Raw genomic sequence first — 62,947 nt, 5'->3', positions numbered from 1 at the left:
CTTTTTGCTGAGTGGAGAGATATAGATTCTCGCGCAAATCTTTAATATATTAATTAGCCTTACATAGTCAACACTACCAATCGAGGACCTGGCCTCAGTTCACTCCAGACTATTTGCGTAGCCCTCCGTTATTTTCAAATGGTAGTTTTATCTAGGCTATAATGTTGGAGATGCTGAGCACATCGCAGTCGTTTCAGATGACCCATCCAAGATTTGTATCGGCCTCCTATCACATGTTTTTGAGTGTGGAGATGTGGGACATAAACGCTTTGCGTGTCCACATAGACAGCAGGGGGCGGCTCGCTCCGCTGATGCGGCGGACGGCTCTGGTCGGTCCGCGGCTGGTGGGTCGGGTGCTGGGTCTGCGGTTGTCGGGTCCTGTGTTGAGTCTGCGGCTGGCGAGTCTGCGGCTGGCGAGTCCGCGGCCGGCGAGTCCGCGGCCGGCGAGTCCGCGGCCGGCGAGTCTGCGGCCGGCGGGTCTGCGCTGGCGAGATCCGGTTGCTGGTTCGCGGCCCGTGTCTACAGCTGGTGAGGTCCGGTGCTGGGTCCACGGCTGGCGGTCTCCAGGGCTGGCGCCGCGGTCGCGGATGCGGGTGCGGATGCGGGGTGCGGATCCCAGTGCTGTGAACGTGGGCAGCCGGTGCCACTGGTTCGGGCCACCGGTTGCCTCATCTTGAGGAGGTTTGACTTGGATAGTGAGGAACAGAGCGAGCCTAAGAAACAGCAGGCTCCTGTGGCCTGCGGAGAACCTGAGCAGTTCTCAGTCTGCAGGCACTGAAGCAGCTTCCACAAGTTGTACGGGCAGAGATCCCACTGTGATTCACCCAAGAAGGAAAGGGTAGTTAAAATAGTCAGGCATTCCCTGTGAAGGGGAGGACATGGAGTATGACTCTGAGTCAGATCAGTATCTAGCATAGGTGAAGCTTCTCAATAGGAACAAGAATCTCTATTCTTTGGAGGAAATAAATCAATTTCTGGATGTGACATTAAAAAGTCTGTTAGACTGAATGACTACTTCAGATGACCACTGAAAAGTTCATCAGATCGGTTGATGTACTCTGTTTTGACCTCTTGGATGAAAGAAACGCTTTCGCACTCAAAAGCATATTACAATTTCTGACGGAAAGCGAAAAAAGGTAAAAACTGCTAAGAAGACTAAAAAGTAACAGATCATGTACCACACGGTGTTTTTCCTCTTTTTGTTCTTCCTTGCTTGTTCATTGTACTCTGTTTCTCTTCTCTGACCTCTATGCAGAGCCTTAAAATAGGGTATGTGAACATCAATGGTGGAGGGAGAGACAGACACAAAAGGGCGATTAATCTCTGATATCCGCCACTCAAAAGGGTTGATGTGCTGTTTTTGCAGGAGACGCAACTAATCCAGCAGACGAGATAGATTGGGGTTTATGGTGGGAGGCTTCATGTACCCTTAGTCATGGCACAATCTTAGTGCAGAGGGTACTGTTCTGTTCAGGAAAGATGCCAATGTAAGGTTTTATCTTCTACTGAGTGGTGAAAGGGCAGGCTGTTGTTTGTCAGGGCAGAAATAGAGGGCTCTTGTGTTCTGCTTTGCTAACATATATGCCCCAAATCGATGAACAGAAGATGGGTTTTTCGCCCTGCTAGAAAGTGAGGTGGGGAATTACCAGCACGATCATTTAATCTTTGCGGGGACTTTAATGCACTCTAGACTTTACTATAGACAGAACAAGTGAAGAACCCCACCCACTGTCATCTCAGACACTTAGTGGTGTCATCGCACACCTGGATCTGTTGGATACATGGAGGGTCAAACATCCGCAATCCAGGCAATACACCATGGTGAGGGTCCACAATAACAGGGTGAGTGCAGCTAGACTAGATAGGATTTACATTCCAAAAGTCCTCAGCTCTAGATTAGTCCACAGTCACATAAGTCCAGTTGGCTTTACTGACCATCACTATGTCAGCATAGATTTGATCATTTCGCCAGGTGAAAGGTTGGGTCCTACTGGTCTTTTAACAGTAGACTTCTGCATGACCATACTTTCTGCAAAAGCTTTGAGAGTTTTTGGCAGCAGTGGAAATCTAGGAAAGCAGATTTTGTTTCTTTGAAGCTGTGGTGGGAAGTTGGTAAGGCCCAAATTCGTGTGTTTTGCCAGCAGTATACCTCCCACTCGACTGCTAGGATAAAGGCAGCAATTCAGGAGCTGAAGCAGTATTAGGAACATTGAAGAGGGGTGACATAGGGTTTGGATCCCACCACGGGTCATCTGCTGCAGGAGAAGAGATTGGAGTTGAGCTCCCTCCTGCAGGAGAGAGTGAAGGGAGCTCATGTCAGGTCTCGCTTCCTCCAGCTAAGGATATGGATGCCCCAAGCTCTTTCTTTTTTAATCTGGAGAGATCGGTGGCACAGAGGAAGCAGATGAGCTGCCTTAAACTTCCTGGAGGCAGAGTGAACACCAAGTCCGGGTGAGATGAGGACCCATGCGATGGACTTCTACGCTGACCTCTTTGGGGCAGAACAGTGCAGCATGGAGTGCCGTGAGGAGCTCCTGGAGGGGCTTCCTCAGCTCATCCCAGGAGAGAAAGCTGCTCTGGACTCTGAGCTGACTCTGGACGAGTTGACAGCCGCTGTCAATCAGATGGCATCAGGACAGGCACCAGGGATTGATGGTCTCTCCACTGACTTTTACAAGCGGTTCTGGAATACCCTTGGACTTGATTACATGGGGTTTTATTGGAGTGTTTCAGAACAGGATCGCTTCCTGTCTCGTGTCAGCGAGCTGTGCTTTCCCTGCTTCCCGAGAAAGGAGACCTGGCCTTACTTAAGAGCTGGAGGCCGGTTGCTCTCCTTTGCACGGACTATAAGGTGCTTTTCAGAGCCCTATCCAACAGACTTAACCCATTTAGCCGGGAAAGCATTGCCGCTGTTCTAACCTTTAAAGCCTGGGGGCGCTGTTGCGTCATTCTACCCTTTAAGGACGGGAAAGCGTTTGCGTCGTTTTTCTGTATAAGGGGGGTTTTTGCCCAAAGTGTCGGCCTCTGGCCAATGAAATGCATCAAATAGACACATATAGGTGTCAACTTGTTCCTCGTGAGTTAGTTCAGAAATTTTCTTCAAGCAAGTATGGCGGAATTTGAGACTGAAGACTTTTCTGACGGTAGCGATTTCGCGGAGTTTCTCGGCTATTCGAAGATGTTGATGAGGCCGAGTACTTTGATGACGAATACGAAACCGATTGACCGGGAATTATGGAAGGCACATGTTCGTGAATGACGACGAGGAAGAAGAAGTATGGAATGGGGCTATGGGAATGGGGCTGCTTGTGTTGCCGGGCGAAGAGATTACTGGCGACAGAGTAAGAATCTCTTTCGGACGCAATTAGCCAGAAATATGTCCCGGGACAGATTTGCGGCCAGCTGGAGGAAAGGACAATAGTAATACTTATTGATTGGGATGATGCTGTAATAGTAATTACTACGTTTATATGTAAGAGATGTATTACTGTCCCGGAGATGCGTAAAGCACCCGGGTGCGTAAAACCAGATAAGCTTCTCTGGAATGTCACTTATACTTATCAATAGTAATACTTATTGATTGTGATGATGCTGTAATAAGAAATTACGACAGTTTATATGTAAGAGATGTATTACTGTCCCGGAGATGCGTAAAGCACCCGTAAAAACCAGATAAGCTTCTCTGGAATGTCACCAGTGGCGTAACAAGGCAACGACGGGCCCGTATGCAGATGTTCAAGGCTCTTCCAAAGAATAGAGCTTCTTGGAATTTCACACCTAACTGCGATCTCCAGAACAATAAGGCCTAGGCTACTATACATTCCCAAATTATAGCCTGTATCTTTTAATTACGCTACTTCTTAGGATGGAATGCAATTGTATTGTATTATGCATAATACTTTTATTCAGTAGTCATCACATACAAGTGCATGTAATTTAAAACGCAGACTGTTTACAGTTTTTAGTCCCAGTCTGTTCCCCTTCCATGTTTGTTATTATATACTTTATTACTTTCTTATATACTTATTTCACTTTATTATACTTTATTTTTTACTGTTTTGTGCTGTTCCTGCACTTTTAAATATTTTTTTATTTACTTTTCTACCTGTATGTAAATATTGTAAATATTTGTAAATAAAAACTCAAATTTCCCATGAAAGCCACAGGTGTCAGCTCTCAATACTTTTTGAATTGTGTTCCTATCTGTTACAGGGGCTGAGAAATCAGTAATTTAGTAGGCGTTGACACAATTGCTGAATTTCTAGAAAAACTTCAGGTTTGGGGGCTTTTCTGAAATCGCCTATAGGTTTTACAGGCATTTTTTCCAGGCGCTTTAGGCCTAAATGGGTTAAGGACATCCTGGGAATACTTGTACATACTGACCAAAGTTATTGTGTACCTGATAGGAAAATGATGGACAACATTTTCCTTATTCGAGATATTATTGATGTGTGTAGATCCCATAATGTAGATTTTGGTATTGTTTCTTTGGACCAGGAGAATGCTTTTGATAGGGTGGATCACTCTTATTTATTTTCTGCACTTAAGGCTTTTGGTATAGGTGATGGTTTTCTGGCCTGGATTGGTTTATTGTATAGTGGTGCTCAATGTATGGTAAGGATGGGGGCAGGGCTGAGTCGGCCAATCCCTGTTCAGCGAGGGATAAGACAGGGTTGTCCTATCTCCGGTCAACTATATAGCCTAGCTATTGTGCCCTTGCTGTGCATGTTGAGAGGTCGGCTCAGTGGTCTCTCACTGCCGGGGTCCTATAATCTTGATTGTCCACTTACTGTTTCTGCGTATGCAGACGATGTTAATATTTTTGTCTCCAGACAGGGGGATGTTCAATGTTTGCAGGATACCCTGTCCCTGTATGAAAAGGCCTCATCTGCTCGGGTGAACTGGGCAAAGAGTGAAGCCTTATTGGTGGGACAGTGGAGGGTTCAGGCAGTGCCCAGTCTGCCTGGAGGTCTTGAGTGGGGGAAGGAAGGCCTGAAAGTGTTGGGAGTATTTTTGGGCACTGAGGGTTTTCAAAACAAGAACTGGGAGGGAGTTAAGGAGAAAGTGTGCGCTCGGTTGTCTAAATGGAAATGGTTGCTACCCCAGCTGTCGTATAGGGGAAGAGTTCTGGTGGCCAATAACCTGGTCGCCTCGACTCTTTGGTATAGGCTGATTGCTCTGACGCCACCGAGAGGCCTGATGGAGGACGTTCAGCGAGTCATCCTGGACTTTTTCTGGTCTGGCCGGCACTGGGTCCGGGCAGCAGCAATCTACCTGCCTGTGGCTGAAGGGGGGCAGGGACTGATTAACATCCAGGCAAAAATTGCCTCTTTTAGACTTCAGACTGCACAAGGCTGCTGTATAATTGCGGCCCAAGCTGGTTTGACGTAGCTCGATTGCTGCTGAAGAGAGCTGGGCGATTGGGCTACAATAAACAGCTTTTCCTTCTACAGCTTGAGGATGTGGACTTAACTGGACTGACACCTTTCTATAGCTCGGTATTGCAGGCATGGCAGATTTTTAAGGTTGCACGTGCCACAAATGAGACTCCGGGCATGTGGTTGTTTGAGGAACCTTTGTTTTATCATGACCTCAAGGACTCAAACACTGCAATCTGCCAGCCTGCGAGCCTGTCTTAGAGAGGCTAGCTGCACCAAGCTGGGCCATCTGATGAAGATGACGGCAACATCTGTGGACGCCTTGAAAGAGAGAAGTAACATCACCTCCATCAGGTTGATCAGCAGAGTGGTGGAGGAAGTCTGTGCTGCCCTGCAACAACCTCTGAGAGAATTTGTAAAAAAACGCACTTTGTGTGACCAGTGGAGCGAAGAGGGAGAGTACAGTTTCCCCGCTCTGTATATCACCCCAGTTGTGGGGGAGTGGCAGGAGGGAGGAGGTCAGCTGCTGTCTCTCACAACCCCACACCTGGAGACTTTTCAGGCTGACAGTATGGTTTGAGCTTTTAAAAAAGTGGTTTCGGGGTCTAGGGGATTTTTCTTTTGATTTGGTTATTTTTGGCCCAAAGTACTGTGCTCAGAAGAAGATTGTACACACATTGGTGAACTTTTTATCTGGTTCTGCCAAGTTGGCCATCTGGCTAACACGCAGGAACCGGGTTCAGAGTATCGGTAGTGTGGAGCCGGTGCTGGTTCTGAAGGGCCTGCTGAAGGCCCGACTGAGGGTGGAACATGCCTATTATCAAATGATGGATGATATGCAGGGCTTCAGTCACATATGGGCTGTTGGAGGGGTTTTATGCTCTGTGGGGGGTGAAGGAGAGCTGAATGTAAGCATCTGATTAGGGAAACACGTTTTCTGTTTGTTGTATTTTAGGGATGTTTCTGTTTTGTTTTTGTTGTTTTTTTTGGCATTGCTGAAGTGATGATGTGACAGTGATCTGTTTTCTCCTTGCAGTTGTGCAATAAAGGGATTTTGAAAACCAAACCTCCCCTCTCTTCTCCCTTTCTCTTATCTCCTCTTCTCCTCCCCTCTCTTCTCCGCTCTCCTATCATATCCTATCCTCGCCTTGACTCTCCTTCTCTCCTCTCCCCTCCCCTCCCCTTTACCCCTTCCATCTCCTCCCCTCCTCTCTCCTCTCCCCCCCTCTCCTCTCCTCCCCTCCCCTTCTCTCCTCACCTCTCCTCTCCTCCTCTCTCTTCTCCTCTTCTCTTCTCCCCTCCCCTCCTTCCCTCACCTCTCCCCTCCTCCCCTCCCCTGCCTGCCCCTTTCTCCGCCCTTCCCCTCCTCCCCTCCTCTCCTCCACCCCTCTCCTCCTCTCCTCTCCTCAGAGTGTGGTCCAGGGTTCTATCGCTCCCTGCTCCAGGCGGGAGGCTGCAGTAAGTGTCCTCCCCACAGTTGGGCCAGGGAGTCCGGGGCCCGGGTCTGCAGCTGCGAGCCTGCATACTACAAGAACCCTGCGGACCCCGCCAACATGGCGTGCACACGTGAGTCCCAGAGAGGGCCTTTAGCAACAGGCTTTAAGGCGTTGTATGTTTTAATATTCAGTATGTATGATCTTGTTCTGATATGTTGCATGTGCACATTGGGGCAGGTTGTGTTGCTGTTTCTTTGTGTTCTTCTATCATCATGCAACATATCCTGTTCTTTCTCCGCCATCTTCTCCTTTCATTGTCCTCTTCTCCGCTCTTCTCCTCCCTTTTCTTATTTTCTCCTCGTCTCCTCAGTATATATATATATATCTATAATGTCAGCTAAGAGATGCTCTTTCTTGCTTTCTTTCTTTATTTGGTGTATGTGTGTGTGTGTATGTGTGTGTGTGTGTGTGTGGTTGGGTGTGTGTGTATGTGTGTGTATATGTGTGTGTGGTTGAGTTTGTGTGTGTGCGTGCGTGCGTGCGTGTTTGCATGTTTGTGTGTGTGTGTATGCATGTGTATGTGTGTCGGTGTGTATGTGTGTGTGTGTGTGTGTGTATGTGTATGTGGTTCCCCCCTCAGGCCCCCCTTCCGCTCCCCGTAACGCCATCTCCAACGTCAACGAGACCAGTGTCTTTCTGGAGTGGTCCGTTCCAGTGGAGACTGGCGGCAGGAAGGACGTGCGCTACAACATCCTGTGCCGCCGGGTGCTGCCGGAGGGGCGGGGCTTAGAGGAGTGTGGCGCAAGCGTGCGCTTTCTACCTCGGCGCGTGGGCGTGGCCAACACCTCGGTGATGGTGGCGGACTTGCAGTCCCACACCAACTACAGCTTCCTATTGGACGCTGTCAACGGCGTGTCACTGTTGGCCAATGACCATGCCCGGCAGTATGTGACACTCAACGTCACCACGAATCAGGCGGGTAGGTTTGACTCATATCTACTTCTAGCAGCTAGGGGTTATTCTGTACAGATACAGTTCGTCAAGGAGCAGCAAGGGGTTAGACAGTACAGTACAGGTCATCGAGGAGCAGCTAGGGGTTAGACAGTACAGTACAGGTCATCAAGGAGCAGCTAGGGGTTAGACAGTACAGTACAGGTCATCAAGGAGCAGCTAGGGGTTAGACAGTACAGAGACAGGTCATCAAGGAGCAGCTAGGGGTTAGACAGTACAGTTAAGGGCATCAAGGAGCAGCTAGGGGTTGGACAGTACAGAGACAGGTCACCAAGGAGCAGCTAGGGGTTAGACAGTACAGAGACAGGTCATTAAGGAGCAGGTAGGGGTTAGATGGTACAGAGACAGGTCATTAAGGAGCAGCTAGGGGTTAGACAGTACAGTACAGGTCATCAAGGAGCAGCTAGGGGTTAGACAGTAGAGTACAGGTCATCAAGGAGCAGCTAGGGGTTAGACAGTACAGAGACAGGTCATCAAGGAGCAGCTAGGGGTTAGACATTACAGTACAGGTCATCAAGGAGCAGCTAGGGGTTAGACAGTACAGAGACAGGTCATCAAGGAGCAGCTAGGGGTTAGACAGTACGGAGACAGGTCATTAAGGAGCAGGTAGGGGTTAGACAGTACAGAGACAGGTCATCAAGGAGCAGCTAGGGGTTAGACAGTACAGTACAGGTCATCAAGGAGCAGCTAGGGGTTAGACAGTACAGAGACAGGTCATCAAGGAGCAGCTAGGGGTTAGACAGTACAGAGACAGGTCATCAAGGAGCAGCTAGGGGTTAGACAGTACAGAGACAGGTCATCAAGGAGCAGCTAGGGGTTAGACAGTACAGAGACAGGTCATCAAGGAGCAGCTAGGGGTTAGACAGTACAGAGACAGGTCATTAGGGAGCAGGTAGGGGTTAGACCAGGGGTGCCCAACCTTTTTTGACCCAAGATCTACTTTTCAAGTAGCCAACCTCCCGAGATCTACCAGCAAACCTACCTTCAAGTCGGGGGGGGGGGGGGGGTAGAGAACAATTGTTGACGGGGGGGGGGGGGGGGGGGTTGTATCGTGAACCTAGCTTGTTTCCCCTCAGCCATGCCAACGTTTAGGAGTGTGTAACTACTGTTGACGGCTTTCAACTGCTGTTAACAGCACATGCGCTACCGCGCGTATATGTCCCGCGCAAATTTAATTTCATTAAAAATAATAATAATAATAATAATCTTTTTTTTTTTTTTTTTCTTCACCCCTCGCGATCGACTTGGGATCTGTCGGCGATCTACTGGTAGACCGCGATCGACTGGTTGGGCACCCCTGGGCTAGACAGTACAGAGACAGGTCATTAAGGAGCAGCTAGGGGTTAGACAGTACAGTACAGGTCATCGAGGAGCAGCTAGGGGTAAGACAGTACAGTACAGGTCATCAAGGAGCAGCTAGGGGTTAGACAGTACAGAGACAGGTCATCAAGGAGCAGCTAGGGGTTAGACAGTACAGAGACAGGTCACCAAGGAGCAGCTAGGGGTTAGACAGTACAGAGACAGGTCATCAAGGAGCAGCTAGGGGTTAGACAGTATAGTACAGGTCATCAAGGAACAGCTAGGGGTTATACAGTACAGAGACAGGTCATCAAGGAGCAGCTAGGGGTTAGACAGTACAGAGACAGGTCATTAAGGAGCAGGTAGGGGTTAGACAGTACAGAGACAGGTCATTAAGGAGCAGCTAGGGGTTAGACAGTACAGTACAGGTCATCAAGGAGCAGCTAGGGGTTAGACAGTACAGTACAGGTCATCAAGGAGCAGCTAGGGGTTAGACAGTACAGTACAGGTCATCAAGGAGCAGCTAGGGGTTAGACAGTACAGGTCATCAATGAGCAGCTAGGGGTTAGACAGTACAGGTCATCAAGGAGCAGCTAGGGGTTATACAGTACAGATAAAGGTCTTCAAGGAGAAGCTAGGGGTTATGCCGTCTGGCTCTTGGATTTCAAACAAGGAACCTTACTCCATCCTCACCACTGTACTATCCTGCCACCTTTCAATAATGCTGTTATAAAATATACCTATTTTAGAGTAGGCCTACTCTAAAATAGGCCTATTTTAGAGTTGGCCTATTTTAAGTAGTCTATTTGTTTTAAGATGTTTTTACATCGAAGAGAAATATTGATTGCTTGGATATTTTATCAACATTTTTTATCAACAATTGCTCATATGTGTTTTCTACTAAAACATGTTCATAAAAAAGTGTTGCTTGTTGGAAAGGTTTAAAATATCTTGTGGAAATCTCTTTTCAAAGATGCAGGCTTTATTTATTCATGTGTTGTGTGAACATTGTTTGAATCATTGGCCGACATGTTAATAAAAAATGAATAAATACAAATTATGTCTTCCCCTCATCTTCTGCCTAGAGGCAAGAGGATGAGATGAGAGGAGGAGAGGGATCCACAAGACGAGAGAGGAGAGGAGGGGAAGAGAGGTCTGAGGAGGAGGAGGAGGGAAGGAAGGGAGGAGAGGTGAGAGGAGAGGAGGGAGGGAGGAGGAGGAAGGATAAGAAAGAAAGGATTTGAGCACGTGGGTTCTGTCAGAAGAACAGATGGCTCCTTCACAAAAATGTGTGTGTGTCCGGGCGTGGGCGTGTGCATGTTTGTGTTTGTGTGTGTGTGTGTGTGCGTGTGCGCATGTGCGTGTGCGTGTGTTTGTGTCAGTTTGTGCTTGTTTGTGTGAGTGTGTGTTTGTGTGCATCTGCGTGCCTGTGTCTAACTGTCTGTCTACGAGTGTCTCTATTAAACCTCCCGTCCACCAGATGACTGCTAGGCACCTAAAAGAGATTAGGATTACATTAGATTAGACGGGGGGGGGGCCAGACCACCTCTATACCAAACGCGTTCAGTGTCTAACACCATCAGTCAGTTGAACTCCCATCCTGTAGATATAGGATGTCTTTGCTGTTATGTGAGGCAGTTGATTATAGATGTACTATTTGGCACGTAGTAACATCCAAACGTAGATTTTTTTGTGAGATGTGACATAAAATCATGAAACAATAAAAATCCTATCTGAATTAACACATTTATTTCAGCCGCTGTGATCTATAAATGGGTTTTAATATTCAGATGAGAAATGTTTTGACTCTAAGATTATAAATATTTCATGCAGACATCACTTAGCCTTGTACTTTGGTTTACTCTGAGCATTTCAATGACACAAAAAGTGTCCACACTTCTGTAACTCCGTGTTGAAAGAAGTGTTTTTTTCATCGGATATAAATCTAATGTTTAAATCTCTTTCATATTCAGTTATACAATGACACAATAGGTGCCCCAATTCTGTTTCAAACATACCATATACTGAATCATATATAATTGATTATTCATAATATTTAAACGGAAAGGGGGAGAAGGAGAATGAAAATGAAGCCTGTAAAACAGAAATATAGGCCTATAAATTACCAGCCGTTAAATTACCTTTCACTTAAATGTTGAAAGTATCTGGCAGCACAATGTCTGATTCCTGCCAAAAACCAGCAGGAATAATTATAGCATACTTTCCAGAAATATAGCCAGAATTAATAATGCATTAGCTGTGTGTGTGTGTGTGTGTGTGTGTGTGTGTGTGTGTGTGTGTGTGTGTGTGTGTGTGTGTGTGTGTGTGTGTGTGTGTGTGTGTGTGTGTGTGTGTGTGTGTGTGTGTGTGTAAAACGTGCGCTCACGCTTGCTGCTTGTGACAGATAAATGAAGTGGTGGAGCAGTTGGCGTGCAAAGGGGGTGAGAGCGAGTGGTAGAGATGAGGAAAGAGAGAGGGCCAAAGAGGGATGGAGATGAGTAAAGAGAGGGAGACAGAGAGGGGTAGAGATGAGGAGAGAGGGTTAGAGATGAGAACAGAGAGGGGAGGAGAGAGAGGGGTAGAGATGAGGAGACAGAGGGAGACAGAGAGGGTTAGAGATGAGAACAGAGAGGGGAGGAGAGAGAGGGGAAGAGATGAGGAGAGAGAGGGGTAGAGATGAGGAGAGAGAGGGGTAGAGATGAGGAGAGAGAGGGGTAGAGATGAGGAGAGAGAGGGAGACAGAGAGGGTTAGAAATGAAAACAGAGAGGGGAGGAGAGAGAGGGGAAGAGATGAGGAGAGAGAGGGGAAGAGATGAGGAGAGAGAGGGGTAGAGATGAGGAGAGAGAGGGGTAGAGATGAGGAGAGAGAGGGGTAGAGATGAGGAGAGAGAGGGAGACAGAGAGGGTTAGAAATGAAAACAGAGAGGGGAGGAGAGAGAGGGGAAGAGATGAGGAGAGAGAGGGGAAGAGATGAGGAGAGAGAGGGGTAGAGATGAGGAGAGAGAGGGGTAGAGATGAGGAGAGAGAGGGAGACAGAGAGGGTTACAGATGAGAACAGAGAGGGGAAGAGATGAGGAGAGAGAGGGGTAGAGATGAGGAGAGAGAGGGTGGGAGATGAGGAGTGAGAGGGTGGGAGATGAGGAGAGAGAGGGTGGGAGATAAGGAGAGAGGGGTGGGAGATAAGGAGAGAGGGGTGGAGATGAGGAGAGAGAGGGGTAGAGATTAGGAGGGAAAGGGGGAGAGATTAAGGAGAAGGGTAGAGATCAGGAGAGATGAGGAGGGAGAGGGCTGGAGATGAGGGGAGAGAGGGGACAGAGAGAGGTAGAGATGAGGAGAGAGAGGGGGACAGAGAGGGGAAAGTGTGAGGCAGGAAAGGTCTCATGATCACGGTCCATCTGATGAAGAAGCAGAACATCATGGCTGCAGGAAGAGGGGGGGAGAGGAGAAAGACCTTTTCCTACACAGCAGAACCAGTATAAGACACATAACGCAGTGTGTGTGTGTGTGTGTGTGTGTGTGTGTGTGTGTGTGTGTGTGTGTGTGTGTGTGTGTGTGTGTGTGTGTGTGTGTGTGTGTGTGTGTGTGTGTGTTCAAGAGAGTCATTAGGTGTGTGTGTGAGAGTCATTAGGAAGTGTAAACAAAACAGAAATCTGACAGCTTCAGTGAGAGACAGACTTTTTTGCGAGTTAGCTTTTTTAATCTATACATTTTACCAATTACCTTTCATGACTGCTCTTGTTTTAAAGGGGACATATATCACCAGGTGTGAGTGTAATTAGCCATTAAAAGCCGTTTTGAAAATGTGCAGCTTCTGACATCACAGTTGGGCGTGTCCACCTATATGTGTGCTGGATAGATGAGCAACGTTTGCTACGGTGCACTGGGTAGGCTGGTAAACTGAGCTTTCCATCACACATCTAGGTGGACACCCATGGTTCAGGTTGTGGTTCTTGATCATAAGCCCTATATCTGGATCATTAACCTATGCCGTCGCTCTCTAGCCCCCCTCTCCTCGGAATGCTCCTGGTGGACCACGGTCCCTCTGGTGGTCCGCTTGGTATTCCAGTGTCTCTGGTTTCAGCCTCTTAAGATGCAGCAGATAACATGGCTGGCAGGCCACCACTTAGGGTACAGTTACCCTCGACCCCACCCCTCCACCCCTCATCGATCACCTGCAACGCTCCACTGATCTACTCAATCTCACTCACTCAAACACACACACACACACACACACACACACACACACACACACACACACACACACACACACACACACACACACACACACACACACACACACACACACACTTACATATTCGTACACAACATGCACTCATGCACTAATGTATACAAACACACATGCTCATGCATGCAAATACACACACACAGACACACACATACACACACACAAGGACACACGCACACACACACACTATCATGGTTGCACCCCAGGGGGCATTTTGCACTCTTAAAAGCTCTTAATTTGAAAGCAGTGTTGCTGCAGTTCCAGTTTCACTTTGGTACTCCATGAAGATATACTTTAAAACAAATGCTGTGAAAAAAACATTGAAACATAATTGTATCCACTGCCTGTTAAAGCATGGTTTTATGGTAAAGTGTGAAAATGAATGGATTAGACCTCATTTTGATGATGTGGTTATCTAAAGGTTGAGGTGTTTGACTATCAACCTAAAGATTATTGATCAAACCCTGATGTCCGCTCCCCAAGCAATCACTGGGGCATTGAACTACAGGCAGATGTTAGATTGTTTTATAGCAATGCTACTTCTTCCAAATGAAGAAGCTGCCGAAGAAATGGAAACCTTAAGGATTTAGACAGAATGGTTTGGAGCGCTATGTTGCGTTACTGAGCTGGTCCCAGGATTCAACCACCATTTTAACATCTGCTCGCGCAGGCCAGACATATTTAGATGCATGATGAATTAAAGGAGCCTTTCAGCTGTTGAGACATGAATCTGTATTGAAAGTGGGTCATCTATGTAGTTCAATAGTAAGGAAAATTAGTACATTTCTACTTTGGTGCCTTCTTGACCAAAAAACGCAGACAGTGACTTTCTGGCGCTTGTGGATTAAAGATGACAATTCCCACAATGCCAATCAGCGTTCACTCCCTGAGGGACGTAACATAACAGCCAATCAGCGTTCACTCCCTGCAGTCCAGAGTGAATCATAGCAGGAGGAGAAAGTGATTGTTGCCGTTTTATGTAATATTATTAGAGCTGTCAAGCGATTAAAATATTTAATCGTGATTAATCGCATTAATGTCATAGTTAACTCACGATTAATCGCAAATTATTTTTCTATGCTAAATATCCCTTGATTTTTTTGTCCCATAATTCTTCTCATTTTAATTCTCTTATCAACATGGTGAAGTGCATCGGCTTGCCTTGTGCAAATGATTTTTTATTGATAACAACATTGGCATATACTGATCAAAACAGGACGATACAAAAAAAGAGCCTATAGTGCAATTAAACGACTGCTTTGAACAAATGTCATTTGAACATAGCAGTCAGGCTACTGCTTCTTTGTTTTGAGCCAAAGGAAAAAAAAAAGAAAAAAAAGAAATATATATATTTGCGTTAATCGCGCGATTAATTTTTTAACGCCGTTGAAATTGGTTTGCGTTAACGCCGTTAATAACGCGTTTAACTGACAGCTCTAAATATTATATAATTTATAATGCTATCTATATCATATAATATATAATATCACGGCCAAAATCTGCGTCGGGTTCTCGGATGTCTCTGGTACTTCCTCAACAACAAGACTTGTAGTGGGGGTTATCTCGGCCAGATTTCTGCTCGGGTACCCGATGGGTGACAATTTGGATGAAACCGGTGAAAAATAATGTACTGTGTAAGATAAGAGTGCGGGTCGGGTCAGACGCCTGCACAGCGCGGGACGATCGCTGCTTTTGCGATTGCGAGCGAGTCTTCCCGGGTGCTGGATATGTTATTCAGGAGCAGAGGAGTCAACTAAAACCGTCCACAGTGGATGATGGGCTTTGCACAGCAATCTAAAGCACAACGCCAACACCAGATAATGTATTTCCCAGGCGTTCCAGCTGATGTGTCCAATTTCCCTTCAGGTGCGGGTCGGGCGTCAGTATCAATTTATAGCGGATTAATAATTTGCATGTGCGGATTTACAAAATAAGACCCTTGTATTTATTTTTGGCCATTTTTAAGAAGAATCGGGGGAAGAAACTTTGGCTTTGACTCTGTAGTCCAGATTGAACCGCGACTTCAGATTGATGGGGAAGGACCAGAGATGTTGGAGAACCCGACACAGTCGTTTATTCATAATATAATCCGGAGGCACACAAAGTGATATTTAAGCAATAGATCACGCCAGGCTGTGGTATGTGCTCATTATACCACTGTTAAGGGGCGTTGTCCGGCCCCGACGCGCAGCGGAGGGCCGGCGACCCCCTTCACAGTGGTATAATAAGCACATGCCACTGACTGAAGTGATCTATTGCTTTTATACAACGGTTACTGTTATGGCGAAACGAAAGTCATAGACACACTACATTTAAAAAGAAACCAAGAAAGTCAAAGTAGCCGTTTTATTAAAGTACTACCAAAAAGTAGTCCCTCCTGGCTGCCTTCAAAATGCACGACGGTCGCTCTGCAACACACTTTAGCGTCCCTCCGAGAGAACGGTTGTAACGATTTCCACTTCAAGGCGCGGAGTGATACTTTCACAAAATGATCGGGCGTCATAGCAGTTATGTATACGCTCATTATACAACAGTTAGGAACCAATCAGATCGCTGGATTTAGGCCCCCCGTTGTATAATATATATTATAGTATAGATGTCTATATAATTAACGACTGCGTCTCTGGTACTCATTGCATCTTTAGCGCTCGTGTTATCTACCGGTCACACCGGTAACGTCAAAATCCATACCGTAGCGCAAATTCACACCGGTGTACTCTCTATACCGTTTATACCATAGACCACTAAGTCCCATCCACTGGCACTGATCTGTTATTGGTCTGTAGCGTCAGTGGGTCCCACCCCCTATAGGCGGGTTTGAAATGTAGGAACTAGTGCTTGTAGTTTTTTTGAGCCCCCCCCCCCGCTCTTACACTTCCTGCTTTAAATGACGCAAAAATCATAATTTTGTGTCATTTAAAGCAGGAAGTGTTAGAGGCAGATACGGATCAATCCCAACTCAAGGGAAAATTAGGGAAAACCATTCAAAAATGTGAAGCTTAATGCAAATGGGTGAAGGGTCCCTTTAACTAAACGCAAAGAGCCCATCGAGGTATACTGAAGCCAGGAGCTGTTAAGGTGCGGCCACACCAGACGCGTATCTCGCGTACTTCGCGTCTAAAATCGCCATTTTTTCCATAGGGTACCATTGGTTTAATACGCGTATTACGCGTTTCACGCGTAATACGCGTATAAGCAACATTGTACGCGCGTATAGCGCGTATGTGGCGCGTATATTTACGCGCAATACGCGCAATACGCGTGTATATCGCGTATATCGCGTACATTTCAAGAGTTCAAAAAATTGAACTTTTTACGCGAAGTACGCGAGATACGCGTCTGACGATTAGCCGCGTTGCCCAATCAGCGTTGAGCTTGACCCGACGTCACTGGCAGAGAGTAGTGAGCTTGGACAGAAGCATACGGCCGACATCTTTCTTTATTCTGTGTGGAAATAGTAACATAGTTACGCCATTAAATGCTTTTATGGAAACATTTCTAGCGAGAAATGTGCATTTTACTTTCATAATGTTCGCTCGGTGAATGTGAAGGATGTTTGGTTTGATAGTTATGACGAAGAGGGAACGCTCCGTTCACTTGCATGGACAGAGTCTCTGGTTACTAAGCAACCTCAACGTCTTGGCGGACTATATATCTGCTGATCAACACTACGAATGCTGGAAACACACCAGACACACCATGTGAAGTTATTTAACCCGATTATTGTTATTTATATCCGAGATTATTTAATCTAACCCGATCTAAACTCTATCACCCAAACACGGCGGCGTTTGGGTTTCCTACCTCGGACTCCAGCGCAGCTTATCATGGGGCAACACACACACACACACACACACACACACACACACACACACACACACACACACCCAAGTGTTGGAGCCTTTACCGTGGGGAGCCTCATCCTGGGGCAAGACACACACACACACACACACACACACAGCCACGGCCGACAACTTTCTTTATTCTGGGTGGAAATAGTAACATAACATAACATTTGGTTTGATAGTTATGACGAAGAGGGAACGCTCCGTTCACTTGCATGGACATTGGACTCATCTAGGCGAGTGACGTATGCGCGTATGGCGCGTATTGCGCGTATGTGACCATTTTTGACACAAAATGGTCAAGCAACATTTTACGCGCGTATCTCGCGTAAAAATTACGCGAGATACGCGTCTGGTGTGGCCGCACCTTTAGGCCTGTGTGATATTACAGGGCTGTGTGGTTACAGGGCTGTGGTATTATAGGTATGTGGTGTTACAGTGATGTTACAGGGTGTTGTTACAGGGATGTTATGTTACAGGGCTGTGGTGTTACAGGGCTGTGGTGTTACAGGGTTGTGATGTTACAGGGTGTTGATACAGGGCTGTGGTGTTACAGTTGTTACAGTGCTGTGGTGTTACAGGTGTTACAGTGCTGTGGTGTTACAGGTGTTGCAGGGCTGTGGTGTTACAGGTGTTCCAGGGCTGTGGTGGTACAGGTGTTACAGGGCTGTGGTGTTACGGGACTCTCTAAATTGACGCCACTTCGACCTGGGCGGGACTTTACGTCCTACGTCACTCGCTATGGGTTTGCATGTGTGCGCGTAGCCGTTTGTATCAGGGATCTGTGCACGAACTCCCTTGCACTACAGATTACGAGCGTCAGTGTCGTACGCGATGGAGGGTGGGTGACATTCCTACAGTCTGTGATGATAGGCTATATTTCTACAAAGGACTTACTATTACTAGCGATTAACATGACGAAACAACACGAACTAAGCTAACATTAGACTATAGCCATACCAGATAACGCCATACCAGCTAACCCTAACTATTTCTATTAAACTCTGAACCATTTTGCAACAGGCAACTGTGTGTTGGTGCGTCTTATTGCTTCCCACGTCTGCGTCTGCATCTTTCCCACTCCTGGCTAATAGTTTCAGCTTTTGTACTGTATATCAGAAATGATCACCCTGTACCACACTGCTGACTTGTTGATGTTTTGTGAGCACTCACGCATTTCTCTAGGTATCTTAAGTTTCCTACTGGAGTCATCAAAACTTTGGACTTTGTTATTGTAAGAAATATTGTGTTGCAAAAACACTTTGTGTCTTACCCTTAGCGTTACCCTAACCTTAACCCCAGTAACATTTCTTCATCATAAACTACAAGTTACGCAAAATGGCATACAAACATCCAGTCCAATATGAATGAAAAAAGCTAGGAAGGAATCGAACCCCTTATCCCCGCGTTAATGAGTTGTTCTCTGACCACTAACCCATCAGGTCTTAGTACATGCGATTCAAGAGTTAACCACTTGACAATCTTTAAACCTCGGTTGCCTAGAAATTGTAAAGACAGTGATGTGTGTACATTGTGCGGGTATCCGTCACTCGTCTCACACGCGATGTGTGTGCAGTCCAAAATGAAAGAAAAAACCTTGCATCACTAGGGAATCGAACCCCCAATCATCAGTTGGTCGTTGGTAACTGTAAACAAAGAGATCGCATTTTGTTTAACTGCTAAACGGGTTTATGCGTTCACTGAACAAAGATTATGGAAATAAAAGACCACTTTTCCATCAGAAAAATCATCAGAACCGTTATTACCAACCCATAGACACTAAAGCCAAAACCTTTCTCACATGCACACCCATCGCGAGTGACGGCTATGCGCACACATGCACACCCATAGCGAGTGACATAGGACGTAAAGTCCCGCCCAGGTCGAAGTGGCGTCGATTTAGAGAGTCCCGTGGTGTTACAGGGCTCTGGTGTAACAGTGATGAACAGGGCTGTAACACCACGTTCTTCCCAGCAGTATGAAGGCTTTTGGTGGGGTGGTGTCGTCTAGGTGTGTCTCCTCGATGACAGGCTCCAGCTGTGAATATATGTGATGAATATATTCATGAATAAAAACACATTATTAAATACGCTTCCCTGCACCGGGGGTTAGGTGATTGGTAGAAGACTGACAGACTGAGGTGATATCAGGGTGATATGCTCGATTATATGGTTGACTTATTACAAAAGCTGTCGTGTATACTGATTTTATGGCTCGATTGACTTTGTTCCTTACCTATCATTTATTAATAAATAAAATAAAACAAGAAACATTTTATTGAACTCTACAAGTTGTCTTCCATGGTTCTATGTCAACTACTCTAACATGAACTGTTGGATGTTACTTTTGCAAAGCAATGAAAGAAAAACTTGGAAACGGTTGAGTGAAAAGTGTGTGTTATTAAATAGGGAGTAGATCTGGAGATAGTGTTGCTGTGAATTGCATCATCTTGTTATTATTGGAGGTTTTACTGCTTCATGGAGATATGTCTTAAGGAGGTCCTTATCGTTTTACTGTTTTATTTTCTAAGGATTTACTAACGTGTGTGTGTGTGCGTGTGCGTGTGCGTGCGTGCGTGCGTGCGTGCGTGCGTGCGTGTGTGAGCAGCCCCTTCCCCGGTCAGCTTGGTGAGGAGGGGGGCCTCCGGGAGGAGCAGCATCACGGTGTCCTGGGCTGAGCCCGACCGGCCCAACGGCATCATCTTGGAGTACGAGACCAAGTACTTTGAAAAGGTACTGCATCCCCCCACCTTACTGCAGTACAATCTAGTACACAGTACTTTGAAAAGGTACTGCATCCCCCCACCTTACTGCAGTACAACCTAGTACACAGTACTTTGAAAAGGTACAGCGTCACACCACATTACTGCAGTATCACCTAGTATACAGTACTTTGAAAAAGGTACTGCATCAGCCAACTATACAGCAGTACTGAATACCTAGTACCAGGTACTTTGAAATGGTAATGTGTCACACCACTACACTGCAGTAATGAATATCTAGTACTAAGTACTTTGAAAAGGTACTTTGCCACACCAGGAGTACTACTATCCAATGATGTGGTATCTTTACTGTAGTAGCGTGTGCAGGTTTATTTATCACAAAAACATCACTACAGCGTGGAAACACATCCAGAGCACATCAGAGAAGAAGAAGAGCTAAGGCTCTGAAGCTTCATTTGATGCGGCTATGCTCTGTATCGCTTACTCATCCGCATTCGTACTACTGCACTTTCCGGCCCAAGTTAGAAGCCTGCGGGTGGACCGGTGGAGGCTATCCTGTTCTCAGGAGCCGGACTCTGATGGACTCAGAAACCCAACACTCCAATTAATGTTTAGTGATCCTCTCTGTCGCTCTCTCTCTCTTTCTCTTTTGTCTCTCCCTCTCCCTCTCCCTCTCTCTCTCGCTCTCTCTCTCTGTCTCACTGCTCTTGGAAGGTCTGAGAGGAGAGAGGTCGGAGTAGTGGAGGGATAAAGAGGAGTGGGAGTAGAGAGGATGTGGGAGGGGGAGGAGAGATGGGGAGGAGAGAGGTGGTGGCAAGGTAGATAGGAGGTGGAGGGAGAGATGAGATGGAGGGAGTTGGAGGAGAAGGTGAGAGGAGAGGAAGAGGACGAGGGGATGGAGAGGGGAGGTGGAGGAGAGACCGAGGGGAGGAGGAAGACAGGGGGTTGACAGGGGTAAAGGAGAGTAGGTATTGGGAGGAGGTGGGGGTAGGTGTAGGGGGACAGGATATGGAGAGAGGTAGACCGGAGAGTCCAGGAACAGGCTGGTCAATGCGGTCGGCAAATGGAGATGTAGTCTAATGGAGGCCACTTAGACCTGTTTTAAATATGGTGTGGTTATTGTGGAGAAACTGATCCCTGCTATACACACTCCAACACAAGGCATGCACACACAGTACTGCACACACACACACACACACACACACACACGCACACGCACACGCACACAGTACTGTACACGCACACAGGCATACACACAGTACTGCAAACACACTCACACACACAGAACTGCACACATAGACACACACACAGGCATACACACACGGTACTGCACACACACACACCCACCCACACACACACAGTACTGCACACACACACACAGTACTACACGCACACACACACAGGCATACACACACAGTACTGCACACACACACACACACACACACACTGACACAGACACACACACACACGCATACACACACAGCAATACATTTCTTCCTACTTCCGATCTGCTTCTATGGAAGCCAATCACCAAGCTCGCTTTTCCACCTGGTTTGCTATTGGCTGGTTTAACACAATGACGACAGGGAAGCGACTGCAGGCAAACAATTGCGTACAGAGTAATTTGAACTACGCCCGTTGCCTCCCCAGACCAACGTGTAATCTACTATTGGGCTTGGTCTGGCAATGGCCAGGCTACCACACAGGCACATACATACAAAGTCCTGCACTCAGGCACATACACACACAGTCCTGCATGCTCATGCGTGGTCACAGGATTAGGGCTGGATGCCTACAAGGATGCCTACAGATGAGACTAGGGCATTGAACCCACAACCTTTCATTTGGTAGTCCCCTAGTCTATCGTGGCCCTGCCCCGGTCTATCCTGATAACATGAATCTATCATCATGTGATATATGTTAGACTGTGAAGTATTACATTAAGAAGTAACACAGACCCCCCCTCCCCCGCTTCTCTGTCTTCTCTGCCCCCTCAGGAGCAGGAGTCAAGCTACACGATCATGAAGTCCCAGCTGACGGAGATGGTGGTGGAGGGTCTGAAGCCGTCCTCCGCCTACATCTTCCAGGTCAGGGGTCAGGCGGGGGTGTGGTTGGGATTTGGTGAGCCCGTAGCTTTAGATTAAGCATCTGTCCCGACGCGGGCTCCATGTTAAAGCTGGGGTATGCAGGTTTCACCGGGCCTGGAGCTCATCTTACCTGGTCGTCCTCTTATAGCCGGGATCCTTCATGATTCCCTGTTCATCTCTGCGTTGGACTGTAACCTGTTGTTTCTGTCTGTCAGGTCCGGGCCAGGACGTCCGCTGGCTACGGAGCCTTCAGCCGGCGCTTTGAGTTCCAGACCAGCCCTTCCTGTGAGTATACACTGTGGGAACCCGGCACGGTGAGCGAACCACCTCCTCCCAAACAGGACACAACTTTGAGGGGAACAGCCAAAAAAGGCATGTTTAATCCAGAACATAACAAAGTCTCTCAAAACACAAATAAAGTAAACCTGGGAGGTATCAACGGTCCCCTCCTTCGTGGGTGGAATCCCGTCACCCACGAGGACCGGTCTCTCCGTGCAGGAGCTCCAGGGCTGGGAGACCAAGAATGAGTGGAGAAGCGGGCTATTTAAGCCCTGCTTCTCCACCTGTTCCTCAGTTGCTCTGAATCTCCTTAATTGGCAACGGCCGCACACACACACAAAGACACGCACACACACATATACACAGACACAACCATCCCCATATATTAAGATATATCGTTGTTAACATGCTGATCCTTCTACGATCTGATTGGTTGTCATTTAACATTGACCCTTGTGATTGGCCAGTGGCGGCGTCCAGTGAGCGGGCCCAGGCGTCAGTCGTGGCCGTAGCCGTCACCCTAGCCCTCGTCCTGCTGGCCCTGGTGGCGGGCTTCCTGCTGAGTGGACGGTAGGACTCACACACACACATACACACGCACACGCACACACACACACATACGCACAGTGTGCAAACTATACCGCGGCTTTCGGGGGGGCTCACTTATATTGGGGGGGGGGGGGGGGGGGGGGGGGGGGCTTGCGCATGCCTCAGAGCGAGGACTTACTCAAAACACATCCATTATTACAAGCCTGTATGCCTACTTGCCTTATGTCAGCACATATAAGCACATATCACATCCAACTCTCCACACACATGCGGTTGAGCCAGCCGCTACATTTTACGTCCGCCCATATTGCGACCTTTACGGTAACTGCACAGAGAAGACAAGCTTCCGGTTTTCAAATTAAAATGAGTATTAAAAGGCAATTCTGACTGGTTGCGTTATTTATATTGACTTATTTGTTATTTATTATTATAAGGACCATTCAAAGCTAATAGAAAGAGGTGTGTCTTAATCAGCCTGTTTAGTCATGTGATCATGTATTTTTCATAGAAATATTAACATATATAAATGGATCCAGCTTGCATGAAAGACATACTCCGTGAGCTACAGGGCCTCTAATTGAAACTTCAGCGGAGAGACATGTCACTAGTGGTGGGCCAGGCAATGTATGGAGTCACCGTCATCAGCGGGCTCTGAGCTGTCGGCTGTTGGCGGGCTTTCACCGGCAGCAGTCCCCGCAAGTGCAGCGGTGGTGGTGTCGGTTGTCCCCAAGCTAACATCTGCCGAAGAACTCGCCTCTTGCTGCTCTTCAGAGTCATTTGTCTTCGATTTCTTTGTAAATCCGAAATTTGCGAGTAGGTTTCCCTGTATTTATTTAGACAGGAATGCAAAACATGTGACACGAAATTGCGCGGGTCCAGCGGCTCTCCGATGTCTGATTTTAAGTGACGTTTAAGACATAGTGCCCCCACGCTTCAATGGTGAGGACAAAAATTGCATGCAGGCCGGTAACTTTATGAAGTTTATGAATCACCCTCATGCGCAAATCATACATTCAAAATAGCCACATTTGACCCGTGATCCATGATTATGCAGTACAAAAACAAAAAGGAAATGCATGGGAAAAAACAGCATTTTGCCAATATTTTAGAGACCCCCCCAACATTTCACAAATCATGTTTTCAGGGGAGCTCATGTCTCATTAAGGGTGGCTGAGACCCCCCTGGCCCCCCCGTAGTTCGCACCCTGCATACGCATATAGACAAAGTCGTGATTCCACCAAGAACCTTTGCTCCCTCTACTTTTTAAGGACTTCGACCCCCCGTGTTGTCTCTGTTTCCGCCGCATTGTGCAGACCTATGAGGGTCTGGCTAAAGGTCCTTTGCTTTAGGCACATAACAAATAAAGGACATGAAAAAGCAAGAAACACGGGGAGAAAATCATAATAACAAAAATGCGTTAACTGTTTACATCGGCTACGACACGAGTATGCAGTAATTTGCGGTAAGAATCATGGCAGAGACAACGACGGATTCCGACTTCAACCTCACAGTGAATACGAGCCATGCTCCCTTCCTTTGATCTATTGATCCTACGCAATTAGAGGATTCAATTATTAGGGAGTTTGAGCTTTAAACCAAGTTTAAAATAGTAAAATGAATGGCAGACAGTGGATGAGGGGGGATAGGAAGTGGCAGTGCTTTCTTCCATGTTTTTGAAACTATTCGTTTTTTAAGCTGTTTCCCGGTTCTAGTACTAAAAGTAGGCTTTAAATCTCTCGGAGGAAGTTGGTATCCAAAACCAAAATATTTTACCACCCTCATGTCATCAAAAGAACCTTTCACGTGCCGCATTGTCAGTAAACATTGGCTTGTAGGGCCGACTGCTACGAGATGAAAGATCAAAACATGTAACAGATAGTGATGATTATAGGTCTATAAACGTAGTTCATTACTACGGATGCAATCAGAGCACTGTGTGTGGTTTAGTGTCAGCAGTTGGTTTACAGCTGCAGACCTTTGAAGGGCTGGATTTACTCAACTGATCAGAGATGTTCAGCCCCTAGATTCCTGTACCAACCTAAGAGCAGGGACTTTTTTGGGGGTCCGATAATGGGTCCAATAATGACCCACGGAATTAGTTCCTGGGGGACGTTCCTGAGGTGGAACACACTATATAAACATACCCTGCTCTGCCGACCAGACCAGTGTGTGTGTGTCTGTTCTCAATAGGATCAGGTTTAAAATCAATAGCTTTATATTTAAACTGTGTTATCAGTAGCTATCCCCCTTGATGCTGTCTAAATATTGACGGAGTAAAACAGGTTCATCCACTCTTTCTCTCTCGCTCTCTCGTTCTCTCAGTGTCTCGCTCTCGCTCTCTCTCTCTCTCTCTCTCTCTCTCTCTCTCTCTCTCTCTCTCTCTCTCTCTCCCTCCCTCTCACTCTCTCTCCCTCTCTCTCTCGCTGTCCCACACTCTGTCGCTCTCTTTCGCACTCCCTCTCGCTCTCTCTCTCATGCTCTCTCCCTCTGCATGCATAAATAGCTTCTATTTCACACTTGAGATGATTAGATATTTATTTTGCTTCGCCGATAGTTTCAAACACGCACACAGATACTACATGGTGAAAACAAAGAGAAGATGTTAGGGGGTATCACAAGCAGAGCTATTACTTCTGCATAACTACACAACAACATCAATTGTATATGGAGTAATTTGCTGGGTGCTGTCATCCATACAGGAGGTGTGGCTACAGCAAAGCCAAGCAGGACCCAGAAGAAGAGAAGATGCATTTTCACAACGGCCTCAGTAAATGAACCCATTCTGTGTGTGTGTGTGTGAGTGTGTGTATGCTTGCGTGCGTGCGTGCGTGCGTGCGTGCGTGCGTGCGTGCGTGCGTGCGTGCGTGCGTGCGTGCGTGCGTGCGTGCGTGCGTGCGTGCGTGCGTGCGTGCGTGCGTGCGTGCGTGCGTGCGTGCGTGCGTGCGTGCGTGCGTGCGTGCGTGGTAGTGGTTTATGTGTGTGTTTGTTCTCTTTTCTTCTACTTGCGTTAATTAATTAAATTAATTAATTAAAATCATTTTCCGTTCTTCACTATTATAAACTGGTTAGTATCAGTTATTATCATTATTTTTTGGGTCAGTATATCTTTCAATGTGTTAGTGCAGGGATTTCGACCAGAGTCGTGTGTGTTGCAAGTGTTGTGTGTTATTATCATTATTTTTAGTGTCAGTATATCTTTCATTGTGTTATTGCAGAGATTTTGTCACACCGTTCTGTGTGTTGTTGTGTGTGAAAAGTGTTATTTGAGTAAAGTTTACCCTGAATGCTGTCTGCAGTCAAGTTCCCGGGGTTGCGTACCTACATCGACCCGCTGACCTACGAGGACCCCAACCAGGCAGTCCACGAGTTTGCCCAGGAGATCGGCGTATCGTCCATATCCATCGAGAGGATCATTGGAGCCGGTAAGGCCAACCATATCAACCAGTTTGGAACCGACCCGTTATCTATTCCTGTTGTTTCTCCATCCTAATGGAGGATGACAATGGCACATCTTTAGTTTGATGTTGATGAGCCTGAAACTCTGTTTGGCTCAATGCGCAGGTCAGGGAGGAGGCAGAGCTCTGGGCTACAGCCCTTTCCTGGCAGTCCTTTCCCACACTGTGTCACACAGACGATCAAACGCTGCCGGGCCTTGGCAATCCGGATGTTATCTTCATCAGCTATGTGCACAGCATGAGACTTGTCAAACTTGTCAACGGCTGAAAGCTTTTATGCTCATTCACAAAGAGGAAGGGCACAGTGTAGAGTTTCCCAGGAGCAGGCTGGTGCAGGAATTGAGAAGTGCAGAGAAGTGTTCTATACTGGCCTGTTGTTCTTCATTTGACCTAGCAACAAGAGCATGGTCATCAGCAACCAAAGTTATCTAACAGCACCTTCTTCCAGTTTGTTTTTGGCCTCCACAGATTGAACCATCCAAACTGTAGTTGAAGCTCATCCCAGTGCATGAGTCTTGCAGCAGGTCAGAGAACACCATGCTGTAGAGCACAGGGACACGGCCTTGCTCACCCACTTCGAGATTGTGAGCGGTTCAGAGAGTTCTTGCTGGCCGCTGACTCTGGCCTGCATGCTTTTGGAGTTTGCGCATCATGCTGTGGAACTTGTCTGGACACCCTTACTTGACCTTGACTTACCGTACATTGGGCTTCAAGGCTGACTGTTTCGAATGCTTTAGTTTAGACCAGGGGTGCCCAACCAGTCGATCGCGGTCTACCAGTAGATCGCCGACAGATCCCAAGTCGATCGCGAGGGGTAAAGAAAAAAAAAAAAAAAAAAATGTTTTTTTCTGTTTTGTTTTTTTTAATAAAATTAAATTTGCGCGGGACATATACGCGCGGTAGCGCATGTGCTGTTAACAGCAGTTGAAAGCCGTCAACAGTAGTTACACACTCCTAAACGTTGGCATGGCTGAGGGAAAACAAGCTAAGACCTACCATTTTCACCCTGAGTGGGAGGAAGATTATTGATTATCGTTGAGAAGGTGCCGTGCGCAGACGGAATGAAACCCCCACTGAAGTCCGTAGGTTCACGATACAACCCCCCCCCCCCCCCCCCCCCCCCCCGTCAACAATTGTTCCCTACCCCCCCCCCCCCCCGCTTGAAGGTAGGTTTGCTGGTAGATCTCGGGAGGTTGGCTACTTGAAAAGTAGATCTTGGGTCGAAAAAGGTTGGGCACCCCTGGTTTAGACTAATGCCATGCATTAGCATTCTGTTCTTGGCAATTATCCTGTAGCTGCAAGGCAGTAAATACAGGAGTTACCGAACAAGCTGAGTTTTTTTTAGATGTTCAAAAGGATTCGTGCCACTATTACACATCTGCGCTGGCACAGGGATTTCTTCTCATAGAGATGGATTATAGAGGCCTCCTTGAACTCCTGGGGAACGGATTCTAACTCCACAGAGACCAAGAGGTGGGTCAGTTCACCAACCCAGCGAGGTCCGAGGCCTATAGATATCCCCGGGGAAGGTGTCGGACTCAGGGCTGTGCCTGAGGAGAGGAGCCTTAAGGCGTTCCTGTAGTCAGAAAATAACTACATAAACAGTTTAAAAACCAACCTGGTCTCACAGGGATCCGTGAAATGACCACAGACGCTTAACTCGAAATCCGTGGGATCATCAAGGAAACACGCCGATTTCCGTGATTTGCGAACGGAATTCGCTCCAATGCAAGTTAATGACACTGATATTCTGTGGCACACACACAGATCCCCGTTTCAACGAGCGAGTCGACCACGGGCGCTTAACTCAAAATCCGTGGTGGTCTCACTGAAACACCTAAATTGTCCGTGATGTGTCCACGGAATTTGCTCCAATGCAATTTAATGAGACATTTCTAGCGAGAAATATACTTTTTACTTGCATAATCTTCAGTCAGTGATTGTGTCTCATCTTTAGTTTGATAGTTATTAGGACGATTTTATTGGCTCGCTTGCATGTTTCAACGACGTCAGGTTGCTAGGGACGCTGCTTTCGCTAAACAGCTCACGTTTTTTCTGCGGTTCTGTTTTTGAACCGTTACTTTATGTAACTTTCATTGATATCATCTTGTTAGAAACACATATATCTGAGAACCAACCCAGTGGCCAAAAGCATACGTTGACAGTGTACGTTTCCTGTGAACACTGGATTACGTCGCATTTGAACATAAAATAGCGTGTTATACCTACACGTATGTATTGTATAATCTTTATGAAAACTCAGTCAGAACTATTAAACACCAGAGGATGGGCGGGGTTGGGCCGTGGACACACACACACACACACACACACACACACACACACACACACACACAGACACACACACACACACACACACACACACACACACACACACACACACACACACACAATGCATTTCGCTGCTAAAACAACAAAAACAATAGAAGAGAGAGTTCCCTCAAATATTATTACTTTCCAAACATTGGCCAAAATGGAATATCTTTTATTTGGGCTGCTTCTAGGACATTTTGGGTGGATTTTGAAACAAAAGATATTCCATTTTGGCCAATGTTTGGACAGTAATAATATTTGAGGGAACTTTTTCTTTTCTTTTTTTGTTGTGTGTGTGTGTGTGTGTGTGTGTGTGTGTGTGTGTGTGTGTGTGTGTGTGTGTGTGTGTGTGTGTGTGTGTGTGTGTGTGTGTGTGTGTGTGTGTGTGTGTGTGTGTGTGTGTCCACGGCCCAACCCCGCCCATCCTCTGGTGTTTAATAGTTCTGACTGAGTTTTCATAAAGATTATACAATACATACTGTAGGTATGACGCGCTATTTTATGTTGAAATGCGACGTAATCCAGTGTTCACAGGAAACGTACACTGTCAACGTATGCTTTTGGCGACTGGGTTGGCTCTCAGATATGTGTTTCTAACAATATGATATCATTAAAAGTTACATAAAGTAACGGTTCAATAACACAACCGCAGAAAACACGTGAGCTGTTTAGCGAAAGCAGCGTCCCTAGCAACCTGACGTCGTTGAAACATGCAAGCGAGCCAATGAAATCGTCCTAATAACTATAAAACTAAAGATCAGACACAATCACTGACTGAAGTGCAAGTAAAAAGTATATTCATCGCTAGAAATGTAATTAGAAACGCATTTAATGGCATATCTGTCCTAAGATATTGCATTTCCCATTCAGATAATAAAGATTAATATAGGCTACGGAACATTTCACCAAATGCTGGGAGAAGGTCTCGCCCCCTGTTGGTGCTATTCCTCCATTCATTTAGATGAGCGGAAGAAAGCATCTACTCCTCACGCTTTAGTCAGGCAAAGCGTGACACTGAACACGTCTTGCGAGGTGGACCAACGCTTCACGCTTTGGTGTGATACCAGGTCGGTCTCTCTCTCTCTCTCTCCCCCTCTCCCTCTCCCTCTCCCTCTCCCTCTCTCTCTCTCTCTCTCTCTCTCTCTCTCTCTCTCTCTCTCTCTCTCTCTCTCTCTCTCTCTCTCTCTCTCTCTCTCTCTCTCTCTCTCTCTCTCTCTTGCATTGGAGCGAATTCCGTGGCCACATCACGGACAATTTAAGTGATTCCGTCAGACCACCACGGATTTTGAGTTAAGCCCCCGCCGTGGTCAACTTTGGGCTGTGGCACACACACAGATTGAAACGGGAATCTGTGTGTGTGCTACGGAATATCAGTGTCATTAAATTGCATTGGAGCGAATTCCCTGCGCAAATCACGGAAATCGGCGTGTTTCCGTGATGATCCCACGGATTTCGAGTTAAGCATCCGTGGTCATTTCACGGATTCCTGTGAGACCAGGTTGTTAAAAACATAAACTGTTCAACTTCAAAAACATTCCAGTTTAACCAAATCATTTGTACCCGTTTAAACAAACCAGTTAATCTCTCTGTCCAGGTGAGTTCGGAGAGGTGTGCAGCGGGCCCCTACGGTTGCCAGGGAAACGGGAGTTCCAGGTGGCCATCAAGACACTGAAGGCAGGCTACAGCGAGCAGCAGAGGCGGGACTTCCTGTGGGAGGCGTCCATCATGGGCCAGTTCGACCACCCCAACATCATACACCTGGAGGGTGTGATCACCAAGAGTGAGTCACGCAGGATGGTCGCCCAGCTTTAGAAACAGGATGGAGCCGAGAGCGGCCGCTGAGCCCCATGGTGCTGGAAGGATCAATCTAAGAATGATGTTTGTTCACTGTATGAACTGTATTCCTTAACCAATGTTGAAGCTTCCTTTCACCTTCTGATTACTTTTCTCAATTTGGCTCTTTTGTTCCTTTTGTTTTTCCAGGAACCATAATATTGTTCATTGGAACCCCTTTGATTAATTTTATACACAGAATGAATTGAGTTGACTTCAATCCTGACTTGCTTCATTCATCATGGTTCTTGGCTCAGTAGTTGTTGTTATATTTTTTTCCAGGCAAGCCAGTGATGATCATAACAGAGTACATGGAGAACGGCTCTCTGGACTCCTTCCTCAAGGTAGGAGGGGAGGAACCATAGAGGAACCATAGAGAAGCAGGAGAGGAACCATAGAGGAACAAAAGAGGAACCATAGAGAAACAGGAGAGGAACCATAGAGGAACCAGAGAGGAACCATAGAGGAACCAGAGAGGAACTATATAGGAACAGGAGAGGAACCATAGAGGAACAGGAGAGGAACCATAGAGGAATAGGAGAGGAACCATAGAGGAACAGGAGAGGAACCATAGAGGAACAAGTTAGACAAACAGGGCTTTGTGAATGACCTTAAGGTAAGGTATACTGTACATTCCTGAGTGTGTAAGGTCTAATATGTCGGTTTCTGAGCCTAGCGGCAGCAGCACCGGACCAGTTAGGGATGAGACAGATGAATCCCATTATTCAAAGGGATTAGATATGAAGCTGGTAAGATCAGCCCTCATGTGACAGGGTTCGCTACAGGTCGTAGTAATGGCCTGCCGGTGGTTAGAGCTGAAAATGTATGAACATTCGCTCCATACAGTCACACCAAAGCAAACACACTCACCATGGCAACGGGAGGCAGCTAATCGCTTCTGCCTCAGCTGGACGCTCCAGTGTGGTCCTTCATAACTGTGAAGGAGGTGGGGGTCTGTCTGGGTTCTGTCTGGGGCTTAGTAACAATCAACCCTTCATCTCTTATCCATTCGTCAAATAGCCAATCCAGTTATGTCCGAGGGAAGGACAAAGTTAACCAATTGTCTCACTGTACTTGATGTTAATCATAAAAAGGTTATATAAAAAATAATGGTTGTCAGAACAGAGGTGTATGTTGAAGCGTGAGGTAAGCATCGACCGGGAAGCCCTGAGGCTGATGTCATTTTCTTCTTCGTTGCAGAAGAACGACGGACAGTTCACGGTCATACAGTTGGTCGGCATGCTGCGAGGCATCGCATCAGGCATGAGGTACACAGAAGCTCTCTCTCTCTCTCTCTCTCTCTCTCTCTCTCTCTCTCTCTCTCTCTCTCTCTCTCTCTCTCTCTCTCTCTCTCTCTCTCTCTCTCTCTCTCTCTCTCTCTCTCTCTCTCTCTCTCTCTCTCTCTCTCTCTCTCTCTCATATACATACACACGCAAGTGCAGGCACACACACGCATGCACATACACACAATAGTGCATTTGAAATGAAGATGAGTCACCCTGCTGCTGTGTATGACAGGTACCTGTCGGAGATGGGCTATGTGCACAGAGACCTGGCAGCTCGGAACATCCTGGTGAACAGCAACCTGGTCTGCAAGGTGTCCGACTTCGGCCTTTCCAGAGTCCTGGAGGATGACCCTGAGGCCGAGTACACCACCCGGGTACGACTCTGGGTGGGGTTGGTGGTTATTTATGTGTGTGCGTGGGTTTGTGTGTGTGTGTGTGTGTTTCAGTAACAGCAGAAATAACACCTTTCTTACTGTTGGTGGGAATCAAATACAGGAGGACATTTTATATAATCTATTACAAGTTATAATCCAGACAAGCTTCAGTTCTATTCCATCCACCACCCAGATGTATGATAGATAGATGTGCCTATCCAGCGGTCTGTAGCCCCTGTTAGGCTGTTCTATTCACCAGTCGTGGGGGTGGAACCCTGCCTCTGGTGTTGACGCAAGAGGTCAGATGGTGAAATGGTTTGAAATGGCTTACTAAAATTACAATGGTGGTCCCATAGAAGCGCCTTCAGTTTCTGCTGTTGGAACGTTGATGTGGAATCTACTTGCAGCACATGTACACACAATTAGAGAACAGATTGCCTTCAATCAAAGACGATTTCTAATATGGCAACATGTTTGACAAATAAAGCTTTTGAACTTAAACTTTGAACTTGAACTTGACTTCACAGGGTGGGAAGATTCCTATTCGCTGGACGGCTCCGGAAGCCATCGCCTACAGAAAGTTCACGTCGGCCAGTGACGTGTGGAGCTACGGCATCGTCATGTGGGAGGTGATGTCATACGGCGAGAGGCCCTACTGGGAGATGTCCAATCAGGATGTGAGTATGTCACAGCTACAGCCACAGCCAGATATGTTGATGAATGGATAGATAATAAAGATGATTGATAGATTGAAGGATTGATTGATTAGGCTAGAATAGGTAGGTAGGGAGTCTGCACAGGCCAGTGTGAAGTGAGGAGAATAACAGAAAAAAGTTTCAATATAGTTTTACTATAGTAAAACTATAGTAGGAACTTTGAGTTTGGAGAGAGAGAAAGAGAAGTAGAGCAAGCTTTAAAGTGAGTGGGAGAGATATGCACAGAAGGCATTAGCATGAAATCATGAACTGTGTCACGCCAGTGTAATACTGAAAACAGCCCCAGAGGTGTTATTTATATAAAGTTACACACTCCCAACCACTCATACACACGACCCACACATGACCTCTTCATCCTGCTGCTCATTTTCTAACTGAGCTTCTAGTCTGTCAGGCAGATGTCTCGAGAGGAGAGAGGAAGAGAGGAGAGGAGAGGGGAAAGGAGAGGAGAGGGCGGTGAGGAGAGATAGTTAGGTCTTTGATGTTTAATTGAAAGCGATATGCAGGATTTTTTCTGATCTTCTTGAAATAGAGTTGTTCTCTCTATTTACCACATGATACAGAACCTCAACCTCTCTCACCCCTAGCCCAACCCATCTGCCAGAACGTCTGTCGCTCTCTGAGTCTGTCTGTATTGCTGATTTTGTCTTTCCTTCTCACTCTATCCATCAGCTGTAATCATCTCTCTCCCCCACTCTATCTATCTCTCTGATTCTATCTATGTTTCTCACTCTATCTATCTCCCTGAGTCTATCTGTTTCTCACACCCTCTATCTCTCTCCATCATCTGTTATTCCCACAAACTCACAATATCTCTCTCTCTCTCTACCTCTTTCTCTCTACCTCTCTCTCTCTCTCTACCTCTCTCTCTCTCTACCTCTCTCTCTCTACCTCTCTCTCTCTCTACCTCTCTCTCTCTACCTCTCTCTCTACCTCTCTACCTCCTCCTCCCCCCTCTCTCTCTGTCTATGTGTGTGTGTATGTGTGTCTGTGTGTGTGTCTTGAAAGTGGAATTCCCTGCATTATGTTCTTGTGTTCTCAGAACTAGGTGCCCACATCTCGTCTCATAAGCCCTCTCCCTCTTCTCAAAGTAAAATTGTTACATCAAACCACACTCATACTGTTCCGGTGACTTACTGCTTGCTGCATCCAAAAAAGATGCCTAGAGCTATATCCAACACCAATCAAATAAACCTGTGAGTGAATTGTGGGCACCATATTGCCCTAAAGTGGGGCCAAAGAGAATATATATTAAAGAAATCTCCATTCCTACCAAATCTTTGTAGAATTTTCTTCTGCGCCACACCATAGATCCGGCCCTCAGGACCTCTTCAGTTTTTTAATTTGAACGCTTGCATCAGACACAACTCTTCTCCATTCCAATGCTATTCAATACTCCTAAATACTGTTATATATGTTAAAATGTCACATCAAATCAATTGTAATTAGAAAGGGAACTCCCCGTCTAAGTGGGGACTGACGTGGCTCTACCTGTTGAGCCGGCCGCCTCACTTATCGACCTGCAGGTCTCTGCATCAGACCCCCTGGCCCCCCCCTCACTGATCTACCTGCACCAGACCCCCTGGCCCCCCAGTCACTGATCTACCTGCACCAGACCCCCTGGCCCCCCAGTCACTGATCTACCTGCTCTCCCTGCACCAGACCACCTGGCCCCCCAGTCACTGATCTGTCTGCACTGGACCCTCTGGCTTCCCCTCACTGATCTACCTGCTCTCCCTGCACCAGACCCCGCTGGCTCCCCACTCACGCCTCTGGTCCCCTCTGCAGGTGATCAAGGCAGTGGATGAGAGCTACCGTCTCCCAGGGCCCATGGACTGCCCCGAGGCCCTTTACCTTCTCATGATGGACTGCTGGCAGCGGGAGCGCAGCACGCGGCCCAAGTTTGACGAGATTGTGGGTGTGCTGGACAAGCTGATCCGCAACCCCAGCTCACTGAAGAAACTGGTCAACTCTTCCCACAGGTCAGGAGGCCACACTCACAACAATCACCAATCGCCGTGGACCAACCCCCAAGAGAGGGGTTGGTGCACGGCTGGTGGAGGCGGGTAGTGATGAGAGTCTGTTAGGGGGTGTGATCCCTACAGGATGATGTCCCCTCACAGACATGCTCAAGGCTCTGTTGTGGTACTCCTTCAGAGGGCAGGAGATAGTATCATCTATATTACCGTCTGTTGTGCAGTTAAGCCTCACCAGGCTTGCTCTGTGTTCTGGTGTCTTCCTCTGATGGAGAAGGCTCTAGGTACCTACTGTGGTCTAGCCTGGAGGATAAATGGAACCAGAACGACGTATTCATGAATATGAATATTGGTCCATATCATGTTCGTTGTTTAGAATGGCCGCTACGTTTGTTGTCAGCTATCGAGCCTTATGACGTTGCTATAGCATTGAAAATATAGCAAATTAAAGAACCTATTTTATAATTATTATTTAAGGCTGACAGATTACAATCTTAAAACCTAGATCAATTACAATCTAACTATTTTGACAAACGAAAGCGCCAAAACAATGAAAAATGTGCCATCCTTCCTTCCTTCCTTCCTTCCTTCCTTCCTTCCTCAGGGTTTCAAACCTCTTGGTGGAACATGCCAGTGTGGAGGTGGACCATACCACTCTGAGCCAGAGTGTGGGGGACTGGCTGGACTCGATCAAGATGGGTCGCTACACTGAGCTCTTTATGGACGGGGGTTTCTCCTCATTGGAGACGGTTGCACAAATGACCTCAGAGTAAGTCCACTACCTGCTAAAGAAAAATGTTTGTCTTGATAGTGGTGCGTTTCAATAGTCTGGCTATTGCCAGACCAAGCTCAATCGTAGATTGCACGTTGGTCTGGGGATTGGGGAAGCTGCCGTAATTTTCTCCAGCACAAGAGGCGTGATCAACTGACATAGTTCAACTGACTCTGTACGCGATTGGCTGCTTGCCGTCGCTTCGCTGTTGTCATTGTGTTAAACCAATAGCGCGCCAAGGGGAAAAGCCAGCTTGGTGATTGGCTCTCGCAAAAACATATCGGAAGCAGAAAGATATGTATTGCTTTTCTCCAAACCCTTGTGCAGGGCGAACTCAAATCGCCGGCAGAATGGGCGGGGCTACCCATTCTAGAGTTTCAATGCATAAAACATTGAATTGAACGATATAAAATGTTTAATTTGCTGTTTTTGTGTGTTCCATAGGGACTTGAGACAAGTAGGTGTCAACCTTGCTGGACATCAGAAAAAAATCATCACCAATATCCAGGAGATGAGAGTTCACATCATCAACAAGACCACTGTAACCATCTGACACACACACACATACATACACACTCACACACCGTCTATGGACCTAATTGACAGAAACAAACTGGGATTGATTTGGAATAGTCAGACCTAGTTTGACTTTGAGCGCTTTCAGTAGATAAACGTAAAAGCAGGATCTTTTCCAACAAGAGGATTGTGTGTTCTATTGAATCTGGATTGGTTGGTTCTAGGGGAATCAGCATTGAATTTGTTGATTGCTTGTTACCAAACCGAGAAAACTCTTCTCAGAATGACGCCGATGAGTTGGAGCTGGCCTGAGCGGCACCTGGACCACCACTCAGACCTCTGGACTGCAGAACGCCCTTCTACAACTAGATTCAGATGGTTTGAAACTGTTTTACACAAAAGGAACTAGACTATGGTGACAGTCTGCATCTAGCAGGGTGTACCTTATCCGATGCTGCAGGTTGTTATTCCTCAAGTGGACTTCCATCCGAAAATAGGAGTTCACTTTTTATTCTTATTAGAACCTCTGCTTTAGCTCGTTTTTGGGTCTTGCCCAAACACTGGTCAACCAACTGTAAGCACTGCAATACCACACCGATTTAGACGCTATTGCAAGCACAACAATACAACAATATCACACAAAGAGCAATGCGGGTATAGTAGGACTTTATGGCAATGAATACTGAGTAGGGCTTTGAAGAGTAGATGCAAGGCATCGGGTAGAACAACACTACTGCACTTGGAATGCTCAGATGCGAACCATCGCCGGTTTGCCAGTGGAATGTAGAAACTGAGCAAATGGAGAGACTTTCATAAAGGAACCTTCTGCAGCGGGATCCTTCTACTGTCACCAGTACACAGTTGGGACCACTCCATCTGTTACTTTAAAACACAAAAATTATACTCATTCCAAGTTATCTGTCCTTGTTTAGCTCAACCGTTCTGTAAAACGAAGGCATGCCCCATGCAAAGCTTCAGAACGCCCAGTCAAACCAGAAGGGAATTTTACAAGAAACAGAACTTTTTGCTCTGGTTCTCAACTCTTAAAGAACGTCAAACAATCAAACTCTAATGGAACTTCAGCCCACCCTGGACCTAGCAGAAGGTTCTGGGGTCTGGGACACAAGACCAACATCTGGGTACAAGTACTTAATCCTCAGTTGTCCACCCACCACCTTCTGAACCTTCCAACTCCCTCACCTTTTCCTCCACTGCACAGCCACGTTTTTCAGAGGCAAAGGGATGTCACCGTCAGCCGTCCCTGGGGTGGATCATTTCAGGCAATATAGATATTGAACAATAATGATTTTATTTATTTGAAAATATCACTTTAAAGAAAAGCAACATTAAAAAGTACCTCCACTTGATCCTATTGCACTCCGTATGACTTGCCCAGCAACTCAGTTTAAATGTCTTCTATGTATATAATGTATTATATATTCAAAGCAGGGAGCAGTGTATTTACATCTACTGTTTATTAACAATTGATATTGCATCTCAGAGGAGTAAAGAGCATATAGGAGCACCCTTGATTTTACTTATTGCCAGACCGGCCCAGAGACACAATACAATGTAGTCATTGCGTTTGGCTGCAAGGAGCTTCCAGGATCGTCTTTGATATTATAAGTCTGGAAAACGATTTTCTATTTCAAACCGTAGAGGTGGAATTCCTAGACATCAAAAATAAAAGACCTTGTCAGAATTGTGCTAAATGGCAACAACATAAATATATATAGGGTATTGTTGCAATCTGATTGGCGGTAGGAAATCTTACTTGGAATGTTCCACAGCTGTGTAATCAAGCCACTATAATTGTTGCTGCTTGGGGTTACGATGGAGCAATGTTCAGTATATATTATAATTCTGTCATGTGATAACTGTATGATATAATATCATGATGTCACTGGTCCTGGCTTAACTCCTCTCTGGTGCTGCTTCCCAGTTCTTCATCGCTCCATTTCACAGCTGTGTTTACCAGACCATAGCTTTAAAATATATATTCTCTTTGCGTATTTACATACTAATATTGTTCTTGGTTATACAATCATTTGCTACCGGCTGCAACCCAAGCGGGAAGAAGAGATTGCAATGATAGTTTTGTAAGAGATGGACAGGACAGTGAATGAGGAGGACTATAAACCACAGAAGAAGAATGTAAACACATTCATGAGATGTTCACTTCCAGTTTCTATCAACCAAACCATCCTTGGTGTTTCAAGGATGGTTCAACTCTCATATAATAACGGTCAGCTGGTTGCTATGTCTCCGCAATATATGACGCACATTAGATTTTTGGATTCGGTTCATATTTAGTTGTTATCATGATGACAGTAGACTAGAGCAAATCCGCCACAGATAGAAAGATTGGTAAAATGTAACGATGGTTAACAAAAGTTTTGGTTGAACTGAACATAAAATTGGGGTTGCATATTTAAATTGCACAAGAGGCGATGTCCAATGAGCAAAATATCATTCAGAATCTCAAAAACATTTTGAAACCAAATCCATGTTGATAATGTTGCCCTATTTGCATCAACTTAATACTTGTATTTAGGGCCTTCATACTTGTATTTGGGGTCTTCCTACTTGTATTAACCTATCCTGTTGACATGCAGGCAGGGTAAGTTGCTACAGTGAGCTACATTTTTGGCTCAGAAGATTGTTTGGCTATTGACACAGATTAGCAGTGTACCATTTAATCAGGAATGTACAGTAATGCTAACCGATAGCTATCCCGCACACACACTGTATTCTTCCATTTCAAAGATGTGTGTGCTCTTTCAAGTAGTTTACTTTCATCTAAGTACAAAGTTTGCTCTTTAGTTCTTCCCTGACACAAACCTTTAAAGTTTTCAACAGCTTGCGGGATAACAAGGGAAGCAGTACACCTGTATAAGTGCCTCTGACCATTTAAGCACAACAAACTCCTCCCAGGCTCAACCACTCTGCCACAATGGCACCCTTGTGTTCTGTGTATTTCTGTTTGCCAACACTTTCTACAGGTAATAACAAGAATGTCTGACAGTATCTGTGTTGGAACTGGTTTTCGTTGCACCTTATTTGTCATGTCTGCCGTATAGCCGGATGGTTTCTGCATCGATTTGTGTCTGCGGCTGGTCACTTTCAACCAATTGATATCACAACAGACGATTCTGCTTCAAAGCAACCGATGCAACCTAGGACCGAAAAGGTCTGACCCAACCTTCGGATACAAAGGCACAACTGATTGGCAGCACAATTGTATGATCTAAAATGTAAGCACATGCGTCTTGGTATCACGATGGTTCTTGTTAACAAACACCTTGATATTACGATATTTCTTGTTCTGATTTTGCGTTATTTGTTAAGTTATGAGGGGGTGGAATTAGAATTCGACAAGATGACCCGCACTTCAGAGTAAGATGAGGGATGTCTACAGAAATACTGTTAAGTAAAAAACTGATTTGGAAAGTGGGTTGATTTGTCTCTTCCAAATTCTCACCAATATTGTGTTTAGTTGAAAAACCAGTGTGAAATAACATGGGGAAACCTGATTACGTTCAGCGCATTCAAAATGCTTTTGCTCTGACCCTTTACTATAGAGCTGTTCTAATCTTGATGTGATTCATGCAACATCACAGCCACGAATTGTGAAGTCGTTTACGTGATGTTATACTCAATCAGGACTTACACAGCTACCCTGGAACATCACCTCAAACCTATCATGAAGTCTGAGCCCTCACACAAAGTTCTCTTCGAATGACTGAAAATATCTGGTTGACTTCACTATTTGCTCTTTAGAATTGATTTCAGTAGAGCCCAACTTCCTCATGACCCCCCAAAAGGATTTGTACTATAAGCTCTTGTGACCAACGGGGTCATCAGTCACATGAGATACATTGAACGGTTTAGCACATTTTTATTGAATTCCAGCGACTATTCTAAAGCAATATCTGATATCTGAAATGGAATAAGCACACTAGCACAAAAATATCTACTTGTTTAAGGTACATTAACAACATAAAAGTTAACTTCAACAGAATACAAGGTAACCATAACATAAAACAAGATAACTATAACAAAATAAAAGGTTACAAACAAGTTAACTTCAACAGAATAAATGGTGCATTTGCACTGATGTGCATATGGCTTAGAGAAGTTTAGCAGAGCGTTGGTATTCTTCAATGCCCCTCGAGTCCATCAGCTTCTCAGGAAGTCAAACCCTTAGGGTACATGATCACTCAACCCTCGGAAATGTGATACTTTAACTCACGCTTTTTAAAGCATTCAGAAACAGGCGACAGTTACAGTTTCCCTATTGCAACAGTGACTATTACCCTGATATCAAAAGTTCACATGTGAAGTTGTAAACAACTGTTTATGTGATTGGTTGAAAGCACAGAAAAAATACTTTACTGTTGTTGTTCTATTGGTTTGTTTTGAGACTGTTGTGTATTGTTTGTGTTGATGTCTTTTTTAGTGTCTTAACAAAAATATATTTTTGCAATAAAATCATAAAATAATCTTTCCCTTTTTTAACAATCTTTGTCCTTTCAGTAATCTATTTTTGTACTTTTAATGATTAAGTTCTCAACAGAAAGCGAGCACAGGCGGCCTCATGATAAAGAACTGCGGTGTTGTATAGAATATGTGATGCTTTCAAACCTGCTGATGCAATATCTGGCAATACATAGCGGTGGCAGTCAGGAGGAGTCAGGACCAGTCGTAACCAGACAGAACTACTCAGGAGAAGTCAGGACCAGTCGTAACCAGACATAACTAGTCAGGAGGAGTCAGAACCACTCTTAACGGGGTCATCCCTATGTTCCCCTGGTCCTATGGTCCCATAGGACCCTTTTTTTTTTTTTTTTAAAGGTCCTATGTTCCCCCTTTTTCGGAAAAAGGGTCTTATGCTCCCCACTGTTGCGGGGAACATAGGATCCTTTTCTGGGAAAAGGGTCGTATGTTCCCCGCAATCTATCAATCTTTAAAATTATTTAAACTTTGCCGCGACATTCGCGTGATGACAGCCAATGAGCGTTCAGCAGCGTGGCCACTGAGTGACATGTGTAACGTAACAGCCAATCAGCGTTCAACCGGCCAACTCGTGCAGTGCAGTCTGATTGGGTGGATTTAATGATTTGTTTATGTGACCCAGTTCATGTGACTCAGTTTGCCAAGAGGAGTCGTTCGTGAATCGTTCATTCGTTCCGTCGAGTCTGACTGACTCAGCTGAGAACCGTGCAATGGCGTCCATTCCATGATGCGATTTACCGCTACCGGAAACCAGGCTGAACGAACAAACGATTCATGAACGACTCCTCCCAGTTCAGTCGAGTTTCCGGTGAATCGATTCACCGGAAACTCGGTGGAGGAGTCGTTCGCGAATCAGCCTAGTTTCCGGTAGAGGTGAATCGCATCATGGAATGCACGCCATTGCACGGTTCTCAGCTGAGTCAGTCAGACTCACTGCTACCGGAAACTCGACTGAACTGGGAGGACTCGTTCGCAAATCGTTTGTTCGTTCAGCCTGGTTTCCAGTAGCGGTAAATCGCATCATGGAATGCACTGTCAGACTCAGTGGAGATGGTGCTACCGGAAACTTGTTCGTTCGTTCAGTCGAGTTTCTGGTGAATCGAATGGTGAACGAGACGAACGAACGAACGAGACTCCTAACCCAAACCGGTTCGCTTCGTTCGTCCTAAAGACTCGTTCATTCGAACCGGTGCGCGAACGAACGAGCCAACACTAGTGCAGTCCGGGGTGAACTGCAGCATGGAGGAGAAAGTGATTGTTGCCGTTTGCGACTCCCGTAGCTCTATATATAATAGTATATAATATAATATAATTGAATAGATAATGTCACGGCCAAAAGCTCTGTGCGCCTCCGGATGGCCGTAGCGCGGGGAGCTCTCTTAGGGATTGGGCTTCTCTGGGTTTGTTTGCCGGCGTTGCTATGGTTTCCGGTCTTGTGTGTTCCAACGGTTTATTAGGTAGGCCTATCTAATAAATCTCTGTCGAATCAATAGTTCATTCACTGCCTCTTCTGTGGTCATTACAATATCATGAATAGACTGCCGCGGGTTCTCCGACGTCTCTCCCTCTTCCACAAAAGGTAAAGACATGCAATGTTGGTGGTTATCTCGGCCGGAATTTGGCGGTAATGGTGGAAAAAGTAACAGACCGGGGAACATAGGACCCTTTTAAAAAAAAAAAAAGGACCCGGGGAACATAGACATCCCCTCTTAACCAGACAGAAGCAGTCCTAACCAGGCAAAACTACTCAGGAGGAGTCAGGACTAGTCTTGACCAAACAAAAGCAGTCCTAGCCAGACAGTCCTAGTCAGGAGGAGTCAGGACCAGTCTTGACCAGACAGAACTGGTCAGGAGGAGTTAGGAACAGTCCTAACCAGGAAAAACTAGTCAGGAAGATTCAGAACCAATGTTAAAAAGACAGAAGAAGTCATAACCAGGTAAAACTAAGTCGAAACGGTTACGGTTCGATCTATCCGGTTTCGGAGTATCTCCGTAAAGACGGAGTCAAGCGAAACTGGGTAGATCTGTAGAAACGCTGTAGTACACATTCCAGGCCCATAAGTGGCGCTGCTTCTGCTACAGAAATCCAGAAGAAAAATAAATAAGAAGAGGCGAGCATGCGCATAAAGGGTGAGACTCCTTGGGCTTAACAGTCATTGGCTAGAGGGTCGAGGGATGGGGCGATGACGTCATGGTTTACGGTTTCAGTCGGTTTCAGGCGTCCACACGAATCCAAAACGAAACCGGGTAGATATGAAACCACCTCCGAGGGTGGTTTCAGAAGTTTACGGTTTCGGTCAGCGGATTCGCCGGCTTCGTGTGGACGGAAGGCCGAACCGTACAAGACCTTTGCGGTTTCGCCATGAAATCGGCTTCGTGTGGACGGGGCCTAAGGAGGAGTCAGTACCAGTATAGTGGCTTTTTGCCAAGATTAGAAGCCACTATAGGAGCGGGGTAGACAACGCGCAATCCAAAGTCAAAGTAAAGCTGATTCGAAGTTTAAACAAAAATGCATCATTAAATAAAGCTTCAAACAAAAATGATTTGTCTTGATAACTATACTTTTCAACAAACATTTGCGGTCAAAAAACTGTCCCGCTTCCCCCTCTCACTCTCGTTTGTGTCACATTCCCGCAGGTTTATTTAAATTCCTTCATTAGCTGAATGAATGCAATAATAGAAGTGACGGACAGAATACAAACTCAATTTAACCATCGTTATATAAATTATTATTATTTCCATTCCATTATTGCCATATTTCGGTTATGGCTCCAACAAACCAGTCTTAAACAGACAAAATTGGTCAGGAGGAGTCAGGACCAGTCTTAACCAGACCGAACTGGTCAGGAGGAGTCAGAACCAGTCTTAACCATACAGAAGCAGTCCTACCTAGAAAGAACTAGTCAGTAGGAGTCAGGACTAGTCCTGACCATACATAACTAGTCTGGAGGAGTAAGGACCAGCCGTAACCAGACAGAACTAGGCAGGAGAAGAAAGGGACAGTCATAAGCAGACAGAACTAGTCAGAAGCAGACAGAAGTCAGGAGGAGTCAGGACCAGTCTTAACCAGACAGAACTAGTCAGGAGGAGTCAGGACCAGTCCTAGCCAGGCAGAACTATCCAGGCGGAGTCAGGACCAGTCCTAACCAGCCAGAACTGGTCAGGCCGAATAAGGACCAGTCCTAACTAGGGATGTAACGATATACCGTAAAATGGTATATCGCGATATGAAAAGGCCACAGATGTCAACCGTACATTTTTTCATGTAATACCGTGTCGCGTAGAGATGCACCGATTGCAAAATTCTTGGCCGATACCGATTTCCGGTTTTTAAGGAGGTCTGACCTGCCAAAACCGGTTTTTCCGATACCGATTTTCTAAGAAATAATTATAATCATATAATAGACACCATTTTGTTGGCTTGAGTACCCTTCTCCCAGACAACATTTTGCTTATATAACTGCAATTAAAACCACAACTAGTGGTAGGCTATATGCTATCATAACTCCCCTTTTCAAGAATAAAACATCACAAATAAGAAATAGAGTGAGAGTTTCAACAGTGCCTCCTGAGCAGATTTATTTTGAACGCTGACATTCAGTCCAGTTTACAGGTCAATAACTAGGATAAAACTAAAATAAATACAAACAAAAGATAAAGTGCACTATTATGTACTGAAAATAAACTGGTTCTCAAAGTAAATTGCACATTTCAGGCCTTTGACCTCTAAATAAAAAAGTGCATCATAATATGGGATAAAAAAAAAACATCAATACAAACAGGTAGCTTTAGGTTGTGATCAAAGTACTCCATCCCACTCCCAATGCAATCACTTAACCATCAATGGCAGGTTCTTCTTCACAAACAGAAGCATCTCTGCCTTCTCACCAGAAAGCCTGTTTCTTTTCTCGTCTATGACATTACTAGCCAAGCTAAACAAGCGCTCGCTATCGACGCTTGTACATGGAGCAGAGAGGTAGGCTTGGGCAAGCGGGGCAAGTGCAGGGTAGTGTGTTTTGTTTTCATGCCAGTATTTCAGTACATCATTTACAGTTTCATCTTCAGATCTCTTGATGGGCAACTCGGAGAGGTAACGATGTAACTGCACAGATGAAGGGCTGCCCAGCAGTCGCTCTTCCTCATTGCTAGCACTCTCCTTCAGTATCTCAGCATGCACCGAAAGCAGTTGACTTGCCCTTTTGGCTGCAGGTTCCCCAGAAGGCTGATCAGGTGTGGGCTTGCTGGCACTGGTGTCCACTGTGTCCAGCATGTTCAGAAGCACCCTTTTCACCTCATCCTTTACTTCTGCTGAGAAGTAGCAGGTTTTGTATCTGTATCAACAGACAAAAGGAATTTTATTTTTTATTATATAGCCACATTAGCCAGGCAATACATAAATGTTGTGCACTCTGAACATACACAAGCAGGCACTAAAAGGCCAACAAAAAATACCTTTTTTCGTTTTAATTAATTTTATGTTTTGATATACCCATGCAAACACGTTAGCCTATAGCTTAGTAGCAAATGCTTATTCCTTTAAGAATAGTAGTGGGCTGATTAACATTATTAGCAGTAAGTTATAACTTGCCTGGGATCCATAGCAGTGGCCACAGCGTACAGTGGATTCTTCTCGATGTCTTTAAACCTTCTCTGGACTGCTTCCAACAGCGTGGCTTTGGCAGTGCCCACACCACGGTCTGTGTCTGCTGCTCTCCCCAAAAGGCGCTTCAGTGCGGTGATTTCAGGGATGACAACTGCGGCGGTGGCTGACGAGGAGCTAATTGTCTTAGTGAGTTCCTCAAAAGGTTCAAGGATGCTCAACAAATTCTCAATTAACCCCCACTGATTTGTGGTGAGTACGGCCGGGAGCTCGTGTTCTGTTGCGTATAAGCCCAGGGCACATTTCTGTTCCAACAGCGACTGCAACATATAAAATGTGCTGTTCCACCTCGTGGGGACATCCTGTTGCAAGCGCTTCTTGGGTTGACCCAACTCCTCCTGGATAGCGTGGAGTTTTGAATAGGCTAGCGATGAGTGTTTGAAGTGCGTGACTATTCTCCTGCCTGTTGCCACAGCGTCAGTGATAGAGCGTTGAGACTGCAGTCCCTCAATCACCGCTAACTGTAGTGTATGTGCCATACACGGGAGACTGGGGAGGTTGCCATCATCCAGTGCTTTGGTCATATTCCTAGCGTTGTCACGCAACACGACATGAACCCTCTTCTTATCGATTTTCCACTCCGCCAACATTTTGTCAAATTTGGCTCTTAGATTGTCGGCGGTGTGGGACCCGGGGCATTCCTCACAGCATAGAAGGACTTGATGTAGCTCAAATTCATCATCCAGCCACTGAGCAGTCAGGCTCAACATTGACATTAAGCTCACGTTAGAAGTCCAAATGTCCGTTGTGAAACTGACCGGGGATTTAGTGCCGTCCAGCAGTTTGTGTATATGGCTTGAAACTCTCTCAAACAACTCGGGCAGCGCTGTGTCAGAAAAGTACCGCCTACTTGGTAATTTGTACCGTGGACTCAGGTGTTTCATCAGGTTTACGAAGCCTTTATCCTGTACTACGCTAAACGGCTGGTCGTCCAGAGCTATGAACTCCATTATTTTCTTAGTGGTGGCGTTGGACTTTTCAGTGTTGATGTCGAACATAGCAGCCATGGTGGAGGGTTGTTGTGGTCGCTGCGACTCTGCTGCATCCCTCCTCTTAGCGGCAGTGTCCTTATATGTGCTAAACACACCTGGGTGCTTCTTTTCCAAGTGGCGTATTAAGTTTGTTGTTCCAAATCTCTTAGGCGTTGATCCCCCACGGCTTATTTTTGCCTTGCATGCATTGCAAGCAGCGTGTTTTGGGTCTTCCTGGCACACAGTGAAATATGTCCAAATCTGCGACATGTTTTCTTCCCGCTCTGGGCGCCTTGAGCTGCTACGCACCGCGCATGCGGGTGAGTTTGATCGGCCGAAAACCGGAAATTACTTCAGTGACCGGCCGGTCACCGATTGTGGCCGATTGGATATAAAACCGGCTTTTTTAATCGGCGGCCGATTGATCGGTGCATCGTCGCGGTATAGCCGCGAGATTGCATGGTAAATGCGCACTGTCATTGTGGGGAGTCTGGTGAGCGACATTGTCATTAAAACGTTGCACTAAATTTACAACCCGGTATCACGCGATTGCGTGCTCATGCGCACGAACGTTAATCTATTGAAGCGTGTTCCAGAGTACGATAGTCCGACTTTTTGCGTGCTACACAGAACGAAATGTAAACCAATGCTTTCTGAATGGGAGTGTTGTTAGACAATGAACGTGCTCCACAAAACGGTACGAGAGAGAGAGAAAGAGAGAGAGGGATGGACAGAGAGAGAAAGAGAGAGAGAGCGAGAGAGAGGCTTCAGAAAGGGTGTGCGCAGATAGTACAGTGCACCCTAGTTATGTTTATGCCAAAACCACAAATGCTATATATATATATATTGCCTAATTATATATATTGCCTATATATATGTATAGGCTATATATATAATTAGGCTATAATGATATTATTTAGCGTGTAATGAGACAATCTATAGCCAAATTGTCGAAGATGCCCGAGAATCTCCGGGGATATCAGCATGGGAAATCGGCGAATCAGACCCATGAACCTATAAAGAAAGACGTCATCTCAAGCGGGAGAGAACGTTTGCGGTGCTGGTTTGTGTCACGTAAGTACAGTGCCGTGTTCCAATACCCGTACTGTCCGTACTTACTAGCCAAAATTTGAGTATGCAGTACGTTCCAATTCAGATCCGGCGAAAAGAAGTATACTTCAAGGACCCGGATGCCGTACTCAAAACGGGCTAATCGTGAAGTGTGGATCGAAGGACACTCCCCGTACTCAACGGCAGCCATCTTAGCTACGTAGCGAAAGAGGCGGAGCCAGGCTGAGCCAAAGTCGGCGCATTTCCCACATAGTCTGCATTAATAGAGTCATTTTGTATTTTTTATAGTTTTTATAGCTTTTTATAGCTGCTAGGCGTAAAGAGTTCACCATTCAAAGCGGGATGTTTATTGCGGGGGAGGAGCCACGGCGGCAAACGTGATCGTAATTTCCGGTTAGTGCACCACGGAGTAGGCTACTCGATTTGGAACAGCACTCACATCTGAAAAATTAACGTAGTAGACAGTGCGGATAGTATACTTCCTTTAAGTATACTCATGGAAGTACGGGTATGGTCTCACGAAAATACGTGACACTGGCCCTCATTTATCAAACGATCGTATGACAGAAAACGTGCTTAAAATGGACGTACGCTCATTTCAACGTTGAGCTTGGCATTTATCAATTTGAACGTGAGCGCAGGCTGCGATGAAATCTCACGTCAGGTCTGAGCTCGTGTACGCAAGTTTTTTTGGCGCAACACACGGGTATTTCAATGATGAATAGTGCAGCACAAGTAGCCCATGTTGAACATCTGTATTAATTACTAAATAAATTGGAATTAGCCCAGCCGTTCAAACAATTACAATCAAGTCAGGCCTAATTAAAAACAGTATTGCTATGAAAATAATTAGAATGTGACAGGTGAAATGTTTATTCAGCTGTCTATATTAACAGGAGCTTTGCCAAATAGGTGGTCGTGTCTCAGCGATGGCAGATCTGGCTCTGTTAGAGGACCTCAACGCACGTCTAAAGGCTGGTTTATGCTCGGTTACGTAAGCGTAAGCGCAAGCGCAAGAGGCCCTTGCGCGCCCTTGCGCCCCCCTTGCGCGACTTCTCACGTCTTGCGTGCGTCGGGCGATTTTTCTAGACTTGCGTCATTTTTTACGTAAGCTTTTACGCGAGTCGCCCAGCCTGCAAGGCTGTGATTGGTTTGCTGGTCTGGTTACTACTTCCTGTCTGGAGTATCACCCGGCAGGCTCATATACAAAAGCATTAACCTGAAGTGAAGTTAACTTTGCTGCCAACACATTATGTCGTTTTAAAATGTAGAGAGATATGCACATTTATACAACCCCAATGATCAACAACTTCATCACCCCTGTTCCTCTGTCTGTTGCCATCATTCACTATGGGGAGAACACGATCTGGCACATAAACAAACCAACGACTCCCACAGACAAAGACGTCATTCTCGAGGTCGTCTTCAACGAAAAACTTTCCTCCACATATTACTCCACCTACTGTTCTGGCGGTAAATTGCTTGGCAACACGCGCAACACGCGCAACCTAAAAGGGAGCATGAATTGCTTTGGGTAAATTTTGCGCAACAACGTAACACCAACGCTGAAGCATGCAGCCGCCTTAAGACGAGAGAGTTTTTTGAGACCACGCCGATTTTTTTATGGAGAGCGATGAATGGCTCTTGAGTCGTTTTCGTCTCCCAAGGCATCTCCTGATGGAGCTATGCAATGCTTTGGAGCCACAGTTAAGGCGAGAAACTAGGCGATCAAACGCAATACCTGTGCCAGTGCAGGTTTGCTCTACCTTGGGTTTTTTGGCCACCGGGAGCTTGCAGCGGGAGATCGGGGACAGGTCTGCTATTTCCCAGCCAAGTATTAGCCGAACCATGCCAGCAGTTTTGGCAGCTATAATGTCCCTCTCCGAACGTTATATTAAATTCCCATATAATAACGATCAGCAAACTGGAATCAAACGGGATTTTTATGCTATTGCTAGGTTTCCAAATGTGATTGGTGCGGTTGATTGTACCCATGTGCGTATGAACCATCTATTAATGATTACGCGTAGGCCTACATCAACCGCAAAAGCTACCATTCAGTTAATGTTCAGATTATTTGCGATGCCAGAATGTCATTCCTGAACATGGTAGCCCGATGGCCCAGGGGGCACGCACGATTCTTTTATTTTCCAAAATAGCAACGTTGGGCATCGTCTACATCAGGGCGCACTACATGGTCAGAGTCATCTCGGTGAGTTACGCTGCAGTCGCACTGCACCGGCCTCCTCCCGTTTCTTGCTTGGCCCGCTTCACAGCCGCAACACGTTTTTTGGTGCTGAGCTTCATGTCGGACCATTTTTTCTTCACCTTATTCGGAATTAAATAACTTTAACGCAATGCAAACAATAGCATATATGTGAAATGTGTTAAGCTGGATAACAGAAATTTTACATTTAATTTATTATTTAAATAATTTAATTAACAAACCTCTTCCGTAGCCCGACGAACATTGGAAACACTATTCACTGCAACAGTTATTTCCTTCCATATAGCATTATTTTGCTGGCCTTTAATGCCAGCTTTTAGGCTACCAAACAAAACCAGACGGTTCGCATCCACCAGTGACCCGAGCGTCTCCATTTCGGTCTCGGAAAAATTCCTCTATTTTTTTTTGGGCGTGTTACGTTAATTACGATCGATCTCAGCCGCCGTATTTATCAACACCAAGATCCTTCGTACGCTGGGATTGGTGTGATACGAAAGTTTCGTGAATCTCACGTGGGTCCTATCGTAAGATGAATCATGCGTTCAGATTTGCGCTCATTTCTACGTTCGTTTGATAAATGAGGGCCACTGTCACGTTATTTAATCTATTGAAACGTGATCAGGGACACGTAGGCCTATTTTCTAAATGTTGTATTTCAATTGGAAGTAGGCTATTTGTCGTGTCACTAAGCATGACTTCCAAACTAAGTTTCTCACTTATGGAGCTCCGTACAGATCATCCATTGTTGAAAATTGTCTGTGATAACTAACAAATGACAGCTTTTGGCCACCCGTTTCTACTTAAAATTGTCTGTGATAACTAACAATACGACAGCTTTTGGCCACCCGTTTCTACTTTCACCTTTGATACTGAGAAATTGTGACAATACACGGATAAATTAAATGCAGGTGCGTTGCTCTGTAGGCAAACCGCGAAGGAAAAAAGGGTAGCTGCTTCATCTGTTCTTTTTAGAATTGTATGTCTTGATGTTTATTTGATCTAGCCATCTATTCTCTTGTTTTTGGCTATGTGAATGAACGTCCGCGTCGATGCCTCGATCGCAAGTCCAGTGTCGCGAGCGGACGTTGCCATGACATCTAGAAATCATACCGTATTTAATGGGTTGTAGTGAGTGTAACATAATTCACCTACAGTATTTTGTTATGTGTTGTTCTTTCAATTGTGTTAGGCATGTCGTTTACTATCTTGGTGGTTCAGGGATCGCTGTCCCTTTTAAGGATTACGAGCGTCTCATGACGTCAGAGCCCATGCGGGATTTGTTTACCTTCAGCACGTTTGATTTCCTGTTTCTCTCTTACTAAATAAACGAGTCACACAACTGTGTGCTCAACGTGCGAAATTGTATCTCTCACTTATGGCAATTTCCACAGGGTTATCATTAATATTGATGTGTAGGGGTTGTTTATAACTCGTGAATAATATTGTTTAGACCACGGTCTGGGGGAATACTCTGATTCTGATTGGCTGCAGTGCGTGCATTAACTCCTGATATAGCCCTACAGACACCTGCTAAGTACGGTAGTTCCAGTCAGTGTTTAGATTCTCTGCCCGAGCCCGAGCCCGTCGCGGGCCGGGTCGGGCCGATATTTCCCACCACTATAATCGGGCCGGGCCTTTGATCGAGCGCTATTATTTTTATTTTACCATTGGTTTATTGGCCTAATCTGAGGAGAAATCTATGCCATAAACAGAAATATTATAGGCCTTTATTACACGGGTCTTCTCAATGCCGTGGAACGCTCCGTTCATGGGTAGTAGTCCGGTGACTTGTCTATCCCAGCGTCTTCCGTTGCTAAGCGACGTCACCGTCTTTGCGGACAAATTATTTCTCTGCTGATCAACACTACGAATGGCCAAAAGACTTGTATCCCCCCCCCCCCCTTAAATAAATACTATGGCAGAATTATTATTATTATTATTATTATTATTATTATTATTATTCTCATTCAACTTGAAAATGTGTTTTTACAGTAGAGTGGTGGAGAGATGACGTATGTTGGCCAATCCGGAAGTGAGTGTCGCCCTGGATTCCCTCGACAAAAAGCCAACGGGTTTTGCCATTGGATTTTGGATTATTGCTGAAACATTTGCATCTTTGAAGTACCTCCTCAAAAACTGAAAATAAATAAATATATAAAAATAACCGTGCTCCAAAGAACGAAATGTAAACCAATGCATTCTGAATGGGAGTGTTTCTCTGATTTTTCCATGCTACACAGAACGAAATGTAAACCCATGCAAATAAAGACTTCATGGTCATAATAATTTAAATATCATTAATATCCTTGAGTGTGTAGGGTGGTATTCAATTTCCTTCAACGGGGCTGCATCCAGTCACTTGACCGTTATGGTTGCTATGGTGGTTGCTATCGACCGCCCCCTCTAATCCTTATGCTGCTATCCATTTGGATGTACGAAGTGGTAAAGTCGCCAATCTCCCAGCTTTCTTGCGGCATTTCACTGAGGCACGCCCCCTTTCGGTCGTAGTATCTCGTCGCTTTCAAAGTACAGCGATCAGATCTGTACAACTAGCAAACAAGATGGCTGCGCCCATAGTCAATGGGGATTGAGCTGTATTTTCTTTGTATTTGTACCACGTTGGGGGTTGTAATGTCGATTTTAAATCCTCTTACACACTTGATTTCATTGCTGCTTTAATCCGGTCACCAATTTATGGTCTTGCTTTGCGTGAAATTCAATGTAAAGTTGTGTTTTCAAGCTGGTTTGCCAAAGAGGCTATGTTGCTAATGACGACTAGCCCGCTACTACCCCTCGTGGCTCGACAGAAACACGACAGCCCTTGTTGAAATAAAAATTGGCGAAAATGGCAAAATATTATTGCAATGTAAAAGGCTTGCAATGTTAATGTTTCTGTAAAGGCTGGCAACCATTATACACTGGATTATTTATTTTTTCCAAAATAGTTTTCTACTTAAACTCGTCGGACACAAATAGCAAACTGGAAGGCTGGAGCAAGGGAAATACGTCACGTTCTCGCTGAAGCTGGTCGTTCGTACCAGCCTACCATCAAAATGGATAGCAGCATTACTCTGACCGATCTTGTGACATGTGGTCGGAGAGAGTCGTGTGTGTGTGTGTGTGTGTGTGTGTGTGTGTGTGTGTGTGTGTGGAGCAAGTTGTTGAAGGAAGTGTTTCTACTTGACGTTACAATATTTCATGGATGCAAGCAAGCCAAGACAATCAATCTATATCTATAGCCTACATAACACACACACACACACACACACACACACACACACGCATTTGTGACCATTTTAGCGCATAATGACGGCTGCCTATTATGCTTATGGCAGTAGGCCTAATGCAATTCTGCTGAATTATTTGGAGGACTTATAGCCTACTTGTAGTGAAGTATTTTTAACAGTGTGTGGAATCTACAGCTGATCACTTTCACTGGCTAAGCAAAATGAATCCCGAACGGCGCGTCGTTAGCAATTGAAAACATCCGGGGCTTTAGCCCGGGGTGGAGCACCGTCCTGACTCCTGCGTGCTACGGTATCTTAATAAATTTAATAATTAATTAATGTATCGATTAATTAATTAAGGGCGCCCCCAACACATAGGTCGCCTATGCCGAGCGCCAGGGCAAAAATAAGACATTAGAATAGCCTATATAGCCTGCGTGCACCTACCCGATGTCAAGAAGCCATCGCTGCTCCGACGGACCTTTCTCCCCCAGCCAGGCAACGGCAAGTAAGTAGTGGTCTGCTTTTATGTTTCATTTTTAAGTTATCACTTATTGTCAGTGTAGGTTTAATGTTACAGATAAAAACATGCTTTATATTTAGTCAGCATTTCAGAGTTCTAATGTTTTCCCGGAATATGCATTTCTAAAACTGTACGTCAAGTTCTCTTTAAGATCGCATGAGATGATATGTGCCATCGCGCGACCTGTAACCAGGACGTAAACACTCGCTTGCATGAAATCAGGAGTAGGGTCTATCTGCAGCCGGAGCCACTTGCCAAACACGCCCATTGCTCTGCCAGACACGCCCATTGCTCTGCCAAACACGCCTATTGCCAAACACGCCCATTGCTCGTTCTATGTGGTGGTGTCATCAGAGAATCTAATATGAGGTGTTACGGCCTCCACATAACTGAATAAGATACCCAGTGGCTCGAATTGGAGACCCCAACATAAAGGAAGGACACCATGAAATAAGATGTTTTAACGGGTTTTATTAACCAAATGAAACCATAGCTGAAATGCAGTATGAATACTTTACCAAATAAAGAAGTCTGCAAACCAAAAGGGACCTGGAGATGCCGGACAAACTCAGCAAAATGGAGGGGGGACCAGGCCACCCCCTATAGGGACGTCGAGGCTGGCCCCCCTCCCTGCCTGACAAAACCAAATCATAAACTAAGAACTAAACGGAAAAGTAGGACCGCCGGCCATCCCCAGGCCTAGATCAAAGATTACAGAAAGAAAAGGCTATTTAACAACTCGCACTGGGGGACAAAGGTGTTGCCGGGTCTGTGTCCCAAGCAACTGACTTTGCTGGCTTTATACAGCAGGCTGGTAATTGGGCGGTAGCGATCCCAGATTTGCTGCAGGTGTGTCAGCCTGAGTGCCAGCCTGATGAGATAGAAAAGACATGGGGTTTAGGCACAGCACAGTGAATGTCTGAGTGAGTGAGTCATGGCCACACGCAACACCCCCACCCTATGATGGCGAATACCGGGAGTGCAACGCGAGGTCATTCACTCATCAGAAAAAGAGCGTGACAATGTGTCGGCCAGGACATTATCCTTTCCACGGACATACCTGACCTCCACATTGAAATACTGCAAGAATATTGACCACCTCATTAACCTTCGGTTTGTGTTCCGCATCTGGTTCAGAAATACAAGAGGGTTATGATCTGTATATATGATCGTAGGTTCCCTAGAAGAGCCTACATAAACCTCGAAATGCTTTAGGGCCAAAATAAGCGCAAGCGCTTCCTTCTCAACTGTGGAATACACACGTTGATACCGATTGAATTTTTTCGAGTAATACGAGACCGGATGCTCAATCCCATCATCCCCATCTTGAAGTAGGACCGCACCCGCCCCCGCATCACTCGCATCCACAGCGAGTTTGAATGGCCGCTCGAACGCAGGTGCAGCAAGAACTGGAGCATTTGTTAACAATGCTTTTATGCCATCAAAAGAATGCTGACAGTTCAGAGACCATTTGTACCGTACTTTTGGGCTCAACAGGTCGGTTAATGGGGCTGCGATAGCAGAAAAGTTCTTGCAGAAACTTCTATAGTATCCTGCCATCCCCAAAAACCGCATTAGACCACGGCGAGTGACAGGAGGAGGAAACGAGAGGATTGCTTCTACTTTAGAATGGACAGGCTTAACTTGACCCCGACCCACAATTTTGCCGAGGTATGTCACTGTAGCCTGTCCAAACTCACATTTGGCAAGATTAAGAGTGAGATTGGCCTCACTCAATCTGCCAAACACTGCACGAAGCTGTTGAATGTGTTCCTCCCATGTTTTGGAATAAACAACAATGTCGTCCAAATAAGCCTCGCAGCCCGATAAACCCGACAGAACCGTGTTGACTAAACGCTGGAACGTTGCTGGAGCGTTTCGGACTCCAAATGGCATTACGGTGTACTCTAGGAAAGCGTCAGAGGTCACAAAGGCAGATATAACTTGAGCCCTAGGCGTTAACGGCACCTGCCAATAACCCTTTAGTAGGTTGAGTTTTGTGACATTCGGCACAGCCAACATTATCAACACAATCATCTATTCTAGGCAGAGGATAGCAGTCAGGTTTTGTGACCCCGTTCACTTTACGATAATCGGTGCAAAACCGATCCGAGCCGTCAGATTTTGTAGCCAAAAGACAAGGTGAACTCCAAGCACTTGTGCTAGGCACAGCTATGCCATTTTCCAACATGTAGTTCACCTGTTTTCGGAGACGAAGCCTTTTCTCAGGGTTAACGCGATAGGCGTGTTGTTTGATTGGCGGAGAATTATCAACATCAATGTCATGCTGCAACACATGCGTGCGAGTCGGCACATCTGAAAAAAGAGTTAAATTAGAGCCAATTAAACCGATCACATCCTCACGCTGAGACTGAACCAAATTTGGAAGACAACAATGGAGATTAGAAAGCATTTCCGAATTTTTCAGTCGCCCATGAATTACATCACTGGATAGCCCTACAATATCCTCTTGGTCATCCTGAGATTCAGGGGGAGGAACACTGGCATTGCTAGACAGCGCCAGAGTTACCTTGTCACCATCAGCAATTCCCACACTGGACAGCTCCGGTGCCACACTGACCTCTGGACCATCAGAAGGGGTGGAAACAGACTGAGACTCCCTGTCAAAGTAAGGGTTTCAACATATTAACATGGCACAGCCTACTACGCCGTCGACGTTCAGGGGTGTCGATGATGTAGTCTCGATCACCCACCTTCTTTTTGAAGAGGTAAGGGCCGCTATAACGCGCCTGCAGAGAAGAGCCAGGAATAGGCAATAGAACCAGCACTTTATCACCGGGACGAAAACTCCTGCTTCTTGCACCCTTGTCAAACAATCTCTTCATTTTGCCCTGTGCAACGGTCATGTTTTGTTTTGCCAATTCACAAGCGCGGTGAAGTTTGAAACGGAACTTTGACACATAGTCGAGCAGATTTTGAGGTTTGCTATCCCCCAGCCACTTCTCCTGCAAGAGTCTTAGGGGCCCCCTCACAGTGTGTGCAAACACCAGCTCGGCGGGACTAAAGCCGAGGGATTCCTGTACCACCTCACGAGCGGCAAAGAGGAGGAGATGGACGCCCTCGTCCCAGTCCCTGTCAGACTCAAGGCAGTAGGTGCGCAACATAGACTTCAATGTCCTATGGAAACGCTCGATGGCTCCCTGACTCTCCGGGTGATAAGCGCTCGAATACAAATGAGTGATGTTAAGCTGTTTCATAACTTGTGCAAAAACACGCGACATAAAATTAGTTCCCTGGTCGGACTGTACAATTTTGGGAAGGCCGAACACAGAGAAGAACTTGACCAAGGCTTTAACAACAGCTGGAGCTGTAATAGAACTCAAAGGAATGGCCTCTGGAAAGCGTGTCGCTGTACACATTATAGTTAACAAGTACTTGTTACCACTCTTGGTGCGATTGAAAGGCCCAACACAGTCAATTTGCACACGCTCGAACGGCTCACCAATAACAGGAATTGGATAAAGTGGATATGGAGGGATGGCTTGAGTTTTAGCAACCTGGCAAACATGACAAGTTTTACAATGGTGACGCACGTCACCTTTTAGCCCTGGCCAGAAAAAGTACCGCAAGACACGATCAAAAGTCTTATTAATTCCTAGGTGACCAGAAAGTGGATTATCATGTGCTAGTTTCAAAATCTCACTCCGATATGTTCGAGGAATAACGATCTGTTCCACCACCCCCCAACTATCATCGCCACATAACTTTGGAGGCGTCCACCTACGCATGAGCACGTTACCTTTTAGGAAAAACCCTGTTGACATATCATCTAACGCCTCTCCTGAAATCACACATTCAAAGAGAGGAGCTAGTGATGCGTCCCGCTTTTGATCGGCAACTAGCTGCTCACGTGACATGCAAACCTTTGCGTCAAGTTGAGGCAAAACAGAACGGGCAGGGACCTCTGGAGAGGCGTTTGGGGAAACTGAACAGTCAACCAGAAAACTGTCGGACAGTTCCACCTCAGCCTCCAATTTTTGACGCTCGGCCATTGCCCGCGTCACGGCACAGACAGAAAACACTTTGGGAAATTTCAATGCCAATTCGTCAGAGTTCGCTGGCAGAGGAACAGCAATTACCTCTGGATTAATGAGCATTTTACCACCAGCCAAATCATTGCCCAAGAGCAGAGTCACCCCCTCGATTGGGAGTTGCGCACAGACCCCCACCTTAACGCACCCCTTGATCAAATCTGACTCAAGATAGATGTTATGAAGCGGCAGGCCCACATATCGCATATCAAACCCTCTAACGAGCACATCTGATTCAACAGCAGACTTATCTGAAAACGGCAACACATGCTCCAAGATTACAGATTGGTTGGACGCAGTGTCCCTGATGATATGAACTGGTACCTTAGAGTCCCCCTCTGTCAAAGAGACAAAACCCTTCATTAAAAAGGGCTGGAATTCAGGGTCAGGAGTGCGCACCGGCTCTGTTGAAGCTGAAACTAAAGACTCACTTTTAATTAACACAACAGATTTCGGTGGTTGAGACTTGTTCTTAAGAGTAAAGCATTTGTTAATGGTGTGACCTATTTTCTTACAATAACTGCAAGTTGGCCTCTCCTTCACACCCTCCACCCTGTCTGACTTTTCAAGCTTCTCTTCACCCTCCCGCTTAACAAATGGAACATAGGTTCTTACTGGAACATTGTCTGAGTGAGAAGAGCTAGATTTGCGCCATGATGAGTAAGAACTACGCTCTGACACAGGAGTCCTCTCAAAACTGTCCTTGTGGGTGAGCACATACTCATCCGCAAGGACAGATGCGGCTGCCAGTGTCAAAGCTTTTTGCTCATTAATATAGGTTGCCAGCCTATCTGATAAACAGTTCTTAAACTCTTCTAGCAGGATGAGCTCACGTAACTGTTCAAAGTCTGTTACTTTAGATGCATGACACCAGCGGTCAAACAGAGCCTCTTTCTCCCGACTAAACTCAGAAAAGGTGTGATTGTCCAACTTCTTATACCGGCGAAACTTTTGCCTATAGGCTTCAGGCACCAATTCAAATGCCCTAAGCACGGCAGCCTTGACTTTGTCATAGTCAAGACTGTCAGCTGGTGACAACGATGTATACGCCTCCTGGGCTTTCCCAGTAAACACACATTGCAAAAGTAACGGCCAAACATTTTTGGGCCATTTCAAAGTGTCAGCCGTGCGCTCGAACAGAATGAAGTATTTATCAACATCTTTACCATTAAATGGAGGAATCATACGAATGCACTTGTTAACGTCAAAATCAGCTTGTGCACCACTGCCATGTCGTGGGGGAGGGGCCAGGTTTAGCTCTAGCTCTTTTAAGCGTATTTCTCGTTTAGTCTGCTCCTCCAATTCCATTTGTTTAAACCTGAACTCCTGCTCTTTAAGCCTGGCTGCCGCCTCCCTCTCACTAGTTTTGTCCTGCAACTCTAGTCGCCGCAGCTCTAACTCCAATTCCAACCTTCTAATGCTTTGATCAGGGAAGGCCTGTTTTGTTGGCGAAAGGGTCATGCCAGGGTCAGGCAACATGCCTTCCTCAAACAATGCAGTCCATAATTCATGTTTTAACGCTTTCTTCGCTTTTGTCTTCGAGACTATGATGCTATAATGATCAGCAATAGAAGTCAAATTATCTTTAGTGCATTTATGAAACACCTCAAGAGAAGGTTGCTTAACAAACTCTTCCAAAATAAACTCCATCCTGAACTATGGCTACTAACTTATTCGTACTGAAAAATTATCGCAAGGCGAAAAAGAAACAAGCGCATCAAAAATTGCAAAAGCAATACAGGGTTTAAGGCAAACAGCCACCACAAAAACGCTTAAATGTATAAATACAAATAGGTCCAAAAAGCCAACGCCCGATGAGACAGACCAGCAATGAAAAACACTGCCCGACACAGCATTACCCAAAATGGTGTCCTAATAAGGGGTGTGCCCAAATTAAGGTCTACCAATGCAAATGACAAACCAGAAGCTCAGTAAAAATATCTTGCAAACAAAAGATAGACTAATCAATTTAATTAATTAAGGTGGACAAAATAAATCCAAACCTTCAAAATTCCAAATGTGCACACCCACAAAATGTACCCAACTTCAATTAAAGTTAGTGAAAGAGAGAAAAAATAATAATGTTAGGACGAGCCCCCATTATGTTACGGCCTCCACATAACTGAATAAGATACCCAGTGGCTCGAATTGGAGACCCCAACATAAAGGAAGGACACCATGAAATAAGATGTTTTAACGGGTTTTATTAACCAAATGAAACCATAGCTGAAATGCAGTATGAATACTTTACCAAATAAAGAAGTCTGCAAACCAAAAGGGACCTGGAGATGCCGGACAAACTCAGCAAAATGGAGGGGGGACCAGGCCACCCCCTATAGGGACGTCGAGGCTGGCCCCCCTCCCTGCCTGACAAAACCAAATCATAAACTAAGAACTAAACGGAAAAGTAGGACCGCCGGCCATCCCCAGGCCTAGATCAAAGATTACAGAAAGAAAAGGCTATTTAACAACTCACACTGGGGGACAAAGGTGTTGCCGGGTCTGTGTCCCAAGCAACTGACTTTGCTGGCTTTATACAGCAGGCTGGTAATTGGGCGGTAGCGATCCCAGATTTGCTGCAGGTGTGTCAGCCTGAGTGCCAGCCTGATGAGATAGAAAAGACATGGGGTTTAGGCACAGCACAGTGAATGTCTGAGTGAGTGAGTCATGGCCACACGCAACATGAGGAGAACTGGCACTCGCGGGTTAGTTCCGGTTTTCTGGACTGGTTGCAGTAATAATCTTTGACCACGCGGGGCGCTCGTAGGCGAGTCCAGAATGAATGGGGGCCAACGGGGTTTTATCCTCAGAATCCACTTTTCTCACAATGTAATTTTTTGTCAAGTAATTTTAAAGTTGCTATCAAAGGGTGGGGCTAAGATAATAAACTCAGCTGAATATTGCATTTTTTAAGGTCACGTATCTGTTCTAAAAAGGCGTTAAAAACATGCGATGACGTCACACACTGTAATACTGTCAGAGGTACTGCTTTACGGCAGTTTCTAAAGCACTTCCCAAGTTCCCTTGTCCCGCAACGATAACACCAGCTGTTGGAGGTAAGGCTTTTGTTTTGCGCTAGTTAGAGTTTTAGTGATCTAATGTAAAAAAAAATAAATGCGCGAATGTTTTACATATGTATGTTACTTACAGAGTGTGTTTTTTCTAATCATCACTAGTGCCGATGATAAAGCTTTTTTTTTTTATTACCGACTATGAGCCATTTCTTTCTCCTAAAATAGAAACCTGGATTAGAATCATAATTTTAAGACTGCATCAATTTAGTTTACATCAGTAAACAATCTGCTAGAGAGCAGTGTTCTGTTGTTCTCCTCATGCCTCTTCCTTTCTTGATCTCTACAGTCGGACCTTGATGCTGTGACAACGGACAAGTCTTCTTCCTCTGTCCTTTTCCCCTGCCTCTGTTCAGTATGTTCAGTGTTGTTAAATCATTTCTTTTTTTTTATTAGTTACTGTTCTTATTGTGTTCTTGTTAGTGTGATGTTTGAATAAACTTGCCTGTTGCAATGTTGGTATAATGTTTGTATAATTACTGTTATACAACTGTTACTGTTTCAATGTGACCCAGACCATATTTCTCATTTAACAAACATGTGTAGCTTATAATGTGTTGCATGGCAGAGCAATTACGTTATATTCAATGGCTTAAAACAAAGCCATCTGTAAAGATCAGTGAATGCATAGAAATCAATGACAAGTGGTGTAGATGGTTTTCCCTCTGTGTAAGGTCATTAGCCCAAGTCCTACAAAAAAATAACGACTGTAATAGCAGATGTTGAAGTTGTTAAATCGTTAACCAACCATTTGTATGGAACAATCGGTTAAGGTAAGTTAAGTGCTTGAGTCTCGACACTTGAGAGAATGTCTAGCGCGCAACTTGAATAAGCCATGTGCGATATTACCCGGGCTCCAGCGCAACTTTCCTTACCAGGTGAAGCCTCAGGTAGCCTAGGAGTAGGACCATTCATACAGGAGCAGAACGTTACCTTTTTCTGTCCTTGGTAAACGAAAAGACGGACAATCCGTTTCCACTGTAAGTGCAGTTTATCATTGCACATTTACGAGGCATTTCTTTTTTAAACTATCTTTATTTTTGAAAAATAGACAATGACAGATTAAATGATATTGAGCGGGATATTGACTGTATTATTTAAGGTGGTCATACCGTACCTACCATGTATATAACACATTGAACATTGAACACAAGAAATGGAAGAAATTCCATTTATGCCCATGTACTTTCACCATACATACTATCTAAAAAATAAAAGGACCTGCAGGAAAATATAAATACAGTACTCAAAAATTGAGTTAACACGTTTCTGATTGCTCTTCAGCTTCAGATGCCGTAAGAGGGGTCTCTGGTCGTAATCAGTCGCAAGTCCGTCCCTGACCAATCAGCATTCATTAGCAGAATGCTAGCGTGTATGGCCAACAACGGCCCAAACTGTACGAAATCGGAAGGACATAAGTACTCACTCATTTGACTTTTGAACCATAATCTATATTGAACTTGCGGAATCTACAATAAAATTTGCGATATTTCAACGACAAGCAGGAGAAAGAGGCATAATTAGCCGTTTAGCCCCATAGACTCCCATTCAATCTGGACTCGCCCGCGATCACCCCCAGTGGATGTCTCATGGAACTACAACCAAAATCGGTACAATGGGGCGTATAGGGAGTGCCCAGGCTCTTCGTAGACGGGCTCTGGTGTCATGGCAAATTTGTACCGGCCTACGTCATCAGTTGTTGACAACTTGACAACTGATTTGATTGGGTTGTCCGTTGCCGGGTGGGTTTCAAAAAACATTCGGCTCATGTTTCCAAAGACGAAATAACATAATACAGATAACGGATCGCTAGATAACACTTGTTTTTCATTTATATTTGTATTGTATTGAATTGTTTAATCGAATTTAAATCGTGTTTAAAGCAGGTTTCAAAAACCATTCGCGCTTGTTGCCGAACACGTGGTAGTCGACCACGTGGTAGTCACACGTGGTAGTCGACCACGTGGTAGTCACGTGACTGCAACGTAACAGGACGGGACTGGGCGGCGGGCTTATATTCTGTAGCATTACGCACGCGCACGAGCTATGGGCGTGTTTGGCAGAGCAAGGGCGTGTTTGGCAGAGCAAGGGCGTGTCTGGCAGAGCAATGGGCGTGTCTGGCAGAGCAATGGGCGTGTTTGGCAAGTGGCTCCGGCTGCAGATAGACCTACTTGTGCCGCTTTTCCACTGCATGGTACCAGCTCGACACGACTCGACTCGACTCGACTCGACTCAGCTCGCCTTTTTTGCGTTTCCACCGCGATCTAGTACCTCAAGTGGCTGCTTTTTCTAGTACCGCCTCGCTCTAGGTTCCAAGCGGCTGAGCCGATGCTAAAAGGTGACGTCGGCAGACGGCCGGCCACTGATTGGCCAGAGAGTGTGACGAATTCACGAGAGCGACATGGCAACCATGCTGGTAACGATAGAACAGCCATAGTAGCGCCGCAGCCAACATATTCCACTTCTTCAACATGCCAGCTAATAATACGAACACGAATACCATCGCATCGATGTTCTCC

The 62,947-nt window shown here is 45.6% G+C and overlaps 3 protein-coding genes across 5 annotated transcripts; 1 reads left to right on the top strand and 2 right to left on the bottom strand.

The window, feature by feature from the left end:
* The first annotated feature begins 2,456 nt into the window (after nucleotides 1-2,456).
* On the top strand, nucleotides 2,457-40,902 carry LOC130372760 (ephrin type-A receptor 5-like). The gene is made up of 19 exons (XM_056578920.1): nucleotides 2,457-2,639; nucleotides 5,821-5,947; nucleotides 6,789-6,944; nucleotides 7,455-7,793; nucleotides 19,823-19,947; nucleotides 21,935-22,024; nucleotides 22,240-22,309; nucleotides 22,771-22,873; nucleotides 25,552-25,619; nucleotides 26,149-26,274; nucleotides 30,233-30,418; nucleotides 30,754-30,815; nucleotides 31,672-31,739; nucleotides 31,990-32,131; nucleotides 32,659-32,808; nucleotides 34,636-34,829; nucleotides 35,428-35,592; nucleotides 36,040-36,136; nucleotides 36,394-40,902. The coding sequence occupies exons 1-19, from the start codon at nucleotides 2,457-2,459 to the stop codon at nucleotides 36,421-36,423; spliced, it is 2,481 nt and encodes an 826-aa protein (XP_056434895.1). The 3' UTR covers nucleotides 36,424-40,902.
* Nucleotides 40,903-42,666: 1,764 nt separating this feature from the next.
* Nucleotides 42,667-46,213, bottom strand: LOC130372795 (zinc finger BED domain-containing protein 4-like). The gene is made up of 2 exons (XM_056578955.1): nucleotides 45,215-46,213; nucleotides 42,667-44,957 (listed from the first exon to the last, which is right to left on the bottom strand). The coding sequence occupies exons 1-2, from the start codon at nucleotides 46,168-46,170 to the stop codon at nucleotides 44,456-44,458; spliced, it is 1,458 nt and encodes a 485-aa protein (XP_056434930.1). The 5' UTR covers nucleotides 46,171-46,213; the 3' UTR covers nucleotides 42,667-44,455.
* A 7,543-nt stretch (nucleotides 46,214-53,756) lies between these two features.
* Nucleotides 53,757-60,172, bottom strand: LOC130372630 (uncharacterized). 3 transcript variants are annotated; one of them, XM_056578741.1, is made up of 2 exons: nucleotides 55,506-60,172; nucleotides 53,757-54,176 (listed from the first exon to the last, which is right to left on the bottom strand). In XM_056578741.1, the coding sequence occupies exon 1, from the start codon at nucleotides 59,005-59,007 to the stop codon at nucleotides 55,930-55,932; it is 3,078 nt and encodes a 1,025-aa protein (XP_056434716.1). In that variant the 5' UTR covers nucleotides 59,008-60,172; the 3' UTR covers nucleotides 53,757-54,176; nucleotides 55,506-55,929. The 3 variants fall into 3 exon arrangements, with proteins under 3 accessions (XP_056434716.1, XP_056434718.1, XP_056434717.1); XM_056578743.1 differs by having other exon boundaries at nucleotides 55,836-60,172; XM_056578742.1 differs by having other exon boundaries at nucleotides 53,757-55,621; nucleotides 55,836-59,007.
* Between the last annotated feature and the right edge of the window lie 2,775 nt (nucleotides 60,173-62,947).

Source organism: Gadus chalcogrammus, chromosome 19 (genome assembly GCF_026213295.1).
Source record: "Gadus chalcogrammus isolate NIFS_2021 chromosome 19, NIFS_Gcha_1.0, whole genome shotgun sequence".
In the NCBI taxonomy this organism is placed as follows: Eukaryota; Metazoa; Chordata; class Actinopteri; order Gadiformes; family Gadidae; genus Gadus; species Gadus chalcogrammus.
Note: the sequence above shows the minus strand (reverse complement) of the source record. Positions and strands in the feature narration are given on the sequence as shown.

Excerpts from the sequence above, each read along its gene's own strand:
- LOC130372760 (XM_056578920.1), top strand. The coding sequence starts at position 2,457 with ATGAGGACCCATGCGATGGACTTCTACGCTGACCTCTTTGGGGCAGAA. Across the intron at positions 22,310-22,770 it reads GTTCCAGACCAGCCCTTCCT|TGGCGGCGTCCAGTGAGCGG; the intron begins GTGAGTATACAC and ends GTGATTGGCCAG. Across the intron at positions 35,593-36,039 it reads GTTGCACAAATGACCTCAGA|GGACTTGAGACAAGTAGGTG; the intron begins GTAAGTCCACTA and ends TGTGTTCCATAG.
- LOC130372795 (XM_056578955.1), bottom strand. The coding sequence starts at position 46,170 with ATGAAACACCTGAGTCCACGGTACAAATTACCAAGTAGGCGGTACTTT. Across the intron at positions 44,958-45,214 it reads GCCACTGCTATGGATCCCAG|ATACAAAACCTGCTACTTCT; the intron begins GCAAGTTATAAC and ends CTGTTGATACAG.
- LOC130372630 (XM_056578741.1), bottom strand. The coding sequence starts at position 59,007 with ATGGAGTTTATTTTGGAAGAGTTTGTTAAGCAACCTTCTCTTGAGGTG.